This window comes from Haematobia irritans, chromosome 4, assembly GCF_050003625.1.
Source record: "Haematobia irritans isolate KBUSLIRL chromosome 4, ASM5000362v1, whole genome shotgun sequence".
NCBI lineage: Eukaryota > Metazoa > Arthropoda > Insecta > Diptera > Muscidae > Haematobia > Haematobia irritans.
Window position 1 is genome coordinate 211,372,302 of NC_134400.1, and position 58,324 is coordinate 211,430,625.

General features: G+C 34.8%; 4 protein-coding genes across 5 annotated transcripts in view; 2 read left to right on the plus strand and 2 right to left on the minus strand.

The window, feature by feature from the left end:
* The first annotated feature begins 470 nt into the window (after positions 1 to 470).
* On the plus strand, positions 471 to 6,518 carry Faa (fumarylacetoacetate hydrolase). The gene is made up of 5 exons (XM_075304614.1): positions 471 to 689; positions 1,212 to 1,295; positions 1,369 to 1,502; positions 5,365 to 5,966; positions 6,028 to 6,518. Exons 1-5 carry the CDS (start codon positions 603 to 605, stop codon positions 6,369 to 6,371), a joined length of 1,251 nt encoding a protein of 416 aa, XP_075160729.1. The 5' UTR covers positions 471 to 602; the 3' UTR covers positions 6,372 to 6,518.
* Positions 6,519 to 10,315: 3,797 nt separating this feature from the next.
* On the plus strand, positions 10,316 to 27,962 carry wit (kinase protein wishful thinking). The gene is made up of 6 exons (XM_075305328.1): positions 10,316 to 10,617; positions 21,138 to 21,335; positions 21,403 to 21,660; positions 24,086 to 24,243; positions 24,413 to 24,815; positions 24,872 to 27,962. Exons 2-6 carry the CDS (start codon positions 21,272 to 21,274, stop codon positions 26,959 to 26,961), a joined length of 2,973 nt encoding a protein of 990 aa, XP_075161443.1. The 5' UTR covers positions 10,316 to 10,617; positions 21,138 to 21,271; the 3' UTR covers positions 26,962 to 27,962.
* Positions 27,963 to 38,382: 10,420 nt separating this feature from the next.
* dib (Cytochrome P450 302a1, mitochondrial) lies at positions 38,383 to 50,341 on the minus strand. Of its 2 annotated transcripts, none has more exons than XM_075308249.1 (5): positions 49,781 to 50,341; positions 41,316 to 41,491; positions 40,592 to 41,241; positions 40,320 to 40,520; positions 38,383 to 38,971 (listed from the first exon to the last, which is right to left on the minus strand). In XM_075308249.1, exons 1-5 carry the CDS (start codon positions 50,161 to 50,163, stop codon positions 38,852 to 38,854), a joined length of 1,530 nt encoding a protein of 509 aa, XP_075164364.1. In that variant the 5' UTR covers positions 50,164 to 50,341; the 3' UTR covers positions 38,383 to 38,851. The 2 variants fall into 2 exon arrangements, with proteins under 2 accessions (XP_075164364.1, XP_075164365.1); XM_075308250.1 differs by lacking the exon at positions 49,781 to 50,341 and adding an exon at positions 49,736 to 49,758.
* Positions 50,342 to 57,392: 7,051 nt separating this feature from the next.
* Ugt305A1 (UDP-glycosyltransferase family 305 member A1) overlaps positions 57,393 to 58,324 on the minus strand; it is a 10,643-nt gene continuing 9,711 nt past the window's right edge. Inside the window, exon 5 of the mRNA XM_075308248.1 lies at positions 57,393 to 58,004. Coding sequence (XP_075164363.1) covers positions 57,555 to 58,004 — 450 coding nt within the window. The 3' untranslated portion in view covers positions 57,393 to 57,554. The remainder of the gene's footprint in view (positions 58,005 to 58,324) is intronic.

The window sequence follows — 58,324 nt, forward strand, 5'->3', positions numbered from 1 at the left end:
TTGCACCACGGTGGCTCCCAGCTATTCCCTAACAAGAATTCTCTTTGAAGTTTATTCCAAAAATTAGCGATGCTTACGGCGAAAAATGTGTAAGTTCCAAAGATAAATCTTCTGACAATTCGTTTTGATGTTTTCGTCAGTTTCGAATATTAATTTTCCGTAAAGAGAAAATCCATAAAAAATTAAATTAAATAAAAAATAAATTTCCTAATTTTATTTATAGTAAAACTTTTTTTATTTCGACAAAAAAATATATCATGAGATACATTTAAAATAAACTCGAAACTTATTGGGAGATATGTGTTAAGGTTTGCGTTTTTTATTAGCTCTGATTGTGTATTAGAAAATTTTATAGATGATTTTTGTATTTTAATATGTTACCAAATAGCGTACCCAAATGAGAACTTTGCCATCACTGATCTCAACTCATGAATGACCGTAGGTTTCGATCTCATTCACATACATTCGATCGCTCAGTCATCGTTCAACTGGCAGCTAAGCAAGTTCTATTCGCTGCATTCGTGATCGCGGCAGCTCTAGTGTTTTATCCAAGAAATATAAATTCTAGTTTGAATTTAAAAGAATATCAAAAAATATCCACAATGGCAGTTAGTTTTGTTCACATTCCAGCTGGCAGCGATTTTCCTTTGGAGAATCTTCCCTATGGTGTATTTTCGACAAAAAGCAATGTAAGTGCAGGTGGTGTTTATCCATGGTTAATATCACCTATCTAACGTAACAAGTCAGTAAATCATACCGATAAAGTCAAGCCCATGTGGGATAGTACGAGATAATAAAAAAAAACAACAACTAGCATCCATTTGCATTAACAAACGGCGGGCCGCGGCTGATGGCTATTGAAAATCCTGTTCTTCTTATGAAAGCGTCGCATTAAAAATAGTTGATATTCTAAAATATTAACTGGGCGCCTAGAATGATCTGCATAATGCCTTTGAAAAAAACAAAATTTACATAAATTAAAAAGACTTGTTTCCCACCAGAGCAAGCTACCATGTACGCTCGTGAGCATCAACCAACAGCAACCACATGTATCCAAGTACCGGCGATAAGAAAGAAAATAAAAAAAGAACAAGTCAACACATTTTCAAATATAATAAAAAAGCAGTCGGAATTTCTTTACAGTGATAATCCACAGATGTTGTTTATCTTTTATGTTAATTTATCTTTTTTCTCACCCCCCACATTTTTAGCCACGCAAACGTTTAGGTGTTGCTATTGGTGAGAGCGTTTTGGATTTAAGCGCTGTTGCTGCATTCTATCCCCCTGAAGTTCAGGTTTGTTATATAGCACATTTTGTATAACAGATTTGTTTTGTTTATAACGAATATCCTTGTTTGTTATCTGCAGGATGCTTTGAATGCCGAAACCCTTAACAAGTTAATGAGTCTTGGCTACACCGCCTGGAATGTAGTTCGTTCAAGAACCCGTGAATTATTATTGAAAAACTCACCTCTAGAACAAAATCCTGCTTTGTTGAAAAGGTGAGTGAAGGGTGAAATTTAGAACATTAAGGTCTGGGATGATAAATAGCAGGCTGATAAGTCCCTGGTCTGACACATAGATGGCGTCGCTAGTATTAAATGCATATTATTTTTATATAGTACCAACCTTCAAATGATTCGTGTCAAAATTTGACGTTTGTAAGTCAATTAGTTTGTGAGATAGAGCGTCTTTTGTGAAGCAACTTTTGTTATTGTGAAAAAAAATGGAAAAAAAAAAGAATTTCGTGTTTTGATAAAATACTGTTTTCTGATGGGAAAAAATACGGTGGAAGCAAAATCTTGGCTTGATAATGAGTTTCCGGACTCTGCGCCAGGGAAATCAACAATAATTGATAGGTATGCAAAATTCAAGCGTGGTGAAATGAGCACGGAGAACGGTGAACGCAGTGGACGCCCGAAAGATGTGGTTACCGACGAAAACATCAAACAAGTCCACAAAATGATTTTGAATAACCGTAAAATGAAGTTGATCGAGATAGCAGAGGCCTTAAAGATGTCAAAGGAACGTGTTGGTCATATCATTCATCAATATTTGGATATGCGGAAGCTCTGTGCAAAATGGGTGCCGCGCGAGCTCACATTTGACCAAAAACAACAACGTGTTGATGATTCTGAGCGGTGTTTGCAGCTGTTAACTCAAAGTTAAAATAAAGTGTTGTTCCACCAAGACAACGCATCGTGCCACAATTCATTGAGAACGATGGCAAAAATTCATGAATTGGGCTTCGAATTGCTTCCCCACCCACCATATTCTCCAGATCTGGCCCCCAGCGACTTTTTCTTGTTCTCAAACCTCAAAACGATACTCGCAAGGAAAAAATTTGGCTGCAATGAAAAGGTGATCACCGAAACTGAGGCCTATTTTGAGGCAAAACCGAAGGAGTACTACCAAAATGGTATCAAAAAATTGGAAGGTCGTTATAATCGTTGTATCGCTCCTGAAGGGAACTATGCTGAACACTAAAAACGAATTTTGACAAAAAAAAATTATTTTTCTTTGTTAGACCGGGGACTTATCAGCCAACCTGTTAGTTTTGAAAGGTACCGCATCAGATTTAAGAATGTGCTTCTCTAAGCACAAATGTAATTATCTCTTTGTGCATGGTGGCAGGCGAAGCAGTTTTGGGCGACGAACAAATGCAATAATAATAAGGGAGCCACGCTGGTGCTATGGTTAGCATGCTCGCTTTGCATACAAATGGCATGGGTTCAATACCAGTTCCGACCAAACACCAAAAAGTTTTTCAAACGTCATGGGCCAGCCTATGACGTGTTTACCCTTCGTGTAATCGATCCCAAAAGACTTTCGACTTCACTTTTCCGACCGATGGGACAGTCTTCTTCCAAGCAAATGCTTCGGGTAGAATATATTGGTCCCTGGTGTATGTCTGGTGTATTGCAGTACATAGGTTAGGTTAGGTTAGGTTATGTGGCAGCCCGATGTATCAGGCTCACTTAGACTATTCAGTCCATTGTGATACCACAGTGGTGAACTTCTCTCTTATCACTGAGTGCTGCCCGATTCCATGTTAAGCTCAATGACAAGGGACCTCCTTTTTATAGCCGAGTCCGAACGGCGTTCCACATTCCAGTGAAACCACTTAGAGAAGCTTTGAAACCCTCAGAAATGTCACCAGCATTACTGAGGTGGGATAATCCACCGCTGAAAAACTTTTTGGTGTTCGGTCGTAGCGGGAATCGAACCCACGACCTTGTGTATGCAAGGCGGGCATGCTAACCATTGCACCACGGTGGCTCCCATTGCAGTACATGACTAGTTCTGTCTTTGCAGGATTTACCCCATTCTCCATCGCCCATTTCTCTGTCATCCGGAGGGCTCTCTGTTTAATATCTCTAATTGTGGATGGGGACTTTTCCCAGAAGGTTGTTTATAGCAACTTTGCAAAAAATAGGAGATAGAACTCATCCTTGGGGAGTGCGTCTGTTCATATACCTTTGTGTGTTTGCTTGTCCTAGAGTGGCTGAAATACGTCTCTTCGTTAGAAGTTCGTCTAACATGGACGATGTCTAGAGAAGCCACAATTGTGTATTCGTTGACAGATAGAGAGCTTTCAATAAATGCAGTCTCAGTAGACCAGCCCTTCGAGTAAGCATGTTGTCGTTTCGAGAACAATCGTGAATCGATGCTAGTTCTATGATAAATATCTATCATCCTTTCCAGGGAGCCACCGTGGTGCAATGGTTAGCATGCCCGCCTTGCATACACAAGGTCGTGGGTTCGATTCCTGCTTCGACCGAACACCAAAAAGTTTTTCAACGGTGGATTATCCCACCTCAGTAATGCTGGTGACATTTCTGAGGGTTTCAAAGCTCCTCTAAGTGGTTTTAGTGCAATTTGGAATGCCGTTCGGACTCGGCTTAACATGGAATCGGGCAGCACTCAGTGATAAGAGAGAAGTTCACCAATGTGGTATCACAATGGACTGAATAGACTAAGTGAGCCTGATACATCGGGCTGCCACCTAACCTAACCTAACCTATCATCCTTTCCAGAGTCTTAAGAAGGAAAGAGAATAAGCTGATTGGTCGGAAATCCTTCGCACTTGATAAAGAGGCTTTTCGCGCTTTAGGTATGAAAACGACTTTTGTTTCCCTCCACTTTCCTCGAATATATGCTAAGTTGATACATCCTTTATATATCGCCGACAACCAAGGGATAATTCTGCCAATCACACCGCCGGAGTGATCCGGCGGATTTGAATGGTCCAAAACTATTTAAAGTCCATTTTATTCTAGATACAATTCCCTCGATAGGAAATGACCGCTGAGCTTATGTGGCACCGCCAGAACATGGTTCAACCGTCTGATTTCCAGGAAAATGTGTGTACAATAGTATCTCCAGCGTCTCCTCACTGGACGTTGTCTAATTGCCCTCCGATGTTTTAATGAAACCTGGAGCGGAGTTAGTGGATTACCTTTCATACCTTCCGTAGTCTGGAAGCCTCGGACGTATTCTCAATACTCAGTTCTCGTTAATATCCTCTATGATTCATCTTGTAAGCGTCCCTCCGGAGCTCTGGTATATCAAAGGACACTTTGTATGCGCTTTGAATTCACAAAGTAATCCGGCATAGTATAACCCATGACCCTATTACCATTCAGGTAAACGATCTCAAAACGAGGTCGATTTCGTTCTTGCGGGTGATGGAACAGTGTTCGCCTTCTTCCGAGCAACTACGTCTAATTTACTACCCCTTGGTTATCGGTGTGTATCGGGGAATGTATATTTCATCGATTGTTACGAAACTACTCTGGATCTTTGGGATTGCGCTAAAACAGCATCGAACACTGGTCTGATGATTTTACGGAAGTGCCTGATATACAGAATAGGAAAATGCTTTCTTCGTCTTCTTCCCAGCAAGTACATCGGGTGAAATCTGCTGATTCTTGGTTTCTGATGTGTACCGGAGAATCCATCTTTCCTCAACTATCACGAAACTACTCTGGAACTCTCAACGATTGCGATGAAACATCGAACTACTCTGAAATGGTATTTGTAGTACAGTAAAGGGAAAGAGTCTCCGTACACGATATCCAAAAAAAAAAAACAAGAGTCGAAACCTCTGACCGATATTGCTCTTTTTCGATGTTTATACAATCCTTTGAAAATCCCACTATTTCAGGAGGTAAGAACGCAAATAGGGGTCATATAACTGAAATTTCGAAGGTATCTGTTTTGGAAGAATGTACTTGGATGGATTCTACTTAACATATGTTTGTTGTCTTCCCGTCGACTCGAAAATCTCTATTAAATATCTAAGAATCTAAAGCCAAATTCTTCTTTCATGTTCTATAACTCGTTCTTATGTTTTCCTTTCAGCGCTCTGGTACCCCAAAAAGAATGTCAAATGCATCTGCCAGCCGATATCGGAGACTATACCGATTTCTATTCCTCCATTCATCATGCTACCAATGTGGGTATTATGTTCCGTGGCAAGGAAAATGCTCTTATGCCCAACTGGCGTCATATTCCAGTTGGTTATCATGGACGTGCTAGTTCAGTGGTGGTCTCAGGTACTCCAATACGTCGTCCTTTAGGTCAAACTTTACCTGTAGATGGTCAACCCCCTGTATTTGGACCATGCAAGTTATTAGATTTTGAATTGGAAATGGCCTTCTTTATTGGAGGACAAGGTAATCAATTGGGTGAGCGTATTCCAGTTGAAGAGGCATGGAAGAATGTCTTTGGTTTCACTTTGATGAATGACTGGAGTGCTCGTGATATTCAAAAATGGGAATATGTGCCATTGGGTCCATTCACTGCCAAGAATTTGGGTACGACAATTGCCCCATGGGTAATACCGGTGGCTGCTTTGGAACCTTTCTTAGTTGATAATTACCCCCAGCAACCAGAAGTGTTCCCCTATTTGAAACATTCGAAACCTTTCAATTTCGATATCAATTTGGAAGTATTTTTGAAACGTGAGTACTCATAACCTCAAATGCCAAGATTTCCAATTTTAAGACTGCAATTTAATTTCAGCTGAAAATTCAACCGAATCCAAGATTTGCAAATCAAATTTCAAAAATCTATACTGGACCCCCATGCAACAGATTGCCCATCACACTGTAACCGGTTGTAATGTCCGCCCTGGCGATTTAATGGCTTCCGGCACTATCAGTGGCGAAACAGATGACTCTTATGGTTCGATGTTGGAATTAAGCTGGCGTGGTTCAAAAACCATCAATTTGAATGATGGCTCTGTTCGCAAATTCCTTCAAGATGGTGATGAGGTTATCATTCGTGGTCATTGTGAGCGTAACGGTTTGAGAATTGGTTTTGGTGAATGTGCTGGTAAAGTTTTGCCAGCCGTGCCATTTAAATAGGGATGAGCAGTAGAAGTCAATTGACTCACAAGTCGTGTACCGAGATTGTAGAAAGTGCATTTCTTTTCTATTGTAAATTTAACAATAGTTTTTAAGACTTTATTGGCTTTAATATGAATATTGAATAAAATTTTTAATAAAGATTAAGGGGTTTATTTATTTAATCTTGTATGATGACAGAACTTTTATTAACATGTATGTGAGTTTAGAAATCCATTGTCAACCTTAATCTGATGTTAATCGTATGATGTGTGGCGAAGTCCTAACGTAGACATATTTTAGGCAACCTAGGGCAAGCAAAAATTGGAATCTACAGTGTGACTGATATGATTGTGACCAACTTCATGTTAATTTAGGCTATGTACTATACTTAGCCTATTCAGTCCATTATGATACCACAAGTGGAGAATTTCTCTCTTATCAATAATTGCTGCCCGATTCTATGCGTAGCTCAATGACCAGAGACCTCCTTTTTATTGCAAAGTCCGAACAGAAATGTCCCCGGCATTACTAAGAGGCGGTAATACACCGCTGAAAAACTTTTTGATGTTTGGTCGAAACTGGAATTGAACCCATGGCGCTTTGTGTGCTAGGCGTGCATGCTGGCCATCATACCACTGTGGCTCTCTTCAGGTTGCAGTCATTTCTAAACCGCTTGTCTGACAGCTGACAGTTTTAGTCTATTGACAATTCATGTTATTGTTTATAACCTTACAAAAGCATTTTGATCTATCACAGAAAAAAATATCACCATAATATTTCCAATTAAAAAGTTAATTGAAGTTGAAAATTTTTTCAATTAATAAATTACTTGATACAATTAACTTTTTAATCATGATAGAAACATTAAGTTAATTAAGTCAATGATTGAAATTTTTAAAATGTTTAATTAAAAAATTAATTGATACTATTAACTTTTTAATCAAATTCGAAAGACTAATTCACTTAAAAAAGTGCTGATTTTTTTTACTTTTTTAATTAAAAATGTATTTCAAACAATCATTTGTTAATCCAAATAAAAACTCTAAGCCAATCTAACTAAGTAATTAAAAATAGTTACTTTTTTTAATTAATAAATTAATTGCGTTTTGCAATCAACATCAATTAAATTTTTAATTGAATCAATTAAAAATTTAATTGAATTTTGCTGAAAAAATCAATTAATTTTTTAATCAAGAATTTTTTCTATGCCCAATTAAAACTGTGATTGATACTATAATTTTCGTGATTGACGACATTTCAATTAAAAAATTAATTGGATCAATTAATTTGGTGATTGAATCAGAGAAAATATTTTTTGTGTGATTGCATTCACTAATAATGGAATTCAAACATAATTGCTTTATATTTGGCTGGAAATCCATAAGTGGTAATTATTAGAGCCTTCAAGCATTTAAATGTGAATAAATCATTTGTTTCTCATACCATTGCTTGTTAAGGTGATACTCCCAGTAGGATTTGTGGACCAAAATAAACGGTAAGGGATTTGAAAAATGAGCTTGAACTATAGCCATTGAAGTTCCAAAAAGTGAAAGAGCTCACCGATTCACAAAAAGGCTGGAAAGAGCCAAGGAGTTGCTTAGCTTGCACAGAAGTGCTCAGTTACCAAATTTAGTTTTCTCCGAGGGAAATTTGTGAAGAAAAAACTGACCGGGTTGTCATTCCAAAGAGGTCAGCTGGCCACCAGAATTCAAGCATACTGCCCTAAAGATAGCATGGTAGCCCTGGACATTCCAACAGGACTCAGCAAACCCAGAGAAGGAATATGATCACCTCAAACATCAAGCAAAATTTTATATTTGGATGGGAAACATGTAACATGTTTGTCGCAACCATGTAATTTTTTTTTTTTTGGAAATTATGTAATTGATTTCGGCTAAGATTTTATGTTTAGCGAGAAAATAATATTTTGGCGGCAAAAATGTTCCTGCACAGAAAAAATGTCCGTAGTTAAACTAATGCTAAATTTAACTTATTTCTATTGGAAAAAATTTATTTGCTTGCAGTTAAATTTTACTATTTTATCGAAATTTTCCACAGCTCAATGAAATCTTACTTTTTTAAGTATGTCTCAAAAATTTTATGAACTAAACGTGAGTATAAAATTCAATGACCGTACACATAAGTTCGATATGAACTAAAGCAAAAGAAGATTTTCCCAAAAATAGTAAGAATGAACTACTGTATGATTAAAATGGCCATGATTTGGCGCCAATGATTTTCTCCTTTACTTTCAGTTCTTCTATGAGATGATGTAATTTCGTGAATTGCAATTAAAAAGTACAACATTAAAATTTCCTGGTTTTAACAACGCTTTGTGGAAATCTCAAAATGTGGAATAAAATTTAGTTAAATTTTCGTGCGAGGTAGTTCATTCTTCCTATAAAACAGTTCACTTTTTTTCGGTGTGTTTTTCCAATCCAAAAATACCATTTTATTCTTGAAATATATTTGAGTTGATCATGTTCCGCGTTAACCAAAAATGGCTTAAAATGGAGGTTCCTCGCTTTATTTCTATCGCACAATGGCTACCAAAATTTTCGGGTCTCAATCCGTTACACGTTTGGGCTTGGGACAATTTGGAGAGTAAGGTCGGCACTAAAAAATACCATGTGCCGATCATTTGGTCAAAAAACTCACTGAATCAAATATTTTCGCGAGGCTAAAGATTTCATGTCCAAAAGTAGATAAACTTTTCAATGAAGTCTTTTTGTTCTTATACATTCCAAAAAATTTTACTTGGAACCAAAAATTTGATTAAAATAAAAACGGTTTTTACGGACTAATCTAGCTTTAAATCTAGAATTTATTGAATTTTCATTCTGTTTTTGGGATATATTAATAAAATTTCACATACAAACGAATGCCATTAAAATATCCAAATTATAACATATACTTCAAAGTAAAATAGGTATTCTTAATCCCAGAAAAATTTTAAACCAAAGATGCAAAATACTCCAAATAATTCTTAGCCTATATTTGAAGCGTTTTTATCTTAAATCTAAAGATTCAATATATCAGTTAATTTAAAGACGATTTCTTTAAATCAAAAATTTTTTCTTTACTTTAAGGATAATTTCCTTAGTTCAAAGCAATACGACGTTAACAGAAGTAAATTTCCAAGATTCGTGTTTGACGTGGACCAATCCCTGCTTGACAGCGTTATCACAAAAGTGTAGCCTACTTTCTGTGTATTGTTTTTCCTTCATTTTTCCGGGTCCAAATAAGAAGTAAAAAATAGTGACTATTATAGGATACAATTGTGCATTTAATAAAGTCCATGTCCCGACGATACATAACTGTTATTGAAAATAAAAGATTCGGAAAGAAAATCCAAAAATAGTAAACCTTAGAATACAAGATGTTATGAGCAATTGTTTTGTCTGATCCATTTTGGTACTTTACATTTATTAAGCCTCATAAAATTTTAAATATCAATTAAATAAATTTAATTTTTTTCTGATATATTAGTTAGAGTGTACAAAATATAAATAAATTAAAAAATCGCAGTATTGTAACACTTTTTATTTTCTTATGGCAAAATATTTAAAAGTTTATAATAGATGCAAATGTTTTGTCCGATTATATATATTTTCACATTTTATTCAAATTTGTTATACGAACCACCTTACTATGGGGTTTCACTTGTCGCCTTCTCAAATATCCATTTAAAAGTTTTTCTCTCTTAAATAAAACTCTTATCAAACATTCGGCGTGTATAAATCGAAGAGAGAACCCTTAGACATTTTAAGAGATTTCTCTGTTTTGATATCTCTCAGATACAGTGCACATGGTTGCTTATTAATGGGTATGTCTGCGGTGGGGTTGTGGGGGAATTTTATATTCGATTTTAGCTCTCATCTGTTTGTAATTTGTTGCCTCAGCTGCTTGGTTTGCGCTAGTCCTCTTCATATTTGAGATACTTTGCACAGAATCAATTTAGCTTTAAATGGAAGCGCAACGACGTTACGCGAATACGCCATAATAAGTGAACAAAAAAAACACACAACAGAAAAAAAAACAGAGAAACTGGCGCCGGTCGGCTGTAGTAACCAGTAAAGCAAAAAAACACATACGCGAAACACATACAAAAAGTAGAAATTTCATACTAAAAATTTTTCTAATTCAATCAAAATTAAATATTTGAAAATATTACAAAAAATAAAAGAAGAAAAGTGCAATTGTGCAACAGAAATGAAAGTCTTTATTTATTAACAACTATTGAAGAAATTACAAAGCAAATGAGGTAAAAAACAAGGATAGCAAAGCTATTGTGTATATCAGTACCGTTGGAAATCAAAGAAAATTTAATAAAAAATTTCTTCAAATAAAAAAATTGTAAATTTTAAGAAAATTTGTTAAAAGTTTATAAAATTTAGTGACAAATCGACATCTTAAATTGTTATGATTTTAAAGAAATTACCAAAAATGGGTTTTCTTCAGTTTTGTGAAAAATCAATGCCTTGGCCTTAACTTCAGAATACAAAAAAAAATTAGTACCCATAACTGCTGTCTGAGAGGTAGAGACAATGAAGAATTTTGCCTAAAGCAACCACCATTATACCATACCCTATTACCAATGTCATTGTTTTATTAATTCGAACATCCAGCCAGCCAGCCTGTTCAACCACCCACCAAGAACCCTCAAACAAAAATACACACATTCAAAGTATTTAGTCCTAACGCATTATATTCCAACAACTGGATGGCTGGATGAGCCGCTTTCCTCTTTGCAGGCTCATGGCAATGATTCAGGCAAACTCAACAAAAGGGGGCCAACAAAAAACCATCCCTAAAACAGTCTCAAGGAGTCGTTAACACGCCAACATTTTTGTATTCATTGTAAATTGCAGACTGTCGTCATATTCACGACACAAAACAAATCAGCAAAAACTAAAAATAAACAAAAGACAAGTGTGTTTTTCGTACGTCGACAACAAAAAAACTACAATCAAACAAACAAAAATTAAGCTAAAGTTGCTTCGTCAAACATAAAAAAAACAAAGTTTCAACTTTTTTAAATCAAACTTTCGTGTATTTCACTGTTCATAAACCACGCACATCATGCTAAATGCCATCCCGACGCCAAAACCCTCTTTATGGAGCCTAAGCCCCTCTCTCCATCCACACAGCTAGCTCCAACATTTACCGAATAATGAGACGGCATACAAGAAGAAATCGACAAAAACTAAAAACAAACAATCACACACACATACATGTACATACTCAACTAAGCACTAGACTCTCAAACATTGCTGCCAATATGAGTGAGTGTCCCCTAAAGTGGGGAAATTGAAAGACTTGTCATAGAAGTTGATAGAGACTAAGGCGATAAAGATTCGAAATTATCTTTACACTATATTAAAGATTATGAAATATTTTAGAAAATTAAATGTACACAAATTTGAAAACAAATTTCTTTAAAAAATAAATTTAAAATTTTAATTAAAGAATGTTCGAATAAACATTAATATACAAATTATTGAAATTTAAATTAATTAATTAAATTACAATTTTCATAAATGTTTAGAAAACAATTGTTTAATTTACTGAAATATTGCAAACTTTTAAAGAAAAATAATTATTTGAAGCATTTTTATCTTTAATTCAAAGATTCAATATCTCAGTTACTTTAAATCAAGAATGCGTTTCTTTACTTTGAGGAAAATTTGTCTTAATTCAATACTCCGTAGTGACGCAAATTTCAAAATGTTCACAAAAAAAATTAAATCAATGATTAGGAACTACTTTATTTTAAAGAAATGTCTACTTAATATTGTGTTCATATCAGGGCTGTGGAATCGAGCAAATTTTGCTTTTCACATTTGATGCCAATTGAACTCTATGTTTCAAATTTAAGGCAATTTCGGTCCTATGTTTAATAAATAAAATAATGATATAAATACCCATCACAATACGAGCAGATACCAACAGTCTTCAGTATATGTATTTATAGACAAGCAAAGATATTTCAAACCAGAGAATGAAGCCGACCCATTTTTGTCGGCGGAGGCTGATACTAATTTCTTGCCTCCGGCGGCGGCGGCTTGACGTTTTGACAAAAAATGCAACTAAGCCGATATAAATTTATCTTATTGGCGGCGGACAATTATCCATAATAAAATCAGTTTAATGTTATCCGAATGGTAATGAGATTAGTTGTACAACTTATCTTACTATCACATTTACACATAATTCAAATGTTCTGAGCCAAATTTTTTGCAAAATTATTATGGCAACTTGATACTGACGGATTTTGGGTGGAAAGTTAAACATTTTGACAAAAATGCAAGCATTATTAATAATTTTTCTGATTCAAATCAATATTTTTGATTAATTGGCGGCTAACTTTGAGTCGAGATGAGTCGACAAATTCGGCGACGGCTTCGACTGGTAAAAACTAGTCGGCGGCGGCTAAAATAGGCGGCTCCATTCTCTAGTTCAAACTCACTGTAAATATTATACCCCTCAACACATTGTGGACAAAAATTATTGATCCATCATCTCAAATTCTTTAAATTTGTTACGAGCTATATTTAGGTTTATATTCCCATATGCATGAATTTGAATCTGAACCGATTTAGACAAAATTGTATACACTTCTACAAAATCTATGTACTTAAAATTTAAATCTAACGTTATGGGACGAAACACAATTTTAGTAAAAAACAAATAATGAAAGTCTGAAGTAGGGCGGAGCCGACTATAATATACTCTGCACATTTTTGTATTTAGATTTACATTTCGAAATATCAAATACTTCAAATTTTGAGAAAATTTTCTATAGAAATAAAATATTGACCAAAATATCTATAGAAATAAAATTTAGACAAATTTTTCTATAGAAGTAAAATTTTGACAAAATTTTTATAGAAATAAAATTTTGACAAATTTTTCTATAGAAGTAAAATTTTGACAAAATTTTCTATAGAAATAAATTTTTGAAAAAAAATTGAATTTTGCAAAATTTTCTATAAAAATAAAATTTTGACTAAATTTTTACAAAATTTTCTATAGAAATAAAATGTTTACAAAATTTTCTATAGAAATAAAATTTTTACAAAATTTTCTATAGAAATAAATTTTGGCAAAATTTTTTATAGAAATAAAGTTTTGAAAAAAATAAATAAAATATTGCAAAATTTTCTATAAAAATAAAATTTTGACTAAAGTTTTACAAGATGTATCTATAGAAATAAAATTTTGACAAAATTTTCCATAGAATTAAAATTTTTACAAAATTTTCTATAGAAATAAAATTTTTACAAAATTTTCTATGGAATTAAAATTTTTACAAAATTTTCTATAGAAATAAAATTTTAACAAAATTTTCTATAGAAATAAATTTTTGAACAAATTTTCTATAGATATAAATTTTTGAAAAAATCTTCTGCAGAAAAATATTTTAACCAATTTTCTGCCAATATTCGACATATGCATATAGGTATATGGTCTTAAAATAAAATTAAAAAAAAAAATAAAATCGATTGAATGAATGAATAATGCATAGAAACTAATTTGCGTAAAAAATTGTTTAGTTACAAGAATGTGAAGTGTTTTAAAAATTTTAGTTTATCCGGAGTCGGAGAATAAAATTTTGACTAAATTTTTACAAAATTTTCTATAGAAATAAAATGTTTACAAAATTTTCTATAGAAATAAAATTTTTACAAAATTTTCTATAGAAATAAATTTTGGCAAAATTTTTTATAGAAATAAAGTTTTGAAAAAAATAAATAAAATATTGCAAAATTTTCTATAAAAATAAAATTTTGACTAAAGTTTTACAAGATGTATCTATAGAAATAAAATTTTGACAAAATTTTCCATAGAATTAAAATTTTTACAAAATTTTCTATAGAAATAAAATTTTTACAAAATTTTCTATGGAATTAAAATTTTTACAAAATTTTCTATAGAAATAAAATTTTAACAAAATTTTCTATAGAAATAAATTTTTGAACAAATTTTCTATAGATATAAATTTTTGAAAAAATCTTCTGCAGAAAAATATTTTAACCAATTTTCTGCCAATATTCGACATATGCATATAGGTATATGGTTTTAAAATAAAATTAAAAAAAAAATAAAATCGATTGAATGAATGAATAATGCATAGAAACTAATTTGCGTAAAAAATTGTTTAGTTACAAGAATGTGAAGTGTTTTAAAAATTTTAGTTTATCCGGAGTCGGAGTCGAGCAAAATGTTTTCGACTCCGACTCCAGCAAAATCTTCAGACGCCGACTCCACAGCCCTGGTTCATATTAGGCCAATAGTTTTTGGTGATGTCTTTGGTGAGAACAAATATCGTATTCACATGGTACAACATTTTCTTGTAGTGTGGCAACAATAGGCTTGTTTTCTTTTAGTATTGGTTACCCAAGATGTGACAAACTGAAAGAAAACAGAGTACTGGACATGTCTAACATTTTGCAACACTGACATCAGCTGTTTTTGGTAAAATTTTCTACAAATTTTTGGTAGAATAGTTTTGGTTCGAGTGGCAATCGTGTTTATGGACCGATTTAATATATTTCTTATAATTTGTTAACAAACATGTGCCTCTGAGCAAGTACATCTATTGGGTTTCCTCTGGGTAATTGGTTAAAAAATCCTGGCAACACTGTTTTCAAATGCGAATACAAATAAACAACAACACTACAGTCGTGTAAAAAAGAAACAAACCTCAAAACATTAAAATACAAAAAATATGCAATTATGTGGCGCCATGGTCGCATTGCTGAGAGTCGTCATTGTGGAGTCAGTGAGAGTATAAAGAGGGGGACTGCGTAAAAGTTTGACTCTTTCTCTCCCATCTTTTTAACTGCAGCAGGTTGTGTTTACTATTCGTTGTCGTGGTCAAACTATGAAACAAATACTCTTCAAAATCTGAATAAGAGAGAAATCGCCTTTTTTTGGTTTAAATGTAAATAATAAATAATATTAACAAAAAATATTTAAAAATCACTTTGAATATACTGAATAAAATAATTACGACATGTGTAGAATTTCATAGATTGATTTTAGGAAATTTCACTAATGTGAATGTTTTTGGGTCAAGGGCAAATGGTAATAATCAGTCAAAGTTTACATATAACATAGGTCCTATGAAAATCCCACAAGGCTGATGGTATAAAAAGGGTATAAAAAGGAACAAAAAAAAATTGAGACACGTGAATTTAGGAGTTGAAATGGGGACAAAACTAGGGTTTAGGAAACGAAATTGTTCACCAACGAAGTTTCCGGAAATTTAATGAAAACTCCTTTGATTGATTGATCTGGAGGCATTTTCAATTGTTCGAATGACCACAATAAAACGATTAATCGAATAAAGTTTCACCCCGAACAATCATATTCATAAGTAGGCCTTGCTCTTTATCGTTAGATGAACCAATTCTTTCTCTCTCTCTCTTTTAAAATTTCACATTGCCTCATTTCAGTTTTGCTCTTAAAAATGCCACTCGATCAAAAGGAGATTAATTCTCTAAACGACCAAAAATGACTGATTGTCGTGGTGACGCCTTTCCCCGACGACTAAATGGCTCCAAATTAGTTTATTCGTCTGGATGGTGCCCCCTGCTTCAAAACAATTTTTCATTTCTAAATCGAGTCTTTTGGGAGGCTATGCAAAACCAGAAAAATTGAAATAACCCTCTCCAGAGCAGAGGGGGAAAAATGAAGAAATGCCAAGAATTGCAATTGGAAGAATCAATAGATGACTCGTGGTTATTCTTATCACGATCCCAACGACAAGACATGCCTGCCTGCTAGTCAGCCAGCCTGTTTGCCTTATCAGCTGAAGGCACAATTACGCGTCGTGTTATTCTAATACCCTGCATACCAGTCACCAATCATTACACTAACCCGCCACCGGCCAGTTAGCCCCAATAATTCTCAACAAAAGAACTCGAAGAAAACAACAAAAAGTAGGCAATTGCATATGGCTGTTTTGAGTGCAAAGTAATTCAAATCGTAATCAGAAAGTGACGAAATTTGAAATACCCTCTGTTGTCAGTGATGTCATGTCTGAGCGATCCTATTTTTCTAAAACATGTGATTGAATAATAATAAAATCGTCTATGAATTGTCTGTGTACACGCAAAACAAACAATTATTTCCTTCCAAACGAAATTTTAGATAAACAATTGCTTTCGCTATAAGGAAGTTTGTTTGGGAGAAAAGTATATACTTTTTGTGATAAACTTTGATTCTTTTAAAGGATGTAAAAACAATTTCATAACAAAAAAAATTCCTGCTAAATGCATCTTTCCTCACATCTTTTTCACTTTCTCAAGGTTTTTAGTTCTTAGCACCTTTCTCTGTAGTGCAAACAATGTAAAAGAAATTATTCGATTTTATTTTTTTTTTAATTTTACCTTTCACCTGGACGGGGAACCGAACCGCGGGCCATACAGTTTGTAAGCCAACACGCTATCCATTGGGCTACGTAGCTGCTATTGTCATCAACAGACAATTATCGCTATAGCCATCAACGCACAAGCAACACAAACAGTCAAGCATTATATTTATAAAGCCTAGTTTTCGGCGCCCACAAGCCGAAGTAGAAAAATTTTATTTGACCGAAACATTCATTTAGTTGGCCACCGTACATGCAATTGTTTGCATGTCCGCCTTACATACAAAGGGTCGTGGGTTCGGTCCCTGCTTCGACCGAATACCAAATATTTTATTTTAAATATATTCCAAAAATACTCGGAAGATTCCGAAAAGATGTTCGACATCACATACTACTATATTACATTTTTACTATGAAACATCAAAATGGATATTACTAAAGTTTAAGGAACAAGAATAAATAATAAGAAAAGAACATTGCTTGATTGTATCAAACAATGTGTACTGTGCTTTTGGATCAAAAAATATTTTTTTTTATTGCAAAAAAAAATATTTTGTAAAAAAAAATTGTTGGTGATAAAAGTTTGAAATTTTTGAAGAAATTCAAAAAATTCTAACAATAGAAAAACGTTTTCGATACACGTTTTCCAAACGTTTTCTTTGCGTGTAGAAGGAACAATTTTTCTAAAGGGCATTGATTTTATCTGTAAAATTATAAGTTGACAATAGAGATATTTGAATGGACTGAGGATCAACGGAACTGAAGAGACGGTGATATTACAGGTTGACTGATAAGTCCCCGGTCTAACAAAGAAAAAGGGAGCCACCGTGGTGCAATGGTTAGCATGCCCGCCTTGCATACACAAGGTCGTGGGTTCGATTCCTGCTACGACCGAACACCAAAAAGTTTTTCAGCGGTGGATTATCCCACCTCAGTAACATTTTTCAGCTGGTGACATTTCTGAGGGTTTCAAAGCTTCTCTAAGTGGTTTCACTGGAATGTGGAACGCCGTTCGGACTCGGCTATAAAAAGGAGGTCCCTTGTCATTGAGCTTAACATGGAATCGGGCAGCACTCAGTGATAAGAGAGAAGTTCACCACTGTGGTATCACAATGGACTGAATAGTCTAAGTGAGCCTGATACATCGGGCTGCCACATAACCTAACCTAACCTAACAAAGAAAAACACATTTTTTTTGTCAAAATTCGTTTTTATTATTCAACATAGTTCCCTTCAAGAGCGATACAACGATTATAACGACCTTCCAATTTTTTGATACCATTTTGGTAGTACTCCTTCGGTTTTGCCTCAAAATAGGCCTCAGTTTCGGCGATCACCGAATTCATTGCAGCCAAATTTTTTCCCTGCGAGCATCCTTTTGAGGTCTGAGAACAAGAAAAAGAATACGGTGGGTGGGGAAGCAATTCGAAGCCCAATTCATGAATTTTTGCCATCGTTCTCAATGACTTGTGGCACGGTGCGTTGTCTTGGTGGAACAACTCTTTTTTCTTCTTCATATGGGGCCGTTTTGCCGCAATTTCGACCTTCAAAACGCTCCAATAACGCCATATAATAGTCACTGTTGATGGTTTTCCCTTCTCAATATAATCGATACAAATTAACAGAGGCCATTACTTTGTCAGCGGACTTTTGAGTCTTTCCACGCTTCGGAGACGGTTCTCCGGTCGCTGTCCACTCAGCCGACTGTCGATTGGACTGAGGAGTGTAGTGATGGAGCCATGTTTCATCCATTGTCACATATCGACGGAAAAACTCGGGTGTATTACGAGTTAACAGCTGAAAACACCGCTCAGAATCATCAACACGTTGTTGTTTTTGGTCAAATGTGAGCTCGCGCGGCACCCATTCTGCACAGAGCTTACGCATATCCAAATATTGATGAATGATATGACCAACACGTTCCTTTGATATCTTTAAGGCCTCTGATATCTCTATCAACTTCATTTTACAGTCATTCAAAATCATTTTGTGGATTTTTTTGATGTTTTCGTCGGTAACCACATCTTTAATGCGTCCACTGCGTTCACCGTCCTCCGTGCTCATTTCACCACGCTTGAATTTTGCATACCAATCAATTATTGTTGATTTCCCTGGGGCAGAGTCCGGAAACTCATTATCAAGCCAAGTTTTTGCTTCCACCGTATTTTTCCCCTTCAAAAAACAGTATTTTATCAAAACGCGAAATTCCTTTTTTTTTCATTTTTTCACAATAACAAAAGTTGCTTCACAAAAGACGCTCTATCTTACAAACTAATTGACTTACAGACGTCAAATTTTGACACGAATCATTTGAAGGTTGGTACTATATAAAAATAATATGTATTTAATACTAGCGACGCCATTTATGTGTCAGACCGGGGACTTATCAGCCAACCTGTTACAACGGAAACTGTGTTCTACGTTATATCCCGAGGATACACTAAATGCACAATGCAAATAACTTTAGGAGACTTTAGATTAAGTTAACTTAGTGGCAGACCTTTATTTTAGGATTACTTAAGCTATTCAGTCAATTGGTACCAAAATTCAGTCTGCTAGTCAATCAGCAGAAGAAGTAACCAGTTCAAAATTTCTTATGGATTAGAACAATTTTAAGGGTATCTTCTAAATTATGGGTGACTCCAACAGTGCGCGGAATGGGAGCTGCGATGCAGAGTATGCGCTTTCCAGAGAATGACTCCACAGCAGAAGTTACCAGTGCCCATTCATGAGCCATAGCCAAGCCAATTAGCAGAGTAACCACTTCAGAATTGGGGTATCTCGGGACTTCTTGTGAGTTGGATCAATTTTAGGGTCATCCTCTGCAACTGCGGTTAACTCTAGCAGACCCCCGGTTGGGAGCTGAGCTGCAGAATTTTCTTTTTGCAGTAAGCTACACCACACTAGGTGTACGCATTCATGAGCTACGGCAGGTAATCAGGGAGTAACTTGTTCAGAATTGTGATATCCTATCATTTCTTTTGAAAAGGTCATTCTTTCTATGTTTAGCTCTAAGACAAGGGAACTGCCTTTTATAGTCGAGTCCCTATGGCGTTTCACATTACGGTGAAAGCACTTAGAGAAACTTTGAAACACTCAGAAATGTCACTAGCATATCTGAGAGGAGCTAAACCTGTTTGATGGACTGTCGAAATTGGGATTGAACCCATGACCCTATTTATGCAAGGCGGGTATGCTATACATTGTAACACTCTATGAGCCACCATGAGCTCTGAAATTTTCTTCTAGGTGATTACCGAAGAGGTGTGTAGACCTGGGAGTGCAAATTGATGACTCCACAAGAATAGTGAGTGACTGCAGACTCAGCTTGTCAGACATTTGACATTGAATGACGTACCTTTTTTACTTGTAATGTTTTACATCTCACTGCAGAGCGGTCCCTGATTGTAAAAACTCTGCACACCATATGCATATCAATCAGAAGCAAGTCAATTGGTACAGCATCAGATATAAACCTAGTGTACTACAATTCTCATCTTGTAACAGAAAGATTCGCCGATTTAATAAACCATGAACGCCATATGCATATTAATAAAAAGAAAGTCCATTGGGACGGTTTCGGATATACACTTGGTGAACTACCATTCTGTCGTATTGGGAACTTTGTCAAAACAGCAACCGATCTCTTCATTTCCCAGCAGCGGGTCTCGCAAACGACAAGGTATTGGGTGCCGGACTAGCCCTGATAATCCTAGAATCAAGGAACAACCACCAGCCATCGCGGTTTTCCGCTTTTTTGGATTTTGGATTTCGCATAACAAGTACGCGTAAACCAGTTATCCTCTGTCGACAGAGGATAGGCAATATTAAAAGTCTGAAATGCTACAAACCCCCATTTTCATGAAACTCCGTTAGTGCTCCGTTAGTTAACGAACTTTTAAACCGTACCATGGATATATCTGTCATCTTGCGTATATATTTCACATGCCAGTTAGAAATTTAACTGCTGAAAATTTTTCAGTTAAAGTTAACCGGGGAGAAGATATTTGCAATTTAATTTCTATTAACTGGCAGTTAAAGCCTAACGGAGCTACAAGAAAATGGCCGAAAATCATACTGTTGTTCCAAAGGTTTAACAATTGTTTGAAAAAAAAAAAATGGTAGGAGACTAAACAGTTTCTGAAAAATGAAAATATTCGTTATTGGCAGGAATTTTAATGAAACGTGTCATACTATTAATGAAGATTTTCATAGTCGTATTGCCAATTTTCGCTTATGCTAATGAAAAAACTCGTTGGCTCTTTCTTTGTATATATGATTTTACGCATGCAATTATTTCTCTCAGATGTTACATACATAATGTCTTCATATAAAGTTAGAACTTGATTATCCCGATTTGTTTATCCTGTATATAATCCAATGAACTTTATCTCACTCTTTTTCAGATATGGCCTTAACAATAGGGAATTTTTTAAATTAATTACCAAAGAACATATTGTTCATCAATAAGACATAGGTAAAGGAATAATAATTATCTTCAAGATCCTGCTTTAAAGCATATTAGAAGAATCGCATAAATATGACAAGACTACGAAGTGTTTTGATTCTATATCTGGTCATTTTCATAGTACAATGTCGAGCAGGTAAGTCCAGGGTCTATATTCAGTAATCTTGTTTTGGTTATTCAATATAACAATGTTTCGTTTACAGCCCCCAAACCATTTGGCTGTATGAGCTATCTGGAAGATGATCGTATTTTATTGGAAGAGGAAGATGATTCAGATGAGGATATGGATCCGCCACAATTTGATACCGGAGGTCTTACATCGAAAGAATACAATAGGGTGAACTCTCAAGTGGAAAAGGCCACAGAAGCTACAATACATTTGCGAATATGCCCTCCAGATTATACATTTTGTTTTTCTCTATGGCGAAAAACAGCTAATGGATCTAAAATTGAGAAACAAGGTGAGAAAAAGTGATTTTAATGGCATTCAGAAACATTGCATGAGGAGCAATTAGTTAGATCACATGTAGCAGTGTAACAATGGTTGTAGTATGGCTAGGCTGTGGTCAAAATTAGAGTCATCTCGAAACCTGGAACGAGAGGTTCTCAGAACTGGAATATCGCAATAAACCTAGCTCAACGGTGTGTCGTTGTCTTCTCGGTTTTACGGGCTTTGCTTTTATATCCGTCGGAGTGTATCCAGGAAGATCTCCCCCGTCCACTCGGAATCTTTCAGTGTGTGTTGTATGCACATATATGCTTGATGGTAGAAGGTTTCAACACCCACCATGACCTAAAATATTTTCCTCTAGATAATATCCAAAGGGTATGCACAAATTTAGAAGATCCTATTGATAAACCCCTTTTACCACATAGATTGTGAGTAACTCCAAAAATACTCAGGTTAGGAACTAAGCTGCAGATTATTTGGTTTTCCGAGGACGAATCCATGTTAGGAGTTCTCAATGTCCATCCACGAGTTACAGCATTCCATGTAAGACAATCTGCAGAGTTCATAATCGTCACATTCCATTATTTCTTTAGAGTGGGTCAATATTAGAGACATTCTTTAATAGTTCGCTGGTTGGGTACTGAGCTGCAAAGTATCTATTTTGCAGATGACGAATCTATGCTAGGAGTTGTCAATGTCCATTCATTTGTTACGGCATTCAGTGATAGACAATCAGCAGAAGGAGAAACCAATTCGGAATTATGGCGTCCTGTCGATTATGCCAATTTTACGGTCACCGTCCAAAATTGTGGATGACTACAACAATTCGCGGGTTGGAAACTGAAGCTGCAGATTATCTGGTTTGCAGAGTGCGACTCCATGCTAGGAGCCAAATAACAAAGGAAGAAAACAGTTCAGAATTATGACATACTGTAATTTCTTGTGGATTGCACCAATATTAGGGACATCCTCTAAAACTGTGGATGACTCCAACGTTTTGCAGAGAACGTCTCCATGTTAGGAGTTTCCAATGCCCATTCATGAGCTACGGCATTTTTTGCCAGTCAATCAGCAGAGGGAGTTACCAGTTCAGTTTTTTTGACATTCCTTCATTTCTTTTGAATTAGGGCAATTTTAACGGTATCCTCTAAAATGATGGGTGTCTCCAACAGTGCGTGGATTGAGAGCTGCGATGCTGAGTATCCGCTTAGGGCCATCCTATAAACTGTGTGTTACTCCAACGTTTTGCAGAGAGCGACTTCAGATTAGGAGTTTCCAATGCCCATTCATGAGCTACGACATTCTCTGCCAGTCAATCAGCAGAGGGAGTAACCAGTTCAGATTTATTGTATTCCCTCATTTCTTTTGAATTAGGGCAAATTTAAGGGTATAAAGCTATGGGGTGCTCCAGGAGTGCATGGATTGAGAGCTGCGATGCAGAGTATCCGCTTACGGTCATCCTCTCAAATTGTGGGCTACTCCAACGTTTTGCAGAGAGCATCTCCATGTTAGTAACCAGTTCAGATTTATGGCATTCCGACATATCTTTTGAAGTGGAGCAATTTTAAGGGTATCCTTTAAAATTGTGGGTGACTTCAAACAGTGAGCGGGTTGAGAGCTGCGATGCTGAGTTTCCAGATAATGAATTCCGCACTAGGAGTTTCCAATGCCCATTCATGAGCCATGGCATTCCCTGCCAAGCCAATTAGCAGAGTAACCAGTTCAGAATTAAGGTATTCCCCACTTTTTTGTGAATTGAACCTCTATAATTGCGGGTAATTCCAACAGCCCCCGGTTGGGTGCTGAAGAGTACCCTTTTTGTAGAGAGCTACACCACGCTAGGAGTATCCAACGTGCATTCATGAGCTAAGGCTGATAACCAGCAGAGGGAGTAACATGTTCAGAATTATGACATCCTGTCGTTTCTTTTGGATTAGACAATTTCTCTTACCACTGGCCGATATTTGTTGCATAATGGAATATATAATGGGATGGTTACAGAAAATAAACACTTGACGTTTCAGCGAACTCTGGAGCTCATATTACCGAGACGAACTTCTGGGGTATAATCGATGTTGACACAAACTTCAGCGACATCTCTCACTGTCCCCGAGATCCTCAAGCAACATTCTGGCAATCATAGGGGTGTGAACAATGAATTCTCACTTATTTTACGGCAATAGAAGGATTTGCGACAATGGATTGCCCGGCTAAAATATTAGGCCATCATAAGGGTTCTATATCTCAAAAGTCAAACATTGGTAATACTGTCCAAACTACCGTACAAAGGTTGTAGATACGTCAGATTAGTTGTGTTTCAACTAAGATGTGGCAAGTGCAGTATACACAATTTCTGCTTGGCTGAAATCGATAGTTTAATGTCTACCCGAAATTCTGTTGTTTCTAAAAAATGCTTCTTTATATTTTACTTTAAGGTTGTTGGAAGGAGAGTACTGAAGGGAATGCTACCTGCAACCATGCGGAATGTGTTAGTTCTTCACCAACATCACGTAACAACTCCTTGTACTATTGCTGCTGTTCTGGTAATGCTTGCAATCAAAATGTGGCGGTGGTAGAACCATCATCCTTAGAGGTGAGTATAATAAATTCACCATGAGATATGAATAAAAAAAACCCTATGAAATGATTGGATTCCATGTCCTTAATCCAAATTCTTATTTTATGGAAATCATTTATTTCGTTGCTTTTACCATAATCTCCATTTATTTCTATTCGATATTCTAACGATTATCTCTTTTTAGCTCTCAAAGAGTATATATAGCGAACCGAATCATTCGAATTCGAGTGAAACCATTCGCTGGTCAGCTGCAACTGTTTGGCTGGCAATATTGGTAATATGCCTGATCATTTCCGTACTATCAACATTCATCTATTGTCGCAGTACACAAGAGAAACCAGTACCAGAAGAAGCTCCTTTGGCCCCTTCAGGACCAGGATATAGCTCGAATTTACGTAATGTAGATAACTTGAATTTGGTGTGTATGTTGGATAGTGGAAAATATGGTACCGTGATGAAGGGTCTATTGCATGATCAAGAGGTAGCTGTGAAAATATTTCCCGAAGCTCATCAGCAGTATTTTATCAACGAAAGGAATATATATTCGTTGCCTTTAATGGATTGTCCAGCTCTATTGACATATTTCGGTGAGTAGGTTTTCCATGCCTAAGAAGAATATCTTTCACGTTTCCAATTCTTTCAGGTTATGATGAACGTCATACCATGGAGGGTAAAGTGGAATACCATTTGGTTATGTCTTTGGCTCCCTTGGGTTGTCTTCAGGATTGGCTTATACCCAACACCATGAATTTTGATGTTTTTTGTGGCATGGTAAAGAGTATAACCCGAGGTCTTTCACATCTTCACACCGAGTTGCGTAGGGGCGAAGAGCATAAACCTTGCATTGCACACCGTGATTTGAATACCCGCAATATTTTGGTTAAGGCTGATCGGACCTGCTGTATAGCTGACTTTGGATTTGCTCTCAAGGTATTTGGACCACGTTATGAGTACAAAGGCGAAATTGCCGAAGCTGAGACAAGGAGTATCAATGAAGTGGGCACTTTACGCTATATGGCCCCTGAGCTTCTCGAGGGGGCAGTTAATCTACGTGATTGTGAAACATCTCTGAAACAAATGGATGTCTATGCCTTGGGATTAGTTTTATGGGAGGTGGCCACTAGATGCTCCGACTTTTATCCTCCGGGTCAACCTACACCACCCTATAAGGCCCCTTACGAATTGGAAGTGGGTTCTCATCCTTCATTTGATCAAATGCAATCTTTGGTAGTGAGACACAAGGCTCGACCTCTCTTTCCCGCTGGATGGGGAGGAGGTCCTGCGGTAAAATTAATACGAGATACATGTGAAGATTGTTGGGACCATGATGCAGAAGCTCGTCTTACCTCACTGTGCGCTGAAGAGCGTATGCATGAGGCGGCTATTATTGGATTACGCCACAATACCCATTTATCGGCAACTACTCCACTCTTGAGTACTAATAACTTGTGCAACGCCCATACGACGGAGTCGGAAACAGCACAGATGCAGAAACCTAAGTCTCCCACAAACATTGACATCGCAATGGTGGCTGCCGAAACGAATACAGTTCTAAATCCCCCGCCCAATAAGAAGAACCTCCCTTTCCGCAATGAAATCAGTGAAACGAATTTGCCGAGAACGATTACAACGGAAAAGAATCATTTGATACAGCCTCAGCAGCAGATACAACCATATCAAGGACGTAATCCATGTCAGGAGAGAAATCTAGCTCCAGCCACAATGAACAATACCCAGCAGTTGATACAACGCAGCAAGAAACATAGTTTCCAAACTCCCACGGGAGATGAGAATGGCTTTTCGTGTCTGGATGATGATGTCTCTGTTGAGGAATTAATTTCCGGTAGGCATTCTGGTAAAAAGTTCCCCAATATTGCACACGAAGAGAATACCATTTCGCCGAATGGCAATGTCATCCAAATAGGTCAAGGATTACCCAAGCAACAGAATATCGATCGCAAATTGAAGGGTTGGCATGGGGTCCGAGCCCTGATACAAAAGAAACTCTTTCGCAAGACAGATCTTGCTCGCCTTGATGCCTTTCGCCAGTTGAATAGCGATGAAAAATCGAATTTGGTAGAAAAAAATCGTTCATCCAAACCTGTCATAATCAGTTTTATCGATAAGGAAAAGGTGAATTGTGACAAGACCATCGTATCCATTGCCCAACCTGAACCACAACAAAATGGTTACGCTGGAAACAAACGACCCAATAATTTGGATCTAAGTCCGGTGGCACAAACAAATGGATTCTACAAACTTCAATCAACACCAGGGGGACAAACACAAAATTACATTACCACCATAGCCGAGGAACCAGATCCCAATGATGAGGCAACCAAGGAGGATGCTGTGGAGTACAGACTCAAAAGTCTGGATAAGAGAAAATCTACACCTGCCCATAATGTTGGTCGTTCTAAGTCATCGAATTTATTAAAATCCCTAGACTCCTCCAACAACAATCTGCATGAAGCCGAATTTAAAGCCCTTAGCGACGCTGTTGTCTTGAGAAACCATTCAGCTTCGGAACCTCAATTCCGTAGACAGCGTAGCTTAGAAGTATTTCGTGAAGTTTTCAATGCCCGCGGTAGTAATGAACGATTGCGTGATCCCAGTCAGAGAGTAAAGACTCCGGGCGATGTACCACCTTCGGTGCGAAAGATTAGAGCATCAAAAACTCTTAGCTTGTACGATGATCGTATGATGGATTCCTCACTTATGAATGTACTTTAGCATGAAGAAGTTCTGCTTCTCGAATTATAGGAGCAGAACTTTTGAACAAGCCGTACCAGTGCGGAAGTGCATAAACCGTAGTAAGTGTCTAAGATTAGAAATAGAAGAACACTAGAGGAGATAGTAACCTTTAGATGGAAAGATAGTTATTGTTTATTTGTGACATAAAAGAGTATAGTCATCCATATATATGTACATATACTCTGGTTTAGTAGCAAATGAAGCATTAGAGAGGAGACTACAATTAGTTTTATACTGAATGCTACTCCATATGCTGGCGGTGATGGTTAGGACCAAAGTTTATGCATTTTATTTTCCACAACAGAAAGTGTAAGCTGTGAAGTAAATTGAATATTAGGATTCTTCATTGCCCTAATATACATCCATTATTACTCCTTTAGGGCCACTGTGGCAGACTTTGATTTCTATTGCTTTTATTGTACTTTAGACAAAGAGTCGAAATTCGATTTTCATCTTTCCGTGCTGAGAAGATTTTTAACATGTCTCTCATTTACTACTTTCACTAAGGTTAAAAAGGACCACAAATAGTATTGGTACGTTTACACAGATAATTTGGACACGGACGTATTTGCTCCATTACTGAAACATTTAAGGAGAAAGTAAATGTCAAGACAATAGATGGCGCTGAAAGTAATAGGCAATTTGCAATTTGGTATACTAATTTCCTACACACAGAGAAGGACTATGATCACGCCAACCATGTTTCAAGAGCAAAATGTAACTTTTTCACGGAAAACATGGTGTCGACAAAACTTGTTTGTCGACACCATGTTATTTTCTTGCAAATTATGTATCCGATTTCGAAAAACATGTTATGTTTGACGAGAAAAGAATATTTTTGCTACAAAAATGCTACATGGTCGACGTGAAAATGTAACATGGTGCTCTTGAAATATGTTTGAGGTGGTCATATTCCTTCTCTGTGTGTAATGAAACTCTTTGTCCAACAAAAAATCGAATAAAGACAATATTCTCAAAAACATTCGTAGTCAATACTCAACTATTCGGAAAAATGTTTCGCCTATCGCTATGATGCCTCAATCTCACGATAGGTAACATGACGATCTTGCAATATCTATTAGACTCACTGGTTTATGGAACAACAACTGAATTGGAACGACCTAAAGGGTGATACGGTCAAAATTTGGTCAAGGGAAAACGCGTGTAAATCGGTGAAATCGTTTATTTAAAAAATCAAATTAAATTTCTTTTTCAAGTTCAATTAGTATAAAATTCAGGAAAAATATTCAGTTAGGCTTTCGCTTTTCCAAATCCGAATTGCCGGGCCTCACGCTTGACACCTGCCATCAGATTTTGTACAGCCACCTTCTTCGCCGCAGAAAGCCAGTTTGCCTTGAACTGCTGCTCGTCCTTAGCAGTTTTTTTGGTCTTCTTTATGTTCCGCTTGACAAAAGCCCAGTATTTCTCAATTGGGCGGAGCTCTGGCGTGTTGGGAGGGTTCTTGTCCTTGGGAACCACCTGCATGTTGTTGGCGCCGTAGCACTCCATGGCCTTTTTACCGTAATGGCAAGATGCCAAATCCGGCCAAAACTGTACGGAACAACCGTGTTTCTTCAGGAAAGGCAGCAGACGTTTATTCAAAAACGCTTTCACGTAAATTTCTTGGTTGACAGTCCCGGAAGCTAAGAAAATGCTGCTTTTCAAGCCACAGGTACAGATGGCTTGCCAAACCAGATATTTCTTTGCGAACTTTGACAGTTTTATGTGCTTGAAAATATCTGCTACCTTTCCCCTTCCTTTTGCCGTATAAAACTCCTGTCCCGGAAGCTGCTTGAAGTCGGCTTTAACGTAGGTTTCGTCGTCCATTACCACGCAGTGAAACTTCGTCAGCATCGTCGTGTACAGCCTCCGGGATCGCGCTTTGGCCGTCGTATTTTGTTTATCATCGCGATTTGGAGTCACTACCTTCTTGTAAGTCGATAGTCGGGCTCGTTTTTTGGCTCGATGCACGGTTGTAGACGATACACCCAACTTATTTGCGGCATCTCGGAGAGAGAGGTTAGGGTTTCGCTTGAAACTACCGGCAACTCTCTTTGTCGTCTCAGCGGCTTCCGGTTTTCGATTTCCCCCCGATCCAGACTTCCTGGCTGTCGACAAACGTTCCCCAAACACTTTAATTACATTTGTAACGGTTGATTTGGCAACTTTTAGCGATTTTGCCAGCTTTGGGTGCGAGTAGCTCGGATTTTCGCGATATGCGAGCAAAATTTTGATACGCTGCTCTTCTTGCTTGGACGGCATTTTGACAATTGAAGAGTGAATTCCAAAATCAAAATAGGAGCAACATTCTACACACACACCTTCAAAATGAGGGGTGTTCAGGTTTTTTAAATGCAAAATTGAAAGAAATACGTCAAGTTTATATTGACCAAATTTTGACCGTAGCACCCTTTAGAGCAAGCACCAAACAATGTTCTGAAGTATTCGAATGTAATCGGAATTCCATTCGCTTCATAATTTCATTTGCTATGTAGATGAAGTTATTTCGTTCTCTCAACTATAAGAGTATGCTACACAGACACTCTCCATTCCTACTTTGTTTGTTGTTGGCGCATACAATAAAAAGCACAGACCCGCTCACAGCCTGCATACACTGACTTCTGTCAATCAACTGATCGACGATTGTGTTTGTTTTTCTGTTGATAGTTACTTCGTGTCGCATACGAAGTCTCGTCTTTGCTAAAGCAAAATATTCAATCTTCACTAAAAATATTATATTTTACTCGTATCGTGACAATTACAACAAAACCAAAATATTGAAAAGAACTGCACAACGATTCCTTTTGAATGTGATGGCTCTGCAATGCATGACACTGTAATCGCTTTACAGTGTTTCTGTTCTATACATTAATCGAAGTATTCGTGGAGTGTATTGCCTTCACTAGAACATCGATTACTTCGAATAGGTTTGTGCAGGCCTTTATTTTAGACTCACTTACACTCATGCATTGTTCAGACTATAAGTTTATCCGGACGGAATATCTGTGTTTGTAAAGAATCTTACAGTTTGGCTAATCGCTACGAATTGTCGGCAATGACTAAATGATTGATCACATTAACAAGCAGCAGAATCGGTTATGCCGATACTCGAAATGTTGGACATGGACATTATCGTCCGGATAAATTTATAATATGAACGACGCATTAGACTCTTATCACTTAGTGCTGACCGATTCCATTTGGAACTCAATAACAAAGTAAATAGTTCAGGCTGTATAAATAGTATCCTTATTTCTTTGGTATCTTGGCCGGAAGGGAACCCCCCTTTCGTATTTTAGTTATGAATAAAAAAGCCGCAAATCGACTGTTCGATTAATCAACTTTTTGCCAAAAAAAAAAAGTCGGGGTCGACCTTTTGTGACATTAATAACTTTTCATTAAGATCACTTATTGAAGAAGTTAAGAAACAAGTTTATCATAATGAACATATTATCAATATTCTAATGCGAAGATTTTTTTTGGCAGCCGATTTTTAACTGACTGGATAATTTTTGTGATGACAATTGGGGTGTTAGAAATTATAATAGGGCTGTTTTCTTTTAGCACTGGATGCAGCATTTGTATGGGCTATCCTGAACATCGTTGCACTGGTGTTCTATCCAGAACATCTCATCAGTGCAAGTCACGTCGGTGTTGCCAAATTGCATTTTGATAAAGTGACGCTCTTTAGATTCACAATAGCAGTTTATTGTGACTAATTCATCGAATATCATGAAATTCAAAGTGATACGGTGTCATATATAATCGCAACAGTACATATTTATAACTATTTGAGCATTTCATACATTGAAAATGTAAGATTTCACTTGTTTTCTGTGATTGTTTTTAAACAGCTGATGACAGTGTTGCATATTTTTTGGAGATGTCCTGGATAAACGAGTACTCTGTTTTTCTTTTAGTCCGTGACTGCTTAGGGTATCCAGTGCAAAAAGAAAACAGCCTTAATATAGTTTTGGTGCTTTTTGCCATTCGGGAGTTGGCATCACAAAAAGCCGAAAATCGACTATTCGAATAATCAGCTTATTGCCAAAAAAGCAGTCCTACTAAAATCGACATTTCAATAATACGGTGTTCTCACCAAGCATGTTTTGGGGTTTGAAATGTTTTCCCTTTATAAGCACTTCAAAACAAGTCGTTCTCGCCATACTAAAAAACAAGTTCAAAACACAAGTTTTCCTCCAAAACACGTCAATTATAGAATGTGAACCCACCTAATTTGGAATATACCCCGAATAGCATACCCTATTCAAAATATATGTCAAAATATTGAAATAAATTTCATAGAAAAAAAAGGATAACAAAGGTTTTTAAGAACATGGACATGTGAAAATAACATAAAAAAATTGTTCCCTTTGCGCTCGCGGTAATTATTTGAACATAGGTTGCATATATGTGAATTTCGAGTAATGCTTAGTACTAAGTTCGTTTCTGCTAACATCGAATATCTTCTTCTATCTCCGTAACTAACCCAGGGATGTTAACTTATTTATGCGAAATAATATGCCTGCCTATTTTTTCGTGCGAAAAATCCAGTGTTGTTTAAATATTTGTTGGAAAATGCTCAAAACAAAGATTTCGCATTTAAGGTAGGTACTATGTTCGGTTTTCGAGTTGAAAACCACTTTATTTTCGCGATTACTTTTCCTTAAATAATCAAAATTATAAATGAAAACAAACTTATTCCTGTAAAGTCTTGCCGAAATCTAGAGGAACAAGAAACCACGCATCAATTGTGTTGATTTGTCTGCTTTATATTGAACTGTTTTAATAAAGTAACCACGAAAATTTCAACGCGAAAAGCGAACATAGTACTTACCTTTATTCCGCACTAACGTTTTTTTTTATATGGAGTATAACAGTTTTTCGTGCGAAAACGTGATCTTAGTACTAGGCTTAAATGTGAATTTCTAGTTTCCATGGTAACTGTCAAATTAAAACATCTCAACCCGGTGTGAACGGTGAAATGTTTTGGAAAACCGAATGAGGAAAACGAGTCGGTGGGAACATAGCATAACAGCACTTATTGAGATAAGAAAGGAGTTTACCACCTGTGCTATCACAATGAACTGTATAGTCCGGACGATAGTGGTCGTATAGAACATATCCCATATATTGACCACATTATAAGTTAAGTCCGAAGGCATAATCGATACTGCTACATGTTTATGGAATCAATAACACATTTACCGATTATTTAGTCATCGCTGACAATTCGTATCGATTGGACACAATGTAAGATTCTTTACAATCACAGACATTCCGTCCGGAAAAAAACTTATAGTCTGCAAGACGCATAAGTGAGCTACAATATCCTCTGTAAGCGTGCGAGTATCTTCCCTAAAACCTATATTCTTCCGAGATTGTTTAACTAATGTGGTGAACGTTGCTTTAACATCTGTCACTAAAACATTGTTTCAGTTAAGTGACCTCCTCTTTTTCGAATTTATTATCAAAAACTTTTTTGATAACAATGCCAACATATACTTTTGGCCTAGAGGGGTCCTATAAATAAATATAGACCTTAATGCATATACAAAAATGTATAAACTATCAAAGACTAATTGAAAAGCCTCATTGATTGCATTCAATAAATCGCCACAAACACACACACACACACATAACAAGTATATACACTCAAAAAACGGGGGTACTAAAGTCAATTTAACATTATTTTAGTTTATTGAAATTTTTATAGTTTAGTTAAAATTTCTTCAGAAAAATCTAAACTAATTTGTGCGAATTTCGAATTTAGTAAAATTGTGTAGTTGCTTTGTATAAAACTTTTTTACAATTTTGTTAATAAAGTTAAAAAGGCTATGGATATTTTCTTAAATTTTTTTTCTGAGGTTGGTGGGTTCATCAGTTTTTTTTTTTTTTTTGATTTTGAGTGTATAAACAATTTCACGATATACATAATACATATAGATCTTATATCATTGATATATACAAACATATAGAAGTATATACATACATATAACAATATACATATACATTAATATATACATATTTATAGATTAACAATAATAAATTAATAAACTAGAAATGGAAATAAAATGTGAATGTTAAGTAAAGCAAATAATTTAACGTTAATTTAAATGTAATGGAAGGAGAAGAAACAAAAATGAATAAATGAAGAAAGATATAAACGAACAAGAGATTTAAGTAGATATTAAGTAATTAAAAACAAATAATAACCAAGAAAGAGGAACATTATTAACATTACGAGTATATATATATTTATAGTTCTCCCCAATATATCGCTCCAAAATACAATATTTAGAAATCCTTTGAGTACATTTCACAGTTATAGGTAGGTACTAAGTTCATGTCTCATAGGTGACAATAACAAAATATCACTGTTATTAACATAATTCTATTTTTAATTCTATTTTAAAGAAAGGAATCATTTTGAATTGAGAATTTGATTTCAACCAAGTTATTTTCTACGAAAATACCTATCTCTATTGATAATTTGTGCTTGTAATTTTGGTTCCCAATCACGGTTAACGCTCATGCCAAAAATAATCTTCCAAACTGTTAAAAAAATTTTACCACAAATCTACCAAATTTTAAAAAATCTTACGAAGGACTTTAAAAGTCCTTCGTCAAACTTTTGTGGTTAGAATCAAAAAAATGTTTTTTCTTCTCATGAATAAATCACCCCTCAAGCCAGAGACATTTTTTTGGGTATGAAAATTAAATTTTTTAAAGATATTGAATTCATAGAAAATTTTGAAAAATTTTTATTTCTATAGAAAATTTTGGCAAAATTGTATTACGTAATTTTGAGTATTGTTGACGCAACTTTTAAAATTAATAATCAGAAAATTTTATTTCTATAGAAAATTTTGTCAAAATTTTATTTCTCTAGAAGATTTTTCAAAATTTAATTTCTATAGAAGATTTTCTCAAAATTTAATTTCTATAGCAAATGTTGTCAATTTTTATACCCTGCGCCACACTGTGGAACAGGGTATTATAAGTTAGTGCATATGTTTGTAACACCCAGAAGGAGACGAGATAGACACATGGTGTCTTTGGCAATAATGTTCAGGGTGGGTCCCTGAGTCGACCATGTCCGTCTGTCTGTGAACACATTTTCTAGGTCTAGGTCGCAATTTAAGTCCAATCGCCTTCAAATTTGGCACATGTTCCTAATTTGGGTCAGAATATAACCCTATTGATTTTGGAAGAAATCGGTTCCGATTTAGATATAGCTCCCATATATATCTTTCGCCCGATATGCACTAATATGGTCCCAGCAGCCAGAGTTTTATACCGATTTGCTTGAAATTTTGTACAAACATAACACTTAGTCGTATAGTAAAGTGTGCAAAATTTGATTGAAATCGGTTCAGATTTAGATATAGCTCCCATATATATCTTTCGCCCGGTATGGACTAATATGGTCCTAAAAGCCAGAGTTTTGGCCCAATTTGGTTGAAATTTTGCACAGGGAGTAGATTTAGCATTGTAGCTGCGCGTGCCAAATTTGGTTGAAATCGATTAAGATTTAGATATAGCTCCCATATATATCTTTCACCCGATTTACACTCATATGACCACAGAGGCCAATTTTTGCTCCGATTTAGTTTAAATTTTGCACAGGGAGTAGAATTGCCATAGTAGCTATGCGTGCAAAATTTGGTGGAAATCGGTTCAGATTTAGATATAGCTCCCATATATATCGTTCGCCCGATTTACACTCATATGACCATAGATGCCAATTTTTTGCTCCGATTTAGTTGAAATTTTGCACAGGGAGTAGAATTAGCATTGTAGCTATGCGTGCCAAATTTGGTTGAAATCGGTTCAGATTTAGATATAGCTCCCATATATATGTTTTTCTAATTTCGACAAAAATTGTCAAAATACCAACATTTTCCTTGTAAAATCGCCACTGCTTAGTCGAAAAGTTGTAAAAATGAATCTAATTTTCCTAAACTTCTAATACATATATATCGAGCGATAAATCATAAATAAACTTTTGCGAAGTTTCCTTAAAATTGCTTCAGATTTAAATGTTTCCCATATATTTTTACTAACATTGTGTTCCTCCCTAGTGCATTAGCCGACTTAAATTTTGAGTCCATAGATTTTGTAGAAGTCTATCAAATTCTGTCCAGATCGAGTGATATTTAAATGTATGTATTTGGGACAAACCTTTATATATAGCCCCCAACACATTTGACGGATGTGATATGGTATCGATATTTAGATCTATAAAGTGGTGCAGGGTATAATATAGTCGGCCCCGCCCGACTTTAGACTTTCCTTACTTGTTTTTTTTTGGTAAAAAAAAAACAAGTATATACGGCCGTAAGTTCGGCCAGGCCGAAGCTTATGTACCCTCCACCATGGATTGCGAATTACTTATGTTGCGGTAACACTTGCCGATGGCAAGGTGTCTTAAAACCTCCTAACACCGTCTACTAAATTGTATGTAAATCCATACGTGGTATATATTAAATCAAAAAAGATCGATCAAATACGTATATAATTCAGTTTGACAAAATTTTCTATAGACATACAATTTTGACAAAATTTTCTATAGAAATAAAATTTTAACAAAATTTTCTATAGAAATAAAATTTTCAAAAAAAATTTTATAGAAATAAAATGTTGACAAAATTTTCATTAGAAATAAAATTTTGACAAAATTTTCTACAGAAATAAAATTTTAACAAAATTTTCTATAGAAATAAAATTTTAACAAAATTTTCTATAGAAATAAAATTTTGACAAAATTTTATATAGAAATAAAATTTTGGTAGATTATTTTTGGCTCGAGTAACCATGATTATGAACCGATATGAACCAATTTTTGTGTGATTGGAGATCGGCTATATATAACTATAGACCAATAAGGACCAATTTTGGTATGGTTGTTAGCGGCCACATTCCACATTTGAACCGGATCGGATGAATTTTGCTCCTCCAAGACGCTCCGGAGGTCAAATCTGGAGAACGGTTTATATGGGGGCTATATATACCCAGCAAAAAAAGCGTCGCCAAAAAAGTAGTGAAAATGTTCTTTTTGGATCCTGAAGTGGCGCAAAATTGGCGCAGAAGCGATGAATTTAACATGGGCTTGTCATAGGACGGATGTCCACCATTTCAACAGCCGTTGCACTGAATTTGCATCACTTCTTAAGGTGTTATGCGAATTTAGTGTTTTGGATGTGAATTAAGAAATTTTGCGATATTTTGACAAATAAATAAATTTTAATTTTTTTATGATTTTTAATGCATTCTAACGTTTGTCTGAAATGTTTGACATCAAGTATTTTCAAAAACTCGCAAGTTTTCGAGAATGGATTTAACATTTTTTTTTTTGGTAAAATTTAAGTAATTTGTATCATTTTATAAATTCTTGGTCTGTTTTTAACCAATTTGAAATAAAAAATTTAAATTTCCCATTAAAAATATGAAAAAAGCGAGTTTTAAAAAATTGACTCAAATGAACTCCCTGTGCAGTTAAAATAAAGAACTTCTTTGGGAGAACATTTCTGGAAGTGCTTTTAAAGTTGTGCTTTGAGAAGAACTTCCACATTTTTTTGCTGGGTAATTATGGACCGATGTTGACCAATTTTTGCATGGTTGTTAGAGACCATATACCAACACCATGTACAAAATTTCAGCCGGATCGGATGAAATTTGCTTCTCTTTGAGGCTCCGCAAGCCAAATCTGGGGATCGGTTTATATGGGGGCTATATATAATTATGGACCGATTTTTGCATGGTTGTTAGAGACCATATACCAACACCATGTATCAAATTTCAGCCGGATCGGATGAAATATGCTTCTGTTAGAGGCTCCACAATCCAAATCTGAGGGTCCCTTTATATGGGCGCTATACGTAAAAGTAGACCGATATGGCCCATTTGCAATACCATCCGACCTACATCAATAACAACTACTTGTGCCAAGTTTCAAGTCGATAGCTTGTTTCGTTCGGAAGTTAGCGTGATTTCAACAGACGACGAACCGACGGACGGGCGAACGGACGGACGGACATGCTTAGATCAACTCAGAATTTCACCACGACTCAGAATATATATACCCAGCAAAAAAAGCGTCGCCAAAAAAGTAATGAAAATGTTCTTTTTGGATCCGGAATTGGTGCAAAATTGACGCAGAAGCGATGAATTTAACATGGGCTTGTCATAGGACGGAAGTCCTCCCTTTCAACAGCAGTTGCACTGAATTTGCATCACTTCTTTAGATGTGATCCGAATTCAATGTTTTGGATGTAAATAAAAAATTCTGTGATATTTTGTCAAATAAATAATTTTTATGATTTTTTATAATTATTTATAATTTTTAATGGTTTCTAACGTTTGTCGGAAACGTTTGACCTCAAATATATTCAAAAATGCACAAAAAAGTTAAAATTACGCATTAAAAGTATGAAAAATCCAAGTTATAAAAATTTGAATTAAAAGAACTTCCTGAGTAGTTAAAATAAAGAACATCATTGGGAGTGCATCTTCTGGAAGTGCTTTTAAAGTTGTGCCCTTGGAAGAACTTCCAAATTTTTTTGCTGGGGTCTTAGACAAAATTTCGATGTGTTACAAACGGAATGACAAAGTTAATATACCCCCATTCTATGGCGGAGGGTATAAAAATAATTCTATAGAAAATTTTGTCAAAATTGTATTTAAAACAAAAATTGAAGTGCCTCTTAGATGAAGAGGAATATTTTAAAAAATTTTGTAAATTTGTTTTCTATAGAAAATTTTGTCAATTTTTTTTTCTATAAAAAAATTTGGTAAACATTTTTATTTCTATTGAAAATTTTGTCAACCTTTTTATTTTTAACGAAAATTGATGTACCTCTTAGTTGGAGTGTTTGGAATGTTTTGCAAAAACTACCAAAACATCTAGAATTCTACGAAACTACCAACCAGTAAAAAATCTAACATTTTAGATAGAATTCTACCAACCGTGTTCCCAATACTCTCATAAAAAGGTTAATCCTCTAGGGCATTAGCCAATTTAACTCTATTTTATTATTATTATTAAAATAAATGAAAATACATTTAAATTTCTATAACTTAAAAAAATAACATTGAAAATGTAACGATTTTATCAATAAAACATGAACTTAGTATCCATTTCTATGGTCGAAATTAATGTAAAGTCAATGCCCAACTTATAGGGTGACTCGTATATATTTTTTTAAATAGTATTCCACTCTACCAACACTTTCCTCTTATTCAAAACACATATACACTCCCACACCCAAAAATGCCTTCTAGTACATTTTCATTTTATATCTCAAAATAAATACATATACAAAACAAATTGTTCACACATACTCACCCAACAATATAAAATTATATTAAAAAATGATTTGTTAAAAAATCTAGTACTCGTATTTGTCAATGAAATTTATTGGAATTTTATCTATTTGTATAATGAATTTTGTTTAAATTGATTCTAGATTTATTTATATAAAAAAAATTATATTTATTTAATCTATGTACATATAAATGCGATTTAGGTTTCTGTCATTTTATCTTAAAAAATACAAATATTTCACAATTTTTTTGTTTGTAAGTAAAAACACGAATAAATCACATAAATTTGCATTTCCCTTGTTCATGTCTTTTAGGCATACATTTTAACTTTAAAATATATAATTTGTTTTCTGTTATACGTCATAAGTCAAATTTTTCCATATAAAACACATGCAAAACAAAAACAACAACAACAAAACACAAATAAAGAACCGACATCATCTTCATACAACTTTGGTGTGTTTTATTGGTTTTGGGGGGTTTTCGTTGTCGACATTTCGACATCGAATATTATTTGAAATTCCAATGAGAAGCATCCGGAGATTCATTGAAAACGTTCCTTCATTTCTATGGTCACTGGTTGGCTGGGTTTATTGATCAATAGTGTGATGACATCCATGTCTTCATTGTCACCTTTCCATTCAATTTCGTAATTGCGTATGAGCTAAGATCATAAAAAAATTTTTAATTTAAAACAAAAAAAAAACGCAATTAACTTATTTTTATTTATATAAAATTTTCTTTAATAAAATTGTCTTTATTCTAAGTTTGTCTCAAAAATTTTATAAACTAAATAAGGCTATAAATTCCAACCAGATCAGTTTTATAAAAAGCAACGAAAATATTCATGAAATTCACAAAAATATCACACAAAATATTTTTTTTCTGATTCAATCACGAAATTTATTAATTTTAGAATTGAAATTTCTTCAATCATAGAAATGATAGTATCAATTAAAAAATCAATTGTAAGGTAATTAAACAATTAATTGATCCAATTAAAAAATAATTGATGGTATTAATTTTTGTTTCAATTAAAAATATTTGTTGAATCAATTAGATTTTTAATTGAATATTTTTTAAAACTCAATGAAGACTTTGGAAAAATTTTCGTGAAATTTTATTTTGTGATTAAGATCGGATTACGATGTAGTTAATATGCACAGAAAAACAAAATCACCAAAATATTTCCAATTAAAGTCTTAATTGAATTTTCAAAAATTTTCTATTAAAAATATAATTGATTCAACAATTTATTTAATTAAAACAAAAATCAATCACAATAATTAATTGTATCAATTAATTTTTTAATTGAATTCAGTGATCGATACTATCATTTCTGTGATTGAAGATATTTCAATTAAAAATTAATTGGATCAATTAATTTCGTGGTTAAATCAAAAAATTATTTTGTTGTGTGAGGTAATGATTTGGCGCTAATGTTTTTTTTTTTTTTTAATTTTAGTTCATTTTTGCTTTTATGAGAATGATAAATTTCGCAAAAGGTTCGTAAAAAATTCAAAAATTTTAGTGAATACTCGGTAGTTTAGGGAAATCTAAAACAATGGAATACAATTCACTTCAATTTTTGCGCGAAGTAGTTAATTTTCCAGATAAAACAGTATATTTTTTTCTGTGGACCCGTGCATACAAAGTTGAATTATTGATTTTGACATTCCCTTATTGATTCCGAGCTAAAGATATCGCTTCTTTGATATGAATAGCAACTCTAGAATAAATTAGCCTCTCACTTTCAATTGAGGTAACGAAAATATTCCATTGTTACAACGAATTTTTTCATTTCTACAATGACCATGTTCATTAATAGTATGAAATATTTCGTTATTTAATACAAAACTCAATACAACATACAACAGTGAAACCTCTCAAATTTGGACACGATGGTTTTGCTTAAAATTCGTATATAGATATCCATCCATCCATCTATCTATGACGTGGTGGGTATATCGATTTGTGGTGTACATGTTCATCGAGATCAAATTGCAACTCACCCTTAATAGAAACGTTAGAATATTTTGCTCGGCAAGGCGTCGGGCTATACAGGACCTCATGCCATGGCCAAAAGGTAGAACCAAATATGGGTTTATGCATCCTTTGGCATTGCCGAGCCATCGGTCGGGATTGAATGTAAATGGATCTTGGAAGTTTTTCTCCAAACGGCAAGCAACCATATTTTGTGTTACCACAACGGTCTAAAATTACACGGAATTAATATAAATTCACAAAAATTTTTTTTTTTGATTCAAAAAAAAAAAAAACTTACATTCTTTGGCACATGATAACCACTAAATATCAAATTCTTGGTTAATATTCGACCTACACCCACCGAAATGGGATTTAAACGAAACACCTCTTTGAGAGTGGCTCTTGTATATGGTATACCCGACTTTAGGCTATCAGCCAATAGTGGGGAGTCTTTGGAAGGCAATACCGTTAAGGCTTCTTCATAAATCCGTCTTTGTACCTCCGAATGCCTTGATATATGGTATAGAGCAAAGGCTGTCGTATAAGATGTGGTATCTATTCCAGCCAATAGAAGATCAGCTGCCATACCTACTACATCGAATAAATCTAAATTGGGATTTTTCATATACTCTTCCACTAAGGAATTTCTCCTTAGAGACCAAAGATTATCGGGGTCTTCTTCTATGGATTCCTCTTCGTCTTTGAAAAATACCAATTTTGAAGAAACTAAATCTACGGCCACACTTTCCATATATTCCTGGGCTTTACGTAGCTTTTTATAGGGCCCCGTTTCATAGTGTCGCCACAGACCCAGACCTTGATCGGTGGGTAGAATGTTACTGTTGGTTGTTTCTGCAGCTCTAATTAGTTTGGAAGACCGTGATTTCTCATCCAGTTCCTCGGGCGAGAAAGAATACAGTCGTTCCCCAAAAGTCACCAAACATGTTACTGGAATGTGGTGGTGCATATATTGAGGGTTACTGGAAAATTTTCAATTTTAAATTAAAATTTCACATACATACATTCCAAATTCAAACGAGCCAGATGAGGTAAAATATCCATATCCTGAGATTTTGGTAAAAACCTAAGAAACTCTTTGGTAACTTTGTCCACTGCCATTAAGAAGCTACGAACACTTTTCGGTGCACTAATTTCCTTTTGCAGTTCTGATCTTAAGCGCCACCATTCTGCACCGTTTCTATACAGAAAATAGATATAAAATAAATAAAAAACAGAAAATAGAAAATAATAACATTTTATTAATTTATCATGTAAATATAAAGATTTATTATTATTATTATTAAATTTAATCATCATTTTAAATTTAATCATTGATTTAGTCATTTAATCAAAGTAGCCAAAGAACCAATTTCACCTTTGGAAGAACTTCCAAATTTTTTTGCTGGGTTATTAAGAAAGTGTCTTATCCCCAGAACTTGATGTAATTTTATTAATAACCCAGAAAAAAAATTTGGAAGTTCTTCCAAAGACACAACTTTAAAAGCACTTCCAGAAGATGCACTCCCAATGATGTTCTTTATTTTAACTACCCAGGAAGTTCTTTTTTAATTTTAATTTTTTATAACATGTTTTTTTCATACGTTTAATTAACATTGAATTCGGATAACACTTATAGAAGTGATGCAAATTCAGTGCAACGGCTGTTGAAATGGAGGACTTCCGTCCTATGACAAGTCCATGCTAAATTCGTCGCTTCTGCGTCAATTTTGCACCACTTCCGGATCCAAAAAGGACATTTTCATTACTTTTTTCGCGACGCTGTTTTTGCTGGGAAAGATTAAATAAATATTAACCATCCAAAACACATTCTTCGATAACTAATTCTAATTCCGTCTGTCTGTGTTTTTGTTGTTCGCAGGATTCCGGTTGCAATTATTAACCGATTATCATGAAATTTGGTACAACGTGTTTTCTTAATAAAAGAACGAACGCTGTTGAATTTGGAAAAACGGATCAAAATTAGATATAGCCCCCATACATATGTTATGTATCGCCCGATTTCGACAAATAAGATATTGCGCACAGGTTCAAATCCCAGAAGGGCTGGAATTTAATTTTTTTTATTATTATTTTTTTAATTTTTTATTAATTTTCTATTTTTTTTTGTGAAATTTAATTGTCTAAAACTTAAATTTACACTTAAAATAGCGTAATTGCGTACTTTCTAATACTTGTCCAAAAGGACTGCATCGGAAGTAGAAAAAAATTATTGGGGGATACCAAGATGCGCTTTAGAAGAAATGTTTGTGGACTTGTCCAAAAGTACTGCATCGGAAGGGAGAAAAAATCATTGGGGGATCCCACGATGCGCTTTAGACTGGACTTGTGCTTTGTAAATAATTTGTCTGACGTCCTCCTATACGACCAGATTTCGGCTCCTTGTTTCTCGAAACACGACCTTATATTCCTGTCTTATAATCTTCAATTACAGAAGGATCAGATCGAATACACGTACCTTGATTTTCGTAATTTGAATCATATTGGACTGCAGGATATGTTTGGACAAATAGATTGGCATGACATGTATGGACTCATATCTGTTGACCAGCAATTCGATTTTTTGCGAAATGCTATATGTGATCTATATAACGCAACTGTGCCTATTAAGAGGATCAAAGTGAAATCAGGTACTAAACCATGGTTTAACGACACGATTAAGACTGCTATTAGGGAAAGGGATATTGCATACTCACGATGGAAGCGCTTTAGATTACCACATCTTCTAGAGGAGTATCGATCGGCGCGGAGAATAGCGAACAGAAATATCAATGCGGCGAAGACTGAATATTACTCTAAGCGTTTCAATTCTGCTGTAGATTCCAGGGAAAAATGGAGAATTATACATGATATTATCGTTGGGAAGTCTAGGTCATCGGGCGGTTATCAAGGTGATCCAAATGACTTGAACGAGATGTTTACTAATATCCCTGCCCCTCCGACGAACACATCCTTCTATGACACGGATGACGGCATAGGAGGAAACTTATCTGAGAGGAACGATTTCGAGTTCAGGTGCGTTACCCAAGATGAGGTCATAGAGAGTTTTTTCATGGTTAAGTCGAATGCTATTGGCCTGGATGAAATGGACCCCAGGTTTATACGAATACTGCTCCCTCAACTTATACCTCTTTTCACCTACTTATTTAACACAATTCTGACCTCCAGTACTTATCCCACGATATGGAAGCATGCAAAGATTATTCCGATACCGAAATCTAATTCAGAGTCACGACCCATTGCTATTTTGTGTTATGTTTCTAAAGTGTTCGAAAAGATTTTACATAAGCAGATATATGATTATCTTCTTCGCGGTAACTTGTTATCTGAAAGGCAGTCTGGTTTCCGCAGAGATCATAGTTGTGTGAGTGCACTGATCGAAGTATCGGAGTCAATTAGGAGAAATATTGATGAGAACCATGTTAGTTTTCTTGCACTCTTAGATCACTCAAAGGCTTTCGATACTGTTGATCACAAAATGTTATGTCTAAAACTTAAAAGATTTTTCAATTTCTCACCTACTGCTACCTCTCTCATAACTTCCTATCTTAACAATCGGTTACATACGGTTTACACCAGAGATACTTTTTCATTGCCATTACCAGTTACGAAAGGGGTTCCACTGGGTTCTATAATTGGACCTCTATTATTTTGCATGTACGCAAATGACCTCCCTCTAGAAATAGTCCATAGTCAGATACTTATGTATGCAGACTACATACAAATCTTTTTAAGTAGTCCGGTAGGTGATACTAGTGAGTGTTTGGGGAAACTTAACCACGACCTTGATCGTGTGTTTCGATGGGCAACAGCTAATGGTCTGCTACTAAATCCACAAAAGTCTAAAGGTTTGATTATACACAAGAATATAAGGTTCTCTTTGTCCAATGCTGACATTAGGTTGAATGGTCAAAAAATCGATGTAGTCACTAGTGCTAAGAATCTTGGAGTAGTATTCAATAGCACATTGAATTGGTCAAGTCATGTAAACACAGCCGTTGGACAAACATATGCAAAACTGTGTGCTTTATGGGTTACTCATTCCTACACACCAGTCAATATTCGACTTCTCCTGGCGGAAAGTCTTTTGTTACCGGGTTTAATTTACGGATCTGAACTCTTCGCGAATTGTGACTCCGTGAGCAAAAATAGACTTAACGTGGCATTCAATAGTATAGTTCGTTATGTGTATGGGTTACGCAGGACCGATCATGTTTAGCATGTTACAAACTCCCTCTTTGGCTTTAGTTTTAATACCCTGCTTAATGTCAAGTCGTTAGTATTTCTACATAAATTGATTTACAAACGGAAACCCAGCTATCTCTATGATAAAATTCGGTTTACCAGATCTGATAGAAATAGCAATATAAGACAAGTCTTGTATCCGAATGGCAGTTCTTTATTGGCACAATACGTCTCTGGAACACTCTACCACCCGATATACAATGCATCAGCAACGCATCATCTTTTAAGAAGAGTATTCAAAATTTATTTCAAAATTAGAATATTTATCATTAAAAATTTGCTTGTAGATGTAATATAGTATCACAATTTCAATTTCAATCATCAATAATACAATGCAATTGAATATTAAAAGTAATTTCTATATATATATATATATATTTTTTCTATTATTATTAATACAATTTTTATTTTTATTTATTTTAATTTTAATTTATTTTCTTTTTATCTTTAAATTTAATTATTGTACTTATTATTAATCAGAGATGTTTTAACATTTATAATCCTGCACTGTAAATATAAGATTTTAATCTTGTTGTGTAGGTACTCAATAAAATGAAATGAAATGAAGTTTGGTAATGAAGAGAAGATTACCTTGTGCCAAATTTGAGTAAAATTGCTTAATAATTGAGGCCACTAAGACAAAAATAAAGTTATTAGGGGAAATTGTTAAAAACCAGGCGATGTATATATATATATATATATATATATATATATATATATATATATATATATATCTAAAATCTGAACCGATTTGGATGATATTTTGCAGGTTACCTTGTACTAAATTCGAATACGATCCGTTAATAAATAAGGCTATTATGACCAAATTTTCGCAAGATTTTGAAAAATTTGCCCCTAATAACTTTATGTTTGACCATAGAGACCTCATTTCTTAACTGATCTTACACAAATTTTGCACAAGGTAACCTTTTGTGGTATTCATCAAACCCGCAAAATATTATGCAAATTGGTTCAGATTTAGATTTAGACAGCTTCCATATATATGCATCGCTCGATTTTCCCAAATTTGCCCATAGTACTCTTATTTATTAACCAATGTTACTGAAATTTCAAATTTTGATGTACTAGCCGATCGTATTTGTACGTTTTTGTAGCTCTTACATAAGAATATTGCTCGATTTATACAAATTTACTACCCACACTAATTGAGCGATTTTCTCTTTTTATACCATAAACCACATAATGGGCTCAATATTAGTGGCATACTAACTCCGTAGGTGCAATATCAACTACAGCCAGTGTTGCTAGAAGTAGGGGAAATTCCCTATATGTAGATTTTTTCTAATATTTAGCGTCTAGTAGGGACGTAGGGCCACAATGTAGGGCATTTTCACTCAACACAATTTGTAATCATTTTTACATTTTGGTGGCTCTAGAGGAAATTAAAAGCCGGCAAGGCTTGATCTTTAACAATGTGTGGTAACAACAGTTACCACTTGTGCCAAAAAAAATCTAACAAAATTTGAAGATTACCACAAATCTAGCAAACAAATATTTCTATAGAAATTTTTGTCTAAGCTTTATTCCTGTAGAAAATTTTGTCAACATTTGATTTCTATAGAAAATTTTGTCAAAATTGTATTTCTATAGAAATTGTTTTCAAAATATTATTTCTATAAAAAAATTTCTCAAAATGTTATTTTTATGGAATTTGTTCTCAAAATTTTATTTCTATAGAATTTATTATCACAATTTTATTTCTATAGAAAATTTTCTCAAAAACATTTGTTTATAGAAATTTTTTCCAAAATTTTATTTCTATAGAGATTTAACAAAAAAAAAATACTATTTGTGGTAGAATTCTACCAACTGTGGCAACCGTGGTGGTAATACAAATTTATTTTCTAGGTTATATACTTTGAATTTTCATGTTTTAAGATAATAAAGTAGTTAGAACCATTTTTGTTTTGTAAAATTTGTTTAAATTTAACGAAAAATATTGTAGGGAAAATTGTTTGGGAATGTATGGGAAAGTAGGGAACTTTTTTTGTCCTTGTAGGGTAAACCGAACCTTTTCCCTGGCAACACTGATTATGAGCTATAGTGAGATTGAGATAAAGCACCCATAAGCATGTACCCCTTAATTTTCTTAAATATGCAACTGCGGGTTATCTCCCAGACCTATATCAATGTTACCCCACAAATGCTTATGATTACTAATTCAGTAAGAGTGGTTTAGGGTATGATATAGTCGGCCCCGCCCGACTTTCTACTTTACTTACTATGGGGTATATGTGGATCAATACACCCCATAATCGGTGCACCGATTTGTGGACGTAATGCTCAATAATTCAAATCTAGTTTATAATAAGGACTAAATATATCTAAAAGCGAAACGATGTGGCCCATTTACAAAACCATCCGATCTACAGTGATAAAAACTACTTGTGCCAAGTTTTAACTTCATAACTTGTCTCGTTCGGAATTTAGTGTGATTTCAACAGACAGATGGTCAGACCGGCGAACAACACTAGATCGACGCAGAATATCACCACGATCATTTACAATGAAACCTCGCAAAAGTGGACAGCCACGACCCCTAAATTTTGTCCACTTTTGAGAGGTGTCCACACTGAAAAAAATATTGTCGTGAGGTCAAAGTTTTCATGTCTTTCAAATACGAATGTGAATTTTGCTTAGCATAGAAGACGCATTTCTCTAATATAAAGATTTTTTCCTTGTCCAAAAGTCGATGAACTTTTCAACGAAGTCGTATTGTCCTTATAAAAAAGTGATTTCAATTAAAAATTAGTATCATAACATGAAAGAAAAAAAGTTTGGGCTAAGGTCAACTTGACTTTAATAATTAAGAAAAATTATTTAAATTTAATGAAATTGTCTTTAAATTTGTTGTCTTTTTGCATCTTGACTACAAAACAAAAAATCGTTCAAATATAGGACATGTTTTTCAACACTTTATTTTAAAGACGTTTTTTACTTGAAACATATCATAATTTCTACTGAAAGTCGAGTCTTAATTTAGAAAATAAAGTTGTTATTAACTCGTTTTTTAAGGACTTTTATAGCAAATGAAGAAAAAAGCTGAAAAAGTGAAAAACTAACATTTGCTTCCTAGAAGCAATTACACAAAACCCAAATTTAAAAGAGAATTGTGTCTTAAAAGTATCCTTACTTGTATTCTATGCTTCTTTGACTCGGAATCAATACCAAAATTTTTAAAGTAATACAAAATTTTTGGAACCAGGCATGCTTTTTGTGTTCAGTGCAGTTATGAGAGGTTTATTTCAATGTGTTAATATAAAATATAAACTCAAGAGGCGCTAATGCCAACTGAACTTGATTTTAGTTCATGAAGATTAATTGATTTTAGTTAGATTTTGCCCAAAGTAAGCAAATATTCCTTATTTGAATAATTTTTTACTAACTCTAAAAATAAGAAAAAAAATTGTTACAAATATAGTGGACAATTTTACTAAAAAAATAAAATAGTTTATATTTTCCTTAAATGGGAGAAGTTTACTTAAATTGGGTTCATAATGAGTAAATTTTTCTAAAATTATACCTGTTCGTACAGCTCTGAAGACATTTTATAATTATACCCTTCACCACTACTGTGGTACAGGGTATAATAAGTTTGTGCATTTGTATGTAACGCCAAGAAGGAGTAATCATAGACCAACCTTTTAGTATACGGATCGGCTTAGAATTAAATTCGGAGTCGATTTAGCGATGTCCGTCTGTCTGTCTGTTGATGTATTTTTGTGTGCAAAGTACAGCTCGCAGTTTTAGTCCGATTGTCCTAAAATTTGGTATAGGGTCCTGTTTCGGCTCAAAGACGATCCCTATTGATTATGATTTTCACATATCTGGTCATAGTTGGCGTGTATATCAAACGATCTTCCTCAAATTTCGTGCATCTGAATATTTTATGAGTCTCGAAAAACTTGCAAAATATCAGACAAATCGGTTCAGATTTAGATATAGCTCCCATATATAGCTTTCGCCCGATTTACACTCATTTGCCCACAGAGGCCAATTTTTTGCTCCGATTTAGTTGAAATTTTGCATAGGGAGTAGAATTAGCATTGTAACTATGCGTGCCAAATTTGGTTTAAACCGGTTCAGATTTGGACATATCTCCCATATATAGCTTTCGCCCGATTTACACTCATATGACCACAGAGGCCAAATTTTAACTCCGATTTAGTTAAAATTTTGCACAGGGAGTAGAATTAGCATTGTAACTATGCGTGCCAAATGTGGTTGAAATCGGTTCAGATTTAGATATAGCTCCCATATATATGTTTTTCCTATTTGGACAAAAATGGTCAAAATACCAAACCTTGTATAATCACCACTGCTTAGTCGAAAAGTTGAAAAAATGACTCTAATTTTCCTAAACTTCTAATACATATATATCGAGCGATAAATCATAAATAAACTTTTGCGAAGTTTCCTTAAAATTGCTTCAGATTTAAATGTTTCCCATATTTGTTTTTTACCAAAATTGTGTTCCACCCTAGTGCATTAGCCAACTTAAATTTTGAGTCTATAGATTTTGTAAAAGTCTATCAAATTCTGTCCAAATCGAGTGATATTTAAATGTATGTATTTGGGACAAACCTTTATATATAGCACCCAACACATTTTACGGATGTGATATGGTATCGAAAATTTAGATCTTCAAAGTGGTGCAGGGTATAATATAGTCGGCCCCGCCCGACTTTAGACTTTCCTTGCTTGTTTTTGTGTAACAAACGTCTCACGTCAACTTTTCCACTTTTGTCCGATGTCCGCTTTTCAGAGTATCCAAGTTTGAGAGGTTTCACTGTAAATACTTTATGGGGTTTGAGACCTGTATTTCGATGCGTTGAAAAAAAACGGAATGACAAAGTAAGTATACCCCGCATCCCATAGTGGTGGGTAGAAAAAATTATATCACATAACATATGAATTTAGATTTCCTAAACGAATGATGGTTTAAACTAAAGTACTTGTGAATTTCTATTTTTCTTTGAATATGGACAAAAAATTTCTTTTAAAATGAAAATGATGATTTAAAAAAAATTTACTTGAAGCAATTGAAAAGAATTTAATATGACCTCGTTTATGTTCTCAAAACTATTGCTAATGTTATGGCCTAGTGATTTCTCAAGTAAATAAATAACAAACAAAACAAAATCAATTAAAGCTTTACATGATCATCGACGGCTAGTTGTGGATTGGCTTGATGCACACTTACGTAGGCAATAAACCTGCTGACCGGTAGACATGTGGACGATCTAGACGATATTTTTCCAAAGCCAAATGGCTTCTTCTCTGCGGGTAATCTTTACAATTTAATAGGGTAGCTATATCTTGGGGTTCGTAAAGCCAAACAATGTCTTGGCCCAAAACCATGGTCTCCTTGACAATGGGTCCATAGCGTTGATATTTGTCATAGCCGGCTTTATGTAACTCTAACCAAGAATATTTTCCAATAATGGGTAAATAATTGTAGAGATTTCCCAACCCCAGAAAACCTCTGGGACCTGGAATATCTTTATAGGGTTTGGCAAAATTCTTTTTGCTGGAAAAACTTCTTTTCACTTGGTGTTGAAGTTTTAGCAAATCCCGCATTTTCATCAAGATCGGATGTTATTTGGTTTTTATTTTGTTTTCACGGATTAATAAAGCCCGTTTTCTTTTATGCCTTGATTTTCACTCTCGTTCTTTGTTTTGTTCGGAAGAATTGAAAGCGTAAAGTGACGAAACTACCATTCCTCGAAGTGTTTTATATAAAAGTTTACCAAAGACTAACATCAGAAATGTTCAAACGATTGACAAAAAGTAGACAGTCCAATGGACAGGTAATGATAACACTAACCCCCACTACTCTAAAACTAAAGAGAGCGAGAGAGAGCTAACAACAATTTGTTCTTGCCTCCAAGAAAGAAATAATCAAAACAAACGAATAAAGTAAAAAGCTTCTGGCAAAATAAACTTGAAGCTTCGAATGCGGGTTTTATTGAATGAGGCGTATAAGCTGAGAAAAAACAAATCACAAGTTGCCAGATCTATGAAGTATCAGATGACCGTTAAATTTAAATATATTGTTTGCCCAAATATGAAAATCAAAAAATTAGATAGCTAACATTTTTATATTTATATTAAATTTATTTTATTGCAATATATTTATTTTGTTTTAGTTTATTCTAATATTTTTTAAGAAAATTTTCCCAGCCCAATGAAATGTTCTTTATTTCAAGTCTCAAAAAATGTATAAACTAATGGTGGGTATAAATTCCATTTTTATACCCACCACCATAGGATATATTAACTTTGTCATTCCGTTTGTAACACATCGAAATATTGCTCTAAGACCCCATAAAGTATATATATTCTGGGTCGTGGTGAAATTCTGAGTCGATCTGAGCATGTCCGTCCGTCCGTCCGTCCGTCCGTCTGTTGAAATCACGCTAACTTCCGAACGAAACAAGCTATCGACTTGAAACTTGGCACAAGTAGTTGTTATTGATGTAGGTCGGATGGTATTGCAAATGGGCCATATCGGTCCACTTTTACGTATAGCCCCCATATAAACGGACCCCAAAAATTTGGCTTGCGAGGCCTCTAAGAGAAGCAAATTTCATCCGATCCGGCTGAAATTTGGTACATGGTGTTAGTATACGGTCTCTAACAACCGTGCAAAAATTGGTCCACATCGGTCCATAATTATATATAGCCCCCATATAAACCGATCCCCCGATTTGGCTTGCGAGGCCCCTAAGAGAAGCAAATTTCATCCGATCGGGCTGAAATTTGGTATATGGTGTCAGTATATGGTCTCTAACAACCATGCAAAAATTGGTCCACATCGGTCCATAATTATATATAGCCCCCATATAAACCGATCCCCCGATTTGGCTTGCGGGGCCGCTAAGAGAAGCAAATTTCTTCCGATCCGGCTGAAATTTGGTACATGGTGTTAGTATATGGCCTCTAACAACCATGCAAAAATTGGTCCACATCGGTTCATAATTATATATAGCCCCCATATAAACCGATCACCAGATTTGACCTCCGGAACCTCTTGGAAGACCAAAATTCATCTGATTCAGTTGAAATTTGGTATGTGGTGTTAATATATGGCCTCAAACTCCCATGCAAAAATTGGTCGATATCGGTCCATAATTATATATAGGCCCCATATAAACCGATCCCCAGATTTGACCTCCAGAGCCCTTGGAAGAGCAAAATTCTTGCCATTCGGTTGAAATTTGGTACGTGATGTTAGTATATGGTATCCAACAACCATTCAGGAATTGGTTCCTATCAGTCCATAATTATATATAGCTCCCATATAAACCGATCCCCAGATTTGACCTCCGGTGCCTTTTGGAGAAGCAAAATTCATCCGATCTGCTTGAAATTTGGTACGTGGTGGTAGTATATGATATTTAACAACCATGCCAAAAGTGGTCCATATCAGTCCACAATCGTACATAGCCCCATATAAACCGATCCCGAGATTTGGTTTTGGAACCACTTGGAGGAGCAAATTTCATCCGAGTGAGTTGAAACTTGGTTCATTGTGCTAGTATATGGTCGTTAACAACCATGCCTAACTAGATCCATATCGGTCTATACTTATATATGGCCCTCAGATAAATCGATCCCCAATCACACAAAAGTTGGTCCATATCAAGTTCATAATTGTATATAGCCCCCATATAAGCGACCCCCATATTTCAATTCTGGCTCTCTACGTACAAAAAGTCCATATCGATTCGTAATTATTTGTAGACTTAACTATACATAACTTTTTTGTCTAATATATACCATGTATGGACTAAATCACAGTCTTTCGTAGAAGTTTCTACGCAATCCATGGTGGTGGGTACATAAGATTCGGCCTGGCCGAACTTGCGGCCGTATGTACTTGTTTTCTTTAATTTATCGTACACTTCTCAATGAACAAAGGCATGGTTAATACGGTAAAGATTTGCGCCAATGAGTTTTTTATTAATTAATTGATTTAATTGTAGAATATCTGTAAATAATTATCAAAACCTTATCTCAAAACAAGTATATACAGCACTAAGTTCGGCCGGGCCGAATCTTAAATACCCACCACCATGAACCAAATATTAGGGTTTCCTTTGAAATTTCAGGACTGCTTGAGGACTTGAGGACACTTCCCGAAGATAAATTTAAAGATTTTACCTATGAGAACTATATCAGATTCTGGATTTATAAGAACCATTTTTTTTTGAGTTTTAGAGGAATCATTAACATCTCTTGTAAGTATGCAAGAAAATTATAAAATAACGTCTTGATTTGAAATCTTAAATCTGTAGAAGAAAAATCTGGAAATTTTACATTGAGTTTCAAGCAATTTTCATGATCAGTGCGCCTTCTACACCCTCAAGAAGTGAAGTCGGTCTATATGGAGACATTACCAAATGGACCGATAAAAACTTAATCCGATACACGTTTTTGTGAGCCTAAAATACCAGAATATTTACAATTTCAGGCAAATCAGATAAAAACTACGGTTTCTAGAAACCCGGGAGATCGTTCTTATGGGGGCTATACTAAAATATAGACCGATACTCACCGTTTTCGGCACACCTCTTTATAACCCGAAAATACCTCTAGATTTCCAATTTCAGGCAAATAGGATAAAAACTACGGATTCTAGAAGCCCAAGAAGTAAAATCGGGAAATCGGTCTATATGGGAGCTATACCAAAATATGGACCGATACTCACCATTTTCAGCACACCTCTTTATGGTCCTAAAATACCTCTAGATTTCCTTTTTCAGATAAATTGGATAAAAACTACGGTTTCTATAAGCCCAAGACCCCAAATCGGGAGGTCGTTTTATATGGGGACCATACCAAAACATAGACCGATACTCAATTTTTGGCACACGTATTTGTGGTCCTACAATACCTCTAGATTTCCAATTTCAGGTAAATTGAATAAAAACTGCGGTTTCTATAAGCCCAAAAAGTAAAATCGGGAAATCGGTCTATATGGGGGCTATACCAAAACATGGACCGATACTCATCATTTTTGGCACACCTCTTTATGGTTATAAAATACCTCTAGATTTACAATTTCAGGCAAATTGGATGAAAACTACGATTTCTATAAGCTCAAGACCCCAAATCGGGAGGTCGGTTTATATGGGGACTATATCAAAACCTGGACCGATATAGCCCATCTTCGAACTTGACCTGCCTGCAGACAAAAGACGAGTTTGTGCAAAATTTCAGCACGATTGCTTCATTATTGAAGACTGTAGCGTCATTACAACAGACAGACAGACAGACGGATAGACGAACAGACGGACATCGTTATATCGTCTTAGAATTTCTCCCTGATCAAGAATATATACACTTTATGTAGTCGGAAATCGATATTTCGATGTGTTACACACGGAATGACAAACTTATTATACCCCCGTCACCATTCTATGGTGGTGGGTATAAAAATGGAATACAAATTAGTTAAAGATAGTTCATTTCTATACCCTGCGCCACACTGTGGAACAGGGTATTATAAGTTAGTGCATATGTTTGTAACACCCAGAAGGAGACGAGATAGACGCATGGTGTCTTTGGCAATAATGCTCAGGGTGGGTCCCTGAGTCGATATAACCATCCGTCTGTCCGTCCGTCCGTCCGTCTGTCTGTGAACACATTTTTGTGATCAAAGTCTAGGTCGCAATTTATGTCCAATCGACTTCAAATTTGGCACATGTTCCTAATTTGGGTCAAAATAGAACCCTATTGATTTTGGAAGAAATCGGTTCAGATTTAGATATAGCTCCCATATATATCTTTCGCCCGATATGCACTAATATGGACCCAGCAGCCAGAATTTTATACCAATTTGCTTGAAATTTTGTACAAACATAACACTTAGTCGTATAGTCAAGTGTGCAAAATTTGATTGCAATCGGTTCAGATTTAGATATAGCTCCCATATATATATCTTTCGCCCGATATGGACTTATATGGCCCCAGAAGCCAGATTTTTGGCCGAATATGGTTGAAATTTTGCACAAGGAGTACAATTAGTAGTATAGTCAAGTGTGCAAAATTTGATTGAAATCTATTCAGATTTAGATATAGCTCCCATATATATCTTTCGCCCGATATGGACTAATATGGTCCTAAAAGCCAGAGTTTTGACCCAATTTGGTTGAAATTTTGCACAGGGAGTAGAATTAGCATTGCAGCTATGCGTACCAAATTTGATTGAAATCGGTTCAGATTTAGATATAGCTTCCATATATATTTTTCGCCCGATATGGACTTATATGGCTACGGAAGCTAGAGTTTTGGGCCAATTTGGTTGAAATTTGCACTAGGAGTACAATTAGTAATATAGTCATATGTGCCAAATTTGATTGAAATCGGTTCAGATTTAGATATAGCTCCCATATATATGTTTATCTGATTTCGACAAAAATGGTCAAAATACCAACATTTTCCTTGTTAAATCGCCACTGTTTAGTCGAAATGTTGTACCAATGACTCTAATTTTCCTAAACTTCTAATACATATATATCGAGCCTTAAAATTGCTTCAGATTTAAATGTTTCCCATATTTTTTTACTAAAATTGTGTTCCACCCTAGTGCATAAGCCGACTTAAATTTTGAGTCTATAGATTTTGTAGAAGTCTATCAAATTCTGTCCAGATCGAGTGACATTTAAATGTATGTATTTGGGACAAACCTTTATATATAGCCCCCAACACATTTGACGGATGTGATATGGTATCGAAATTTTAGATCTACAAAGTTGTGCAGGGTAGACTTTCCTTATTTGTTTTTACAAACATTGTATTCCACCCCAGGGTATAAGCCGACTTTAAATTAAAGTCTTTAAATTTTGTAGAACTCTAACAAATTTTGTCCAGATCGGGTCATATTTAAATTTATATACATAAACCTTTATATATAGCACACAACATATTGGACGAATTTTATATGCTGTCGAAAATGTGGATCTACAAAGTGGTGCAAGGTATAATATAATCGGCCCCGCCTGACTTTAGACTTTCCTTACTTGTTTCTTTATATAAATATAATTGATTAGTGTGAAATTCTAAGGCGATCAAATGATGTACGTCAGCCTATTGTAACTGATGTAACCAGTGTTACCGTTGGAAAAAAGTCGCATATTCAAAAAAAAGTCGCACAAAAAAGTCACGTAATGATAAAAAAAGTCGCTTGCATTTGTGAGGTCTTTTGATGTTCTATAAAACAATAAATGAACAGTGCCTTTAAGATAAAGAGATATTTTACCAACTCATTGTAAGATAACATCCAGTAAAACGTAAACTTGCAACTTGAGAGTAAAAATGGATTTTTTTCTTTTTGCTAAAATTAGAAGAAGTGTTCATGAACGCAATTTTTGCCATCAGCCAATTTAAAGCTCAATGACAAGTGAACTCCTTTTTATAGCCGAGTTCAAACGGCGTTTCACATTGCAGTGAAGTACTCAGAGAAGCTTTGAAGCACTCAGTACCCACCGCAGAAACACATTTTGCTGTTTGGTCGAAGCTGTGGTTGAATCCATGACCAAGGAGGGCCATTGCACAAAGGTGGCTCCCACGTAAGGCGCACGGCTATGAAAATTGCTTCAAATTAAAGTACTTCCCTTTTGTGCGACCTTAGTCGCATGCGTGCGACTAAAGTCGCACATTTTGCATATTTTAAAAAAGTCGCACAACACGTCGCATGACGTAAGAAAGGTTGCAAAATGCGACTAAAGTCGAACAACGGTAACACTTGATGTAACGTCTTCAATAATGAAGCTACACCCAAAAAAAAAAACAATAACTTTCATGATGAGTTATTTTTATTCAGCAAATGCACACAGAAAAAAATATCACCAATGTATTTTTCTATGCTCAATTAAAACTGTGATTGATACTATCAAAATCTCTCGATTTGTCCTCTTGAGAGCATGGAAGCAGAAAGTTTTATTCGATTTGCTTGACATTTTAAATGTACTCACTTTAGTATTTAATGTCAGTGAAGAGCTATGAAGAGCAATATATATCAGTCCATTTTTTGAAATTTCCCTCATAAAAACCGATCTCCCGATTTGACTTCTTCAGAGCATGAAAGCAGAGATGTTGACCTATTTGCTTGAAATTTGAAATATAGAGGTATTTGAGACAATAAAGAGTTTTTCCAAATTTGGTCTATTGTAGTCGTATGGGTCCATGTTTTGAAAAAGCCCTCATATAGGCCGGTCTCCCGGTTTTTTTGATGGCATGGATTTTCTTGAAATTTAAAATCTAGAGCCAATTAAAGTAGAGAACTATGCCAAGATAGTTTGAAATTGCCCTCATATACACTGATCTCCCGATTTGACTTCTTGAGAGCATGGAAGCCGCAATTACTTTTACAACATCATACAATTTAATAGTTTTTCTCAAATTGAACAAAATTTATTAAAAATAATCATAATTTTTTTTATGAAAAATTAAATTTTTTTGTTTAATTTATTAAACTTCATTTTTAAAGGAAAACATTTTTAAAATACATTTAGCGCTATACCAAAATGAAGACAGACACAATTTAACTAAATGTACTCATTTTAGAAAATTCTGAACACATTCAAGTAAAATTTACTATTCAAAAAAATTTGAAATATTTTATATGAGTTTAGAATTTAGCACAATTGTATAAAACTTTTTTCGCATTTTTATTTCAGGCCAATAAAGTAAGGAAAAAATTATTAAAAAATCAAAATCAAATAGTTAAAATTAATTAATTTCTTATTGTTGTTTTTTTTTTTCATTTCATTAATAATTAATAATTAATTTAATGAAAAACAATAAAATTAAATTTTTAAGTTGAATTTTTTTTTAATTCGGAGAACAAGAAAAGAAAAAAAATTTATATACAAATCATTTCAAAATAAAAAATGATCAATTTCTAAGTATATTTCCAGTCTATAATTTTAATTGCAAAATCCTAAGATGTAAGTACTCCTTCATAATATCTAAGATGTCTTCGCCTTAGCCTTTTTAGTTCGCTTCACGATTTCAGCCTTTTGTTCGATCTTCTTTTTGGATTTTTTCGCCATATCTCTGAAATTCAGTATAGTCTGACGCATTACAATTACGGTATTGATAATACAAAGTAATAAAAAGATTTCTATGACTACAATAATATCCAGAGAGCGTAATATTAAGAAATTCGAATTCCCTTTGGGAGAATTTAAGAGATAATCATTTGCTTTTGGATTCTGGAGAAGATGTTCCACCCACCAGATTGCAATTTCTAAGGATGTATTACGTTGATCCTTCAGGGACATCTGAAATTGTTGAACGTTGCTATGTAATGGTGTTTTTTCCCGGCATATATTGAAATTATGCTCAAGAAGAGGTTCGTGAAATTGCGTCAATTCTAAATTTACACCAAGATTTCGTTCCAAGAGACGTTGAACAAGCTGCATGCCAAAGAAAAGAATTAATTAATAAAAAACGAATTTTCATACAGAAATAAAAAACACAAAAGAACAAAATTTTAGGTAAGCTTTGACGGAAAATAAAGTCTTTAAAAATAAAGCAAATCGTTGCAATTCTTGTTTGCTCTTAATAAGAAAAGGATATTTCGGTTGTCTGAAATTTCGTTCCGGAGGAAAGTATTTTTTTTTTTGGTAAAGATCGTTTAACTTGTTACTAAAAGTTTTTTTTAGTTAGAGCAAAATATTATTTTTTTCTGCAAAAGATTGTCGAAATTATATACATATGCTAATGTCCAAGAAAA

Coding starts and splice junctions, on each gene's coding strand:
- wit (XM_075305328.1), top strand. CDS start 21,272: ATGACAAGACTACGAAGTGTTTTGATTCTATATCTGGTCATTTTCATA. Junction 21,661..24,085: donor ATCTAAAATTGAGAAACAAG/GTGAGAAAAAGT, acceptor TTTTACTTTAAG/GTTGTTGGAAGGAGAGTACT. Junction 24,244..24,412: donor TAGAACCATCATCCTTAGAG/GTGAGTATAATA, acceptor ATCTCTTTTTAG/CTCTCAAAGAGTATATATAG.
- Faa (XM_075304614.1), top strand. CDS start 603: ATGGCAGTTAGTTTTGTTCACATTCCAGCTGGCAGCGATTTTCCTTTG. Junction 690..1,211: donor TATTTTCGACAAAAAGCAAT/GTAAGTGCAGGT, acceptor CCACATTTTTAG/CCACGCAAACGTTTAGGTGT. Junction 1,296..1,368: donor TCTATCCCCCTGAAGTTCAG/GTTTGTTATATA, acceptor TGTTATCTGCAG/GATGCTTTGAATGCCGAAAC.
- dib (XM_075308249.1), bottom strand. CDS start 50,163: ATGAAAATGCGGGATTTGCTAAAACTTCAACACCAAGTGAAAAGAAGT. Junction 41,492..49,780: donor TCAGCAGGTTTATTGCCTAC/GTAAGTGTGCAT, acceptor TTTTCTGTATAG/AAACGGTGCAGAATGGTGGC. Junction 40,521..40,591: donor GTTATCATGTGCCAAAGAAT/GTAAGTTTTTTT, acceptor GTGTAATTTTAG/ACCGTTGTGGTAACACAAAA.